The following is a 72089-nucleotide window of genomic DNA, read 5'->3' as shown; positions in this document are numbered from 1 at the left end:
CCCCCATAGAAATGTGATGCAATCCGTGCCGCAAATACTGGCCACACTGCTCTCCATGAATCCATTGTGATCGCCCTGATTTTGTTCCACTCTCAGTAAACTAACATATATCAGTGTGTGTGTGTGTGTGTGTGTGTGTGTGTGTGTGTGTGTGTGTGTGACTCTAGGGAATACATTTTGAAAAAAGAGGCAGAGGATACTGACTCTCATTTACTGGGTCTCATTAAGCGCACTGCAAGGTTTCTTTAGGCCAGCGATTTTCAACCGGCATGCCGCAAGAATTTTTAAAACATGCAATACCCAACTATTTAGTGGCACTGACCTCTTTTCCCTTAGAGGGTCAAATTAAAAAAAAAAAAAAAAAAAAAGACAAAGCCCACACATCGATAGCTTTCCAGTGTGAATGCATCATAAATATACCTATTTTTTTTTGTCAGATCAGCAAAAAAATGTAATAATATTTTTGGTATGCCACAGAATTTCAGTAACTAGTTTATGTGTGCCATGAGATGAAAAAGGTTGAAAATCACTGCTTTAGGCTTTGGACTCATGGGACAAAGCACGGGATGCTCACCTTTAAATCCTTGCTGTAAATTATTTTCCAAATATAAAATATTGCCTTAAGCATAATATCAAATGCTCACATTTATAATACAAAAGGAATATTGAAAAGAGAAATGTCAGCATTCTTACTTAGTAGTAAAAAGGCTGCATGGAGGTTAGACATGAAATATGAAATGTTAAGTGCTAGGAGTACTTCCACTAATATTAATAATTAGCATTCTGCATTTAATCAGGTGTGATTAATACATGATTTGTTTAAATTAGTGCTATGGCATAATAGATTCAGAATCACTGTAAATAATGTAAGGCTCTTTACTATTAATATTTTCTTTTAAACATGAATTACCCAAAGATTTTGAAGAAGATCCCGCGGACCTGAATTAAAGACCTATCTTAGAGCAGCATCCCCAGAACACTGCTCGGGGAAGTTCTCTAAGAGTAAATAAATACAAAGAAGCAAAGAGCCTGAGAGAAAGAATGCAGAGCAAGTGGACATTTAAGTATGTCTCCACAAGGTTAATTTTTAGCCCAATGCATGGCTTTATCATGCACAGCTAGCGCCACCTAGAGAAACAAAAGTGGAAAATTGTGTGGACAGCAAATAGGCTATTTCTGCAACAATTGAATGGGATTAAACTTCACAAAGGAACATCAGCATATGAGCAGGAAACTGTCCTCTTTGTTCAGTAAAAAAAGAGAACTGCCCTAATGAACCTCAGCACTGAGCAACTAAAGACTGATTAGAAGTAGAAGCTGGTTTAGTATCTATGGCTGCTCCTAAGCCTATGGTAAGAGAAAAACAAAGGTAAAACAGGCACAGTTCTACCAGAGAGGGAACGAGCATTAAGACATTAGCTTTAACTAAGATACCACATTAATTGTCCTTTTCTTCTCAAAATTGTTAATGTGCATTAAAAATTATTCGGGGAACATCTACTTTCTGCCAGGTACTTGACAATAAAATGCTCACTCTGTCCTTCAGGACCATCCAACATAATTGGAAGAATAAACACAGATGCATATAAATAACTAGAGGCCTGGTGCACAAAATTCATGCACAGGAGGGGGAAAGTCCCTCAGCCCAGCCTGCAATGACACAAGCGTTCCACACCCGACCTGGCCAGAGGCCCTCCATGGCCAGGCGCGGAACACTTGCCTCTTCGCTGGGGCAATGATGCAAGCATTCCCCCCACCCTCTGGCCACTCCATGCCCAGAGGCCCTCTGCAGCAGGGGTGGAACATTTGCCTCATCACTGTGGCGATGAAGCAAGCATTCTGCCAGGCCACTCACGCTGCCCGCTCTCAGCAGCCACTCCCCACCCCCCGGGACTGGAGGACTTGGCAGGGCTGAAAGGACTGGGCACCGCCATCTTGTGGCTATGGTGCTGCTATCTTTGTGATGGAGCGATGGTCAATTTGCATATTCCCTCTTTATTAGATAGGATAGAATCCAGCACAGTAATGATTGAGTGCTATAAGACTCTTGGGGTTGCCAAACAGGAAATAACTGAGGCTGCAAAGTAAAATAAATGTTTATTTAGGGTCATATTAGGATTTGAACCTGGGAGTCACAGCTTTAGGAAAAACTGACATATGTGCCTGGAAAGACAAGGAAAGCCAGAGCTTTTAAAGGCATAAACCAATGTGCCATTCCCATCTGGTCCTCGTGTGCCCATGCAGGGTTCTGGCTGGATTGCTGGGGCTGGTCAGGTCCGTGACGGAAAGGAGGACGAGGCTTGGCTCTTTCAAGGTGAGGAATGCATCTTTTGGTCCATGTGCAGTGGTGAGGAGGAAGTAATGTTCTGGATGTGGTTTCACAGCTGGCTTAAAACTTTTAAAATGTTTGGGTTTCAAGGTTAATTCAAGGAGCTGGAGCACTGGTCGCCCAGGCCTGAGGGCCCACGATCCCCATGGGGTGGCCGTGGGGCTCCATGGCGTCTGCAGGTGGTGTTCCTACAGATGATGACCAGGTTATGGGCTGGAGGGGGAAGTTGTGATGGCTGCGCAGAAGACACTGGACCCATAAATATGCTACCCCAAAGGCAGCTTCAGGCACCAAGCAACACCCTAATCCAGGCCCCTCCATCCCCAACAAGAAGTAGTGGCTGCATCTGTGAAGAGGACAGCAGAGCTGTCATCTGGTTCTGCTGCACGAAGGCGAACCCCAGCGGTGCCCTAACTGTGGGAGCTAGTGCCCCACCGGTTGGTCCCCTGAGCCCCGACACTAACTCATTCAAAATGTGCTGTAACGTGTCTTGTTTCCAATAAAGACTAGCCATTGTTTTGGCTCCTCCTCCCTGTCCCCCTGTCGGGTCACAGCCCCTCTGCCAGAGGCTGGACCTCCATGGATGCTGGGAATTAGAAGAGGACATGAGTGGCCGCAAGCACAGAGGAGAGACTCTATTGAAGGCAAAGTAGCCATTGCTAACAAGGGAGCCATCAGACAAAGCAGTTCCACTAAGCAGCCGCGCACCGGCTGGTCAGCAACACATCTTCATACCAACTTAGACAAAACAGGCTTCTTGCCAAATAGTGACATCAGTATTTGGGTTATAGAAAGGTACGCCTGCGCAGAGCGTACAGTAAAACTGCTGTGTCATTGCCTTTGCACATGCGTGTGGCAAATGGGCCTTGAACATATCTGATGGACTCTGCTCAGGGTCCCCATCTCTCCAAAAAAGAGTTTATAAGTTTGTGGTTCAGACATACATAAGGCCGATCTCTTCAGCTGCATTTCCATTTTGTTCCCTTGACATAAATTACAACCTTGGTAACTTCCATTCTCGGGGCTCAGATAAGAGCTGTGGTGTACAGAGGAGGGAGAAGGTATTCTAGGCGGGGAGATCAGAGGAAGCTTCATGGAGCAGTGGTACACATGTGAGCGGAACTTGGAAGAAAGAGTTTGATTTGGAAATAAAGAGATTGGGACAGAGGCGGGGGGAGTGGGAAATACAATTTGTGAATGAAGAATAGCAAATAGCTCAGAAAGAAAGCAGAGAGGGACACATGTGGAAGGATACCCCGGAGCCAGAGCATAAAGCATCTCCCCAGAGCAAAGTAATAAAGTAGTAAGCACTTGTATAATGCCTGCCAGGTGCCTGGCACTGGTCCACAGCTTTCTACAGATTACCTCATGTCATCCTCAGAACAGTATTCCCAGACAGGTGCCATATTTAACATCTCAATTTTACAGATAAGGGGCTGAAGTGCAGCGAGGTTATGTAATGACTGAGGTCGTGTCCGCAGCCAATGGTGTGTGAACCATACTCAGAACCACCACCCTCTACTGCCTGATAGTAAGGAGTCTGGACGAGTTCTCTCCAAGATGAAAAAGGGTGGACCAATTGTTACTGTTTTTTAAAAGTAAACAGAAGTTTCCATGAAAAAAGGAAATAAAGCTCATTATAGATAACTCAAGAGATAAAGCAAAAAGAAAGAAGGAAATACAGTTTTACTTCCTAGAGACAAACGCTATTAACATTTTATTGTTTTATTCAAGTGTGTTTTAAAACCTCGTAAAAATGAGTTAGAGAATAAAAAAGAGTTTAGGCTGAAAAGAAACATCCCTGCTTCCCAGCCCCCACCCCAAAGGTCGCCTTTCTCGATTTGACAATTGGAGGCAAAAATCTATTGATTTCAGCCCAGCTGGCATGGCTCAGTGGTTGAGCATCAATCTATGAACCATGAGGTCATGGGTTCAATTTCTGATCGGGGCACATGCCCAGGTTGCAGGCTTGATCCCCAGTAGCGGGTGTGCAGGAGGCAGCCAATCAGTGACTCTCTCATCATTGATGTTTCTATCACTCTCTCCCTCTCACTTCCTCTCTAAAATCAATAAAAATATATTTTTTTAAAAAATCTATTGATTTCAGGTGTACCACCCCTCCTTCTCAAGTTTGACAGTTACAGTATTGCTTTAATACTGTAATATATTAAAGATAACCAATATTACTATTGGTTATCGTTATCATTTTAGATAACATAGTAGTCCCTAATTTTTCTAGCAATGTTAGTTGGTTCATCCTTCCCTTTACAAAAATGAGAGATTAATGTCTCTTACCTGCCTTCAATTGCCCTCCCTGACCTTCTACAATTGCAAGTTCACTTTCACACTAAGTCCCAAGGCTGTGAACATTTCTATTCTCTGCTGCCACATTCAAGCCTTCTATTCTTTGTATTTAGGTTGGCTTTAAGAGGTAAAAAAAAAATAAAAAAATCAATAAACAGCATTTACATTAATCTGACCAAATATTTTTTACTGCAAGGCCAAGTATAAAACTATGATTATATTTTATTATACTTATTTTTTAATATGACAAAATATTTTTCACTGCAAGGCCAAGTATAAAACTATGATTTTAAAAAATGACCCTGGCATCAAGGGTTCTCTTACATTCTATCAATTGTACTTAAAATCTTTACATATTTATTGGGCTTTAAATTTGGATCACAACAGCTTGGGATCTCGCCTGGATTCCATTTGGGGGCGGGATGGAATTGCCTGTTTCTGCAGCCTTCTGTACTCCTGTTTGAAGCTGGAATGTTTGTGCTCCGGGCCTGTGGCATGGCTCTTACCCTGGGTCTTCCCTCACTGCCCTCTAGGATTGGACCCGCTGCTCCCTCTTGCCCTCTTTGAGTGGATCCTGCCTCTTTTTTTAATTCCTCCCTTGCTTTTCTAGAGTATATCATCATGAAACTCCCTAAGAAGGATTATGCTTGCTGATCCTATGAATTTCTGAGAATGTCTTATCTTGCTGTATTACTCAGATTCCCAATAGGAAAAGTGAAATCACTAGAAGCATTTAAAGAGAGGAAATGCAGTGGAAAACATTGAGTGCATAAATAATGGAAGAACTGAAACCAAACAAGGAGAAAGGCAGCCTGTGTATTACCGATGGTGGACATTCACAACCATCCTTGGGCTGGAGGGACAAAGCAAGTGGTGTTAGCAGATCCCAGCCCTGGCCAGGTCACGCAGGAGAAACCGGGGCCACACAGAACACACAGCAAAGGTCAGATTCCACCAGAGGGGCGAGGACAGGAAGAACTGGGGGAAATTAGATTCTAGTTTCTTCATTCCTCCTGCACTCTCACTGCTTGATTCTAGACAGAAACCGATACAGGAGCCTGGGACCTGCAGCCTACAGAGCCCGTTCCCAGAATACAGAGCAGAGCAGGGAAAGGCAAGGGATCCATCTCAGGGCAAACTCCTGCCCTCACTCACACTTAATGTGTATGCTTAGCTGGTACAAAATTGTAGGTCCTCAATTTTATTTCTTCAGAGCTTTGAAGGCACCATTTCCTGACATCCAGAATCTAATGTGGACAAGAAAGCTCATGTCAGCCGGATTCTTCTTCCATGGTTTGTCTTTTCTCCAGCCCATCGAGCCACCAGACAGTGGGAGTTCTAAGCTTCCTATTCCAAGCAACACCTCACTCCCATCAACGTCCTGTCCTCCTCATTCCCCCTCTACCCATCCAGCCTGTCATGCCACTTTGCCCCGGAACAGTGACAGGAAGCTTTTGAGCCGTTCAAACATCTGGCATCGAGAACTGCCCTCAAGAATCCCCAGAAGGATGCACTAACTTGCCCGTGGGCCACCAGATTATTCATACCCATAACAGACCCCCCTCATACAAGGTGTTGAACAAATGTGTTCAATATATAAATGAAACCATCTGGAGATAAGAGCCCTACAGGACTCTCACCTCACTGCCTTGTTTATCCCGGTGCAACCAGAAACCCAAACTGTCCAGATTCTTCATCAACATATCCCTAGTATGATCTGGATCTACCCTAATCTGATCCTATTCCCCACCTTCCATCGTGACCCCTGGAACACATGATATATCTATAATAATAAAAGCATAATATGCTAATTAGACCTGACATCCTTCCGAACAACCTTTTGGACAAAGCCGGGGCTGCGAGGGAAGTGGGTGCCGGCAGCCGGGGGAAGGAAGGCTACTCTTGCACGAATTTCATGCATTGGGCCTCTAGTCACCTATAAAATTCCTTCCTCTTTCTAAAACCCCAGCAACATTTAAATGTGTACATCAGGTGTTACTTTCTTAGTTCTATCATTTATCACCCTACCTCCTACCCACTACCATCACTCTCCCTAATTCCTTAACTACACTAACATCTACTGTGTTCATTTTCTATTGCTACCCTAACAAATTATCACAACCTTACTGCCTTAAAACAATATGAATTTATCATCTTATGTCCTGGAGTCTAAACCAGTTCCAGCAGGGCTACACTCCTGGAGGTGCTGCCTTGAGGGCTCGGGGGTCTGTTTCTATGGCTTTTCTAGCTTCTGGAGCTGCCCATGTTCCTTGGCCCATGACCCACATCACTCCAACCTCTATCTTCATCATCACCTCTCCTTCTCTGACGCTGATGCTATTACCTCACTCTTACACGGACATTGTAACTAAATTACTCCTTAAACCAGGAAAAGTTCCCCATCTGAAGATCCTTAACTTAATCATATGTGCAAAGTCCATTTTGACATAAAGGTAACATAGTCACAGGCTCTGTGAATTAGAACATGGGCATTTTTCAGAGGCTATTATTGTACTTACCACACCTGCCTTCCCCTCCACCCCTAGCCCTGCCACCATTCTCAGTGCATCCAGTGGGAGATCCAGCCAATACCTAGACCTCTCAGCTCTTTATCAGTTAGATTCACCTTTTTCTACCATATCTCAGTCTCCTATTCCATGATCAAACTCATGACCTTGCCATTACTTATAACCACACTTCTTTCAATTCCTCCAAAATCTGAATTTCAAATATCCTTTTTTTTCTAGTTCCTCATTTCATTGAAATCAGCTCTAGCAACTATACAAATTCAAAAACTTCCAACCCATTAGCTATTCCAGTTCTTTTTATTTTTATTTTTATTTTTCAAGTTTCTCTCATCCTTCTCACATCCATCCTGACCCAGCCTAGATCCTATGGTCCATCAATCTAACCTCTCCCTTGAAATTCAATTTGCTTGCCCTTTTTACCTGCCTATAAACTCACCTAGAAAAGTCCACCCCTGGTTCAATCTAATCAAGTGATTTTAATTCCTTTGGGGAAGAAATAGGGAAAGGGCAGGGTCAAGCCTCTGAAACTATTACACAATATAATAAATATAAGATGGCCAACAACTAGTAATGTCTACCCATAGAATTCAATAAGCCATAGCTATTATGAAACGATTCTTTTGGCCTACTTTTTGTGTTATTGTTAAAATAGTATGATCTTAATAACTAACACCTTTTTCACCATTGTTATCTTTTTTTTAAAGATGCATGTGGGCCCCACACTTTTAGATTCTGATCATGTGGCCAGCACAGAAGTGTCTGGATGACGAGCACATTTATGTTCCAGTAAATCTAAATAATTCCTAAAATTACTTTTTTTTTTTTTACCCAAGAGTATTTTCACTATTTTTTTAAACTATCAGTGCATTTGATGCTTGAAACTGACATATAAAAATGAATGCTTTCTGCCCATAAGCATTTATGTACTAAAAAGACAAGTAAGGCAAAATGTAAAACACAGAAGATAAAAATGAAAATAGTGTTGGGGCTGCTGTTTGACAAGAACATTTTGAAACGTGGCACATGAGCTTCATCAGGGACTGATACAAAGTAATTCACTCAGAAAAATAATATAATCTATATTGATAGAGTAATGAACTCAGAACTATCTGTTATAAACCAGTAAAGAAGACATTAAAAACTCCTAAAATGAGACACTAATCCAACCTGCTACAGAGGTGAGGGAGGGGAATGAGACATTAACAAAAGCAGATTACAAATAAAATGTAAAAAGGTGTCCTAGACCACATATATATAATGCATGAACACCTATTTGGTTCACCTCAAGAAAAATCATTGAAGCTAAAAAAAACAAAAACCATAGAGAATGGTATCTAAAAATCATAAAATGTACCACAGCTTTTTTATCCACTCATCTGCTGATGGGCACTTGGGCTGTTTCCAAATCTTAGCTATTGTAAATTGTGCTGCTATGAACATAGGGGTACATATGTCCTTTCTGATTAGTGTTTTTGATTTCTTAGGCTATATTCCTAGAAGTGGAAACACTGGGTCAAATGGGAGTTTCATATTTAATTTTTTGAGGAAACTCCATACTGTTTTCCACAGTGGCTGCACCAGTCTGCATTCCCTCCAGCAGTGTACTAGGGTTCCCTTTTCTCCACATCCTCGCTATAGCCATTCTAACAGGTGTGAGGTGATACCTCATTGTCATTTTGATTTGCATCTCTCAGATGATTAGTGATTTTGAGCACTTTTTCACATGTCTCTTGGCCATCTGTATGTCCACTTTGGAGAAGTGTCTATTTAGGTCCTTTGCCCATTTTTTAATTGGATTGTTTGTCTTCCTTTTGTTAAGTTGTATGAGTTCCCTATATATTTTGGAAATTAACCCCTTATCAGATGTATCATTGGCAAATATGTTCCCACACAGTGGGCTCTCTTTTCACCTTGTTGACAGTTTCTTTTGCTGTGCAGAAGCTTTTTATTTTGATGTAGTCCCATTTGTTTATTTTCTCCTTAGTTTCCTTTGCCCTAGGAGATGTATCCATAAACACATTGCTATGAGAGATGTCTGAGATTTGGCTGCCCATGGTTTCTTCTAAGATTTTTATGGTTTCATGACTTACATTTAAGTCTTTTATCCATTTTGAGTCTATTATTGTGTACTAGAGGCCCGGTGCACGAAATTCGTGCACTGGGGGTGGGGTGGGGGGGGTGCCCCTCAGCCCAATCTGCACCCTCTTCAATCTGGGACCCCTCAGGGGATGTCCAACTTCCAGCAGTCGGACATCCCTCTCACAATCCGGAACCGCTGGCTCCTAACCACTCACCTGCCTGCCTGCCTGATTGTCCCTAACCCCACTGCCTGCCTGCCTGCTCGCCCCTACCTTGATCTCCTGCCAGCCTGATTGCCCCTACCTTGCCCTCCCCTATCAGCCTGATCACCCCAAACTGCCTGTGCCTTGGCCCCCAGTCTGGCCTCCCTCTGGAGGCACCACCCCCATAACCCCAATGCTGCTGCCACTGCAGCTGGTTATGGCTGCCTGAGCCTTGGCCTTTGTAGCCACTGCGGCTTTGTCTGGAAAGATGTCCGGAAGACAACCACTCTAATTAGCATATTACCCTTTTATTAGTATAGATTTGGGGACCATTACAACCACGCAGAACTTGAAGAAAACACATGGCCCTGGTCAGTTTGGCTTAATGGAGAGAGCATCGGCCTGTGGACTGAAGAGTCCAGGTTTGATTCTGATCAGGGTCACACATGCCTGGGTTTCGGGCTCAATCCCCAGTAGGGGGCCTGTGGGCGGCAGCTGATCAGTGATTCTTTTTTTTTTTTTAATATATTTTATTGATTTTTCACAGAGAGGAAGGGAGAGGGATAGAGAGCTAGAAACATGGATGAGAGAGAAACATCGACCAGCTGCTTCCTGCACACCCCCCACCGGGGTATGTGCCCTCAACCAATGTACATGCCCTTAACCGGAATCGAACCTGGGACCTTCCAGTCCGCAGACGGACGCTCTATCCACTGAGCCAAACCGGTTTCGGCTGATCAGTGATTCTTATCATTGATGTTTCTATCTCTCTCTCCCTCTCCCTTTCTGAAATTTTAAAAATATATATTTTTTAAAGAAAACACATGATCTTCACTTTGGGCTTTGTCATCTTACAATATCCGTTGTGCAGTGTTTTAACTTCCCTCAACTTTCCTTTACCCACCTTTAAAGTGCAATCTATTTTGGGGAAGATGATCAGGAAAGTGATTCCAATGGGTAGAAGTTTTTTTTGGAGGGGATGGGTCATGAAGATATTTAAAAATTGAGCATGGTGATGGTTGTACCACTCTAAATTTACTTTAAAAAACCAGTTCATTGTACACTTTAGGTGACATGTACAGTATATGGGTTATATCTCAACAAAGCTGTTCTTTTATTTCTTTTTAAATAAAGACCAGTCTTATAATCAATTGCAGATGTTTTCAGAGGCCCCTCAAGATTTGCTCACCATGTCCCAAATCACGGCTGTGATTCCCAGTTGCCTCCAGTCCTGGTGGATCTGGATGGTGTGGTTTGCAAAGGAGAAGGTGGCAAGAGGCTTATGGAATTTCGGCAGCCCCATTCCCCCGGTCTCCTCATAGGGCACCAGGGCCATTCCCACTGTGCCAGCTCTGCTCCCTTTAACCTGTTGGGCAAAAGAATCCTGCGTGCTCTGGCCAGAAAGTGCATTCTTTCTTAGGTGGCCCGGATGCTTTTTTTAAGGTCGTTTTATGGATTCAAAAGAATAAACAGAGATGTGGAAAGCTTTTGTCAAAATCCTTTTACATGGTTCTTCCAGTCTCATGGGAAATGAGATGTGGCTCTGAATTCATCCCAAAGTGTGTCTTTGGGCAAAAGCACCCAGAACGGCACAACTCCTGCAGAATGCCCCACACACTTTGCTGTCAGGACTCAGGGGGGCTTGAGGGTGAGCGAGGCGGAGGTGCCAGCACAGGACCTGGGAGAAGGTAGCGCTTTCTACACTGCCCAGGCCACGTGGACTACAGCAGTACCCGCCCAGGTGGGCAGGGTGTTTCTGCTGTTTTGTTTTGGTCTGGCCTCCACCCCGTCAGCCACGGACCTGTGCCTGCACTGAGACTGAATGCTTTGATGGCCCTACTTTTTGGTGGACAGTGGATGCACTCCCAGAGACTGGCAGTTAGACTCTGGTGGCTTCTGAGTCCCTTGCGGGGAGAGCCCGGCCCTAGGTCAAGAACAGACTCAGGCGTCCTCGGCCAGGAGGCCTCCTTGGGCTAGGGGCCGACACAGTTTGAAGGCTGGCCATGACCCCAATCCTGGCAGGGGTCTCCTCTGGGGTGCTGGCAGGCCTGGGCTAATGGCCACCCTGGTTTAGAGACTGGTCAAGCCCCCGATCCTGGTGGGGGTCTCCTCTGGGGCGCTGGCAGGCCTGGGCTCTGGCGCCGCAAAGGGAGAGGTTCCTGAACCTGCTTCCCACACACCTAGGCTAGGATACATCTTGTAGGAGGCGGCTTCAATGCCGGGGGTCAGTGACCAGGTCCTCCGGAGCCTCGCTTTCTGGGCTGCAGTCCCACGTCTCCCAGTGCCCCAGCCCCGGATGCGCCCACGCAGTTGCCCCCACCACCAGCCACCTCAGCGCAGGCCACAGCAGCTGAAGCCAGCCTCTTGGAAGCCAGGCCACCACACCCACCACCTCTAGTAGCTCTCTGCTGCTCGCTCTCTGTGCCCTGACCACTGGGGTGGGGGAGTGCTCCCAGCCCAGAGGCCCTCCCTCCCTCCACAGCCTGGCTTGGGAAGCTGGCCTCGTGCTGGGGCTACTATGCCAGCATGCCCACTCGGCTACTATGGGTGCGACACAGGCCCCACGGAGGCCAACCTGGAGAAGGTGGACCCCAGCTCTGCATCCGGCTGCTGCAGATGGCCTCGGTGGTCAACTACCACCTGCTCCTTCCACTGGCCCCATTGATCCCTCTCAGCACCAGCCATTTAGGTGAGGGTGGCGATCTCCGGGGACCCCGCCCCGGGATCGGCTGGCTGGGCCTGGCCACGCCCCCCCGGGTCGCGATCCAGCCCGGGACCCCCGGGAGGCTGCTGGCCGTGCCCGGCCACGCCCCCCGGGTCGCAATGGTTCCCGGGACCCCCGGGAGGCTGCTGGCCGTGCCCGGCCACGCCCCCCGGGTCGCGATGGGTCCCGGGACCCCGGGTCGCGATCGAGCCCGGGACCCCCGGGAGGCTGCTGGCAGTGCCCGGCCACGCCCCCCGGGTCGCGATCGAGCCCGGACCCCCAGGAGGCTGCTGGCCGGGCTGTGCCCGGCCACGCCCCTCTAGGCTTGCCATCGCTCCCCAGGACCCCCGGAACTAAGAGGATTTGGCTCCGCCATCTTGGTTTTCTCAATGGCCAGATAGGCCACCCGGAGTCCCGCCCCCAGCCTCTCGCAGGCCCAATCATGGGCATAGCGGAGGTGCGGTCAATTTGCATATTTCTCTATTATAAGGTAGGATGGTGTAAGTTGGTGGTCTAGTTTCTTTTTTTTTTCCATGTACCTGTCCAATTTTCCCAACAACATTTATTGAAGAGACTATTTTTACTCCATCATATGCTCTTGCCTCCTTTGTCAAATATTAATTGAGCATAATGGCTTGGGTTGATTACTAGGTTCTCTGTTCTGTTCTTTTGATCTATATGTCTGTTCTTGTGCCAGTACCAGGCTGTTTTGATTATGGTGGCTTTGTGTTATAACTTGATATCTGGTATTGTGATTCCTCCAACTTTCTCAAGATTGCTGCGGCTATTTAGGGTCTTTTTTGGTTCCATATAAAGACAGTGGAATACTACAGAGCTATAAAAAGAAGCTCACTGAGAACATATTTGCAACAGCATGGATGGACCTGGAAAATATTATGCTAAGAGAAATAAGCCAATCAGAGAAAGACAAGTATCACATGATCTCACTCATATGTGGAATCTAATGAACAAAATAAACTGATGAACAAAATAGATCCAGAGACATTGAAGCATGGAACTGTCAAACCTCAGTGGGAAGGTAGGGGAGGGTGGGTGAATGGGAAGAGATCAATCAAAGAACTTGTATGCATATATGCATAGCCCATGGGCACAGACCATAAGGTAGTGAAGGCTTGGGGTGGGGGCGGGGGTGGGAGCAGACTAGAAGAGGTTAATGGAGGAATAAAGGGGACATATGTAATACTTTCAACAATAAAGATTTTAAAAAAATAAAAGTGATAAAATGGGAATCAGTGTTAACTCTTAATACCTATGATAAAAATAATGGAGTGATTAATTAATGTGTATCTACTCAGCTCAGAAACTTGATTCACGAATGTTATGTCATTTCATCCTCATAGGAACCCCACGAGACATGTATTATAACCTTCTTCTTATAGATGATGTGTTAGTCAGCTCAGCTGCATAACAAAATACCACACACTGGGTGGCTTAAGCAACAGAAATTTATTTTCCCACAGTTCTGGAAGCTAAAAGTCCAAGATAAAGGTGCCATCTGGTGATTGGTGCTACCTCTCTTCCTGGCTTATAGACAGCTACCTACTGACTGTATCCTCAGATGAAGGTGAGTGAAAGAAGAGAGAGATCTGGGGTTTACTCTTCTTCTGATAAGGAGATTAGCCCTATCAGATTAAGACCCTATCCTTATGACCTCATTTAACTTTACCTCCTTTAAGGCCCCATTTTCAAATACAGTCACCTTGGGAGTTAGAGCATCAACATATGATTTTGCAGAGACACAATTTAGCCTCTAACATATGAGAAACTTGAGATTCACTCTCCACACTTCCCCACCCTGCCATGGCCTGCAAGGCTGACCTCTGGGGACTGCATCATCCCCCTCCCTCTGGCTTAGAGTGGAGTCCAGCCATTGGGAGGCAATAGCAGGTGATTAGAAGGTGAAATGTTGGACTACTTATCCCCCTGGCTCCCATCCTGCCACACCATCCTTCAATGGTGGTCACAGCTCCTGATTGGTGATCCCTCTCCTTCTCCTGCAGCTCTTGCCAACATCTGCTGACCATTCCTTCCCCTGTTCCTCTAGGCCCAGAGTGGTAACAGCCTCACATGCTGTAATTCCAGGGTGCTTGACTATCCCCATGTGTTTTGTTATCCCAGCACACACATTTTTAAAGAGTGCCTTCATTAGACTCTTCAATCGCCTCTTTTTAATGTACCATCTGTTTCTTACCAGATGCTAATACAGTAGGTGGTACCCAGGAGCAAAAAAGAATTCTGAAATGGATCACATGTTTGAAGAGAGCACAAATAACCTCTTTTCCAGACATGGGGTAGCATCACAATCATTCAGATTATTCCTGGTAGTGGCAGGGATGAAGCATAAATCCAGAGAAAGAAGCTGAGAGGTAGTGTTACTCTTTGTCTCTATTATAGCCTTTATTTTAAGGTCCTTATTATAGACTTTGTTTTAAGGTCTATTTTGTCTGATATATAATTACTTCTCCAGCTTTTGTTGTCTCCATTTGCATGAAATACCTTTTTCAATCTCTTTTCTTTCAGTCTGTGTGTGTCTTTTGAACTAAGCTGTGTCTCTAGGAAACAACATATATATGGGTCTTCTTATCTATTTAGCTACCATATGTCCTTTAATTGAAGCATTTAATCCATTTACATTTAAAGTGATTATTGATATTTACATTTTATCATTTATATTTATTTTCCTCTTTATTTTCTTTCTTCTTCTAAATTAAAGAAGTCTCTTTAACATTTCTTGTAATACTGGTTTGTTTTTTATGAACTCCCTTAGCTTTTTCTTCTTGGGGAAACTGTTTATTTCTCCTTCATTTAGAATTGAAGGTCAGATAAAAAGCTTCTCAGACAAGAAAAAGCTAAAGGAGTTCATCACCGCCAAACCAGTATTACATGAAATGTTGAAGGGTATTCTTTAAGAAGAGAAAGAAGAAAGAAGAAAGAAGAAAGAGGAAAGAAGGATGAAGGAAGGAGAAGAAGAAGGAGAAGGAGAAGGAGAAGAAGAAGAAGAAGAAGAAGAAGAAGAAGAAGAAGAAGAAGAAGAAGAAGAAGAAGAAATAAAAAAAATGAACAATAAAGTGGCAATAAATACATATGTATCAACAATTGAATTTAAAAATCAAAATAAACAAACAAGGAATCTAATGAACAATATAAACTCATGAATAAAATAGACCAGAGGCATGGAAACATGAAACAGAATGACGAATCTCAGAGGGAAGGGGGGAGAGTGGGAAGAGATTAACCAAAGATCTTATATGCATATACTGTATTCATTACCTATCAACACAGACAATAGGATGGTAAAGGCCTGGGGCAGGGTAGGAACTGGGTGGGGGGGCGAAAAGGGGCGGGGGTGGGGGGACTCAACATCTGCAATACTCACAACAATGTTTTTTAATTAAAAAATAAAATACAGAAGAAAAATTTCAGTAAGGCAGGACCCTGCCCTCCATTAACTTACCACCTAGATGAGATGTAGCACATGAACAAGATAATTTTAAAAATCACAAAATTGTTTAAGTAATTGCTCCCTGCAGATAATCACATTATGTTGTACAAATTCAATAGCAACCTAATTTGTCCAGGTGACTGATCTTAATGAAGAATATAAGTAGGAATTTTGGAAATAACGCTAAGATATATTCTTCTCTTTAGTTCATTTTATTCTGTGAATCTCTAGAGCACTATAAATTATATAATATTCCAGTCCAATCATGCTTTGTCAGAAGACAGCATATAAAAGAAACCAGAATTCAGGAAAGACACTTATAGGCAGGGCTAGATCTCTAGACTGGATTCATTAAATACCTGTTCTTTTTAGCTCGGAGTCTAAGGGTTTCTTGACTAATTAGAAAACCTGTGAATCACAAACTGTCAGACAGTTGATCTTTGACTTGAATATGTTGGCATATTTACCCGTGACTATTGTTCTTCTTGTAATTCAATATTAATTAAATATCTAATACCCTCTGAAAGTTGATGATGTGTGCTTTTTCTTATTTTTAAAATGTTCTGGGCTCTAAACCTCAAGAAGAGTCTTTCAAACATCACTGTTTTGCTTTCTTATGTTTGCAAATTAGAAACAGCATCATACAGGCTAAATGACAAACAAGATTATTTTAATATATTTTTATTGATCTCAGAGAGAAAGTGAGAGGGAGAAAGAGAGATAGAAACATCAGTGATGAGAGAGAAACATTGATCAGCTGCCTCCTGCACGCCCCCAATGGGGATCAAGCCTGAAACCTGGGCATGTGCCCTGACCAGGAATTGAACCGTGACCTCCTGGTTAATAGGTTGACACTCAACCACTGAGCCATGCCAGCCTGGCTAAACAAGATGTTTGAAGCATTTAGAAATGTTTTCTAAATAGAACTGCCAAATTCACAGTAGATTAAAAAATACTGGCCAAAAAACTGTTCTTGTCTCTTTCTATCATACAATGGATTTACAGTATAAACTGAGCAAAAATTTTGGTGTTGCAAAAGAATTGTTAAAGGAGAATGACCTGTAGTTACTCACTCAGACATGTTATACAACATCCAAAGGACAATAACTAATAAGTTAATAGTTAATAATTATGCATTCACTCCAGATGACCACACTTGAGGTTTCTTCTAATATCTTCATATGTGAAAACAAACAAACAAAAAGGATATGAGTCTGGCACATGAATGTGATTGAGGGAAAGAAAACTGTTTGGGTAGGAAGTGGATGTTATGAGTACAGCACCTTACAAAACCCATAATAACTTACAACTATGAGAGAAATGTCTAGGAAATCATGATGCTGCAATGCAATGAGATACATTAACATCACATCTATTAAAAAATATAGTTCTCTTGTCATCATTAATAACTTTTTATTGGAAAGCAGAAAAACATAACTGAAAGCTTAGCTAATTTGCATTTGATTTTGGGATTGGAAAAAGTGTTTAAATTTGGCAAATTGCCTGACTTCTCTGAGACCACATTTCTTCCTCTATAAAGCTAGATTATTGCCCTAGCCGGTTTGGCTCTGTGGATAAAGCGTCGGCGTGCAGACTAGAGGGTCCTAGGTTCGATTTCAGTCAAGGGAAGGTACTTTGGTCACAGGCTCCTCCCCAGCCCAGGCTCTGGTTGGGGCTCATGCAGGAGGCAACCAGTCAATGTGTTTCTCTCACATCAATGTTTCTCTCTGTCTTTCCCTCTCTCTTCCACTCTCCCAAAAAATCAATGGAAAAATATCCTCAGGTGAGGATTAACAACAACAAAAAGCTAGATTACCTACATGAAACCACAAAGAACCCCAAGTAGACAAAACAATCTTGAGAAGAAAGAATAAAGCTACAGGCATCAAACCTCTTGATTTCACAATGTATTATAAAGCTACTAGAGGTCCGGTGCATGAAATTCATGCACGGCGCGGGGGGGGGGGGGGGGGGAGGGTCCCCTCAGCCGAGCCTGCACCTTCTCCAATCCGGGACTTCTCGGAGGATGTCTGACTGCTGGTTTAGGCCTGATCCCACGCATCGGGCCTAAACCAGCAGTCAGACATCCCTCTCACAATCCGGGACCACTGTCTCCTAACTGCTCACCTGCCTGCCTGCCTGATTGCCCCAACTTCCCCCGCTGCTGGCCTGGTGGCTCCCTACTGCCCCCCACCAGCCTGGTTGCCCCCAACTGCCCCACTCTGCTGGCCTGGTTGCCCCTAACTGCCCCCCCTCCCACCACCAGCCTGGTCGCCCCACGCAGCCTGCTGTTCGGTCGTTTCTGTGATGGCATCCCAGACAATTTTCATATTCCTTTCTTATTAGTATAGATGGTAATTAAAAGAGTATGGCACTGGTCTAAAGACAGATATATATCTAATCTAATAATAGACAAATATGCAAATTGACCATACCTCCGACACACCCACAAGCTACGCCCACAAGCCACGCCCACCATCCAATCAGAGCGAGTATGCAAATTAACCCAAACCAAGATGGCTACAGCCACAGAGAGCAAGGTTTCCTAGGTAACAGAGGAGGCCAAGCTTTCCGCCTGCCATTTCCAGGCCTAAGCCTCCACTCAAGCTACAAAGTTTCAATTATAGAAGGTAAACAAATTCAAACAAATGGCGGCAGAATGGAGCTTGAGAGAGCAGGCCAGGGTTGCCGCCGGCAACAGGGGAAGCAAAGCTTTCCACACACCCTGGCCGGGCTCACCTGCTTAAGGCAACAAAGTTTCAATTATAACCCCAACACAATGGCTGTGGCCTCGGAGGGAGCCCCAGGCTTGGCTTGGCTCCGCTCCAGGCTACAAAGTTTCAATTGTAGAAGGAAAATAAATTCCAGATACCAGGGCCTCCGCTTGGGTTACCAGGGGGTGTGGCCGGCCTGCAAACCACCACAGGCCCCTCGCTCAGGCCGCCCCACACCCCAAGGGAAACCCCACCTGATCTGGGACGCCCTTCAGGGCAAACCAGCTGGCCCCCACCCCTGTACCAGGCCTCTATCCTATCTAATAAAAGAATAATATGCAGATTGATCATCACTGCAACACACAATATAGCTGCCCCCATGTGGTCAAAGATCCTGCCCCCATGTGGACACAAGATGGCCAGCAGGAGAGGGCAGTTGGGAGGCACCCGGCCTGCAAGGGAGGGCAGTTGTGAGGGATCAGCCCTGCAAGGGAGGGCAGTTGAGAGGGACCAGGCCTGCAAGAAAGGGCAGTTGGAGGTGATCAACCCTCCAGGAGAGGGCAGTTAGGAGTGACCAGGCCGGCAGAGCAGGGAAGTTGGGGGCAAACAGGCTGGCAGGGGAGCTGTTAGGCATCAATCAGGCTGGCAGCGGAGTGGTTAGGGGGTGATCAGGCTGGCAGGCAGAAGCGGTTAGGGCCAATCAGGAAGGCAGACAGGCAAGCAGTTGGGAGCCAGCAGTCCTGGATTGTGAGAGGGATGTCCGACTGCCCGTTTAGGACATCCCTCAAGGGGTCCCAGATTGGAGAGGGTACAGGCTGGGCTGAGGGAGAACCCCCCTCCGTGCACGAATTTCGTGCACCGGGCCTCTAGTATATATATATATATATATATATATATATATATATATATATATATATATATATATATATCAGTGTAACTAGACAGAGAGTCCAGAATACATGCATGTGTATATGGTCAACTGATCTTTGACAGGAGTGCCAAGAATGCACAATGGAGAAAAGATAGTCTCTTCAACAAATATCCACATGCAAAGGAATGAGACTGGATTCTTATCTTATGCCATACACAAAAATCCACTCAAAGTGGATTAAAGACTTAAAAAGATAAAACATCCTATATAATAAAAGCCTAATATGCCCAAACAGAGGAACGACCAGTCACTATGATGTGCATTGACCACCAGGGGGCAGACACTCAACGCAGGAGCTGCCCCCAGCCTTCAGGCCCCAGGCCAGCCAAAGTGGTGTGAGCAGGGCTTCTCCCCCCGACCCACTGCCCTGCTGGTCGCCCCACAGAGGGAGGCAACTGGTGGCGGCGGCGGGGGGCGGCGGGGCCGGTGAGCAGGCGATGCTAGGCTGGCCAAGATGAGTTCCAGTGGGGGGACTCCCCCCGCCCCCCCCCCCCCCGATTGCTCCACAGATGGGCCCTGATTGCCGCCCAGGCCTAGGGACCCTACCCATGCATGAATTCATGCATGGGGCCTCTAGTGAAACTATAAAACTCCTAGAAGACTAGAAGAAAATATAGGAAATAAGCTTTATGACACTGGTCTTGGCAGTGATTTAATGAATATGATACCAAAAGCACAAGTAACAGAAGCAAAAATAGGTCTGTGGAACTACATTAAACTAGAAAGCTTCTACTCGGCAAAGGAAACAATCAACCAACTGAAAAAGCAATCTATGGAATGGAGAAAATATTTGTAAATCACATATCTAATTAGGAATCGGTTTCTATAATATACAAGATTCACCTACAACTCAATAGCAAAAAGAAATTGTAACCCATTAAAAATAGTCAATGGACTTTAATAGACATTTCTCAAAGAAAACATACAAATGGCGTACAGGTACATAAAAAGATGCTCAATGTCACTAGTCATCAGGGAAATACAAATCAAAACCAAAATGAGATCTCGCATCTCTTGGAATGGTTATTCTTTTTTTAAAAAAGCAAAAGACAACAAATATTGGTGGAAATGTGGAGAAATTGGAACCTATGTAAAACTGTTAATGGGAATGCAGAATGGTGCAGCCCCTGTGGAAAAATAATTGTAGGCTCTTCAGAAAAATTAATCATAGGACTACCATATGACCCAGAAAGTCCACTTCTGGGTATTTAATGCAATTGAAGTCAGCATCTCAAAGAAATATTAGAATTTCCATTTTCATTGTAGCACTATGGACAGTAGCCAAAATATGGAAATAAACTAAATATCTATGGATATTTATGGATGTCTAGATAAGTAAAGAAAATATGGCAGATACCTACAGTGCGATACTATTAAGCCTTAAAAAGGAGAAGGAAATCCTGCAATACACAACAACATGGATGAGCCTTGAGGACATTATGGAAGGGAAATCACAGGAGGGCAAAGTTTCGAACTCACGGAAGCAGAGACTGGCTTAGTGGTTGCCAGGGGCGAGGGTGGGGTAGGAAAGGAAAACAAGAAGTTCCTGTCCAGTGGGTGTAAAGTTACACGACATGAATAAGAACTGCACATCATATTTACAGTTAATGACACTGTAATGTCCATGTGACATTTTGTTAGGAAGGCAGATCTCGTCTGAAGTGTTTCTACCACAGTAAAAGCAAGCAAGTTGGAATGCCACCACCTACTCATGGTGATAGAAACATCATGGTGTGGTGGGCTAATAATATGTTGAAGTATTAATTTCTTGCACCAATTCCAAATTCTCATGTCCTTGGATTTGGGTTGTTACTGCAGACACACAAGGAGAAAGAAATCAGACCACACTCCATTTTTGCTTTTTAGAGTAGACTTTAAATTCTCTGGTAGAGATGGCTTTCAAAATATGGTCTTTGAGCAACAAAGAATGCTGTGCTGGCCTAAACATTAGGCAAATAAAAAGGATCCCCTTCACCCCATTGAGACTAAATAAAATGATACAAATTCCAAAAAAGTTTGATTCACCATGAGGCAAAAGTTTAATTTCAAGGCGTTTGTCCTCGGGAAACTCTGGCATACATACATACACAAGGAGATGTGCGTAAGGTTTGCTGAAGCACTGGTGGTCATGACAACGACTAGGAAAACTAAAAGACCAATAGTTTAAAAACAGACTAAAAATCTAGATACACATGAAAGGGAATACTATACGGCAGACAAACCTAGTAACATATATATGGATTGATACAGAAAGTTACAAAACTACATTGTAGAGTAAAAAATCAAGTGTGAGGTAATGAATACAACATAGTATGACTTAGGTAACAATAACGCATACAACAACAGTACGTGTACTATGTGAATAGTTATATACTTAGAATTACCATAGAAGGGTAGAAAGCTGTGTGCCAGTTATATGTTAGCAGGAATGTTTTAGACGGGGAAGATAATTAGCATTGAGTGTGATGGACAAAGAGGACTTCAGCTTAATCAGGAAGAGAAGGGAAAAAAAAGTTTCCCAAACCAGGGAGATGTGGGGAAGAGGGTCCAAGGGGGAAATATTGGTGATGGTCACCAAGAAGAGCTTGGGATCTTGCACTTCACCCTGATCCTGGTTCTACTAGTAAAAGAGAAGAGGGTCAGAGGAGAGAACAAGTCTGACAACAATGGTGATGCAAGACCAGAGGGTGCCTGTGCCACAGCCTTCCCATCTGGTCCTGAACGTGGCAGCTGCCGCGCTCACCTGGTCACCAGGCAGAAGCTTGGGCACCCTCCATCACTGGAAGGGTATTCTTCCTCGGTGTCACCTCCGGAGGAAACTCGGCCAGCCTGATCCCGAAGCCCAGCTCTGAGACCCGAGGGAGCCCAGCCACCGCCCAGAACTTTGAAAATAAAGACAGCTGCTGTTGTAAATGGCTAAGTAGCTTGCTATGCAGAATGGCGCCTGAAAATGCACATTTAAGTTGTTACACAAAGTCAAGTTCCTTATCCTGCTCATCTGAATACTGAGGTACTGAAAAGGGTATGTACACGTTGGATGCCAATGCCTCGTACATTGCCTAACACACAGGAAGGCTAGTGCTCCGTCAGTGCTGGCTTTTCTCTTCAGTCCGAGGGGGCTTTTCCCCTTTGCTCCTCAGAGGTCCCGTCCCTGCCTCTGCAGATCACACTGCCCTTTCTCCCAGCCCAGGGGCATCCATTTCCGGTGCTCAGCACTATGTCCACAGCAAGGCTGTGCCCAGTCTCACTGAGCAAGGAGTGTCCATATATGGTCAAGAAACAAGACCCTCCTCCCTACACCTTCACTCGGGCACCTGCCCCTCGCCCCAGTGCAGGATTTGCCTCCTTAAAAGTATCCTCGAGCTCAGGAAGCTCAACTATGGAGTGTGCACAGTGTGACATCACAAGAAACTGATCGGAAGGTCGGAAGGTCTTCAACAAAGGACCTCTCTAAAAATACTTATTAGACATGAAAGTTGCCCGTGTCTTCCGCATGTTTAGCTATAGTTTCACACATACTATATAACTCTAGAAATCAGAAGTTCTAGGTGAGACCCAAATGAAATCGTGATAAACCTAGGGCAAAGCCCTCTGTGGAAGGTGCTTTTTCTGAAAAGAAAATATCATTTCTATGCTCAATGCTCTTTGCCTCATCCTGACTCAATGGCCTATGTGCTGCAGAGTTAGTATGTTTTGAGTCAAAAGAGTTCATGCCTTACAGAACTGACATATCTGATGCAGAGGCCTGAGGGCAGACTTCCTTTCCAGTGCTCAGGAGGAAGCAGGTGGTGAAGTAGACACTCTTGGCAGCCTTTGGTTCCGCCCTTCAGGAGTAACCCCAGGAAGAACGCAGCTGTGTGAGGGAAAGGGGTGTCAGGTAGGAACATAAGGGGGCAGGTGTCTGCCTCTGGTTCCCCTCTGGGATCGAGAGCAGCTTGCTGCCCTTCGGGTGCGAGCCGGGCCTGTGGGGCTGGGGGAACACTCAGGGCCGTGCTACTGAAGTGCTTCAGGCTCCACACGTCACACAAAAGTACAAAACCCTGCTGGTGTGGGGCACGAACACCCTGGAGAGCATTCCTGGGTCTGGGAGGAAGGGCCTGCCTTCCATGTGGGTATATACAGGTCTGTGCTTGAGTTCAACTTCAAGTTGAACTACTTTTCAAGGCCATTTTCATTACATTGCATTTAAGAGCACATGCAGAATTTGATTCTCTAAGATTTTCAAAATGTAAGTCAGGAGCCCATTATTGGGCCAACACCAAAAGAAAACAATAGAATTGAATAGAACATATCAGATCACATGCCACATAATAACAGTAAGTATTCTTTCATAAAGCTTCTGTTAAAGACACACACACACACACACACACACACACACACACACACACACGTGTATAATCATGATGTAAAACGTGTCTTGTGCTATGGGTCGCGGCCATCAGTGTTTGAAAGCCACTGCTGCAGATAGTTTGACATCTTTTATTAATATGTAAAGTCAGAGAGTGAAACAAAATGTGAAAAAGCCACTTGAGAGTACTAACTTTAGAGGAAGTGAAGATTAATTATGAGAAATTTACTCCCTTCCCCCTAGGTAAGGAATAAATTTTTCTGAGATTATAGATCTGTAAATATATATAAAAACTTGTTAAGTTTCAAAATGTATTTGAATATTTAACATGAAAACACATGTGAAAGTGCTTAGAGAACCTAAAGGCCAACATAAATCCGAGCCCTTCTTTTCTGGGATGAATTCCAAAGAGACAAACTGATCTTATTTTCTCTAAACCATCCTGGCAGTTCCTCCTGAAGAAAGGATTGGGGCTGTCATTTTTTAAGCCTCCTGAAGTAGTAGAAAATGTGTAAGTCACTTTTTTATAGAGGCCTATGTTAATACCACTCTACCTCTGTTAGTACCACTTTAATTATGAAGAGCCAGGGAACAATATATTTACAGTTTGCAACCAAACATGGTTTATTCTAAGAGCAATTATTTGTGCTTCTTCCATCAAAGGGGTTTGTTTTGGGTCTCTCTTTGAACTGCTTCTCCCTTTCTCTATGAAATCAATAAAAATATATTAAAGAAAGGAAGGGAAGAAAGGGAGGGAAAGAGGAAGGAAGGAAGGAAGGAAGGAAGGAAGGAAGGAAGGAAGGAAGGAAGGAAGGAAGGAAGGAAGGAAGGAAGGAAAGTGTCTTCCTTCCTTCATAACTCATTACAGGATTCAAGAACTAAAATGAGTTTTGTTGATCAGGTGAAGGCAGTACCAGAGCTGGCCACAAGGTGGCAAAGCAGACTTGGAGAACAGCCTCTCCGCAGGCAGGTGCCAAGGCCAAGGCTGCAGCCAGTTTTTCCAAGATGGTAATGGCTCTTTAACTTAGCTCAGCATTCAGTCCGGGGAGGACATCAAACATGGTCAACAAGCCCTCTGCAATCAATCGTGGCTCTAAATGGAGTAAACTTTCTCAGACTTTCATAGTCAGAATCGAACTTGTTAACGTGTTATAATTTCCAGCTGCAAGGAGGAGAGAAGGGCCCTAATATGGTGCTCATGTTGTGAAGAGAACATTCCAGAATGCCAGAGCTGGAACGACATTCCACTGAAAAAAAGAACCTTGCTTTCGGAGAACATCCTGCTGCCTTTCTTGGCTGCTGCCTTTCATAGGTTTTATTCAATTTGACAACAAAGGTGAAGGGTCTTACCTCAAAACATAACAACTGTTCTGATGATTATCCACATTAGCACTCTGACGCCTAAAACATTTACTGGAATTTCTAGAGAAACGGCAAGAAGTGAAAACAAATGCTAAGCAGTTATTTTCCGACATCCATAGGATGCTCTGGCCAGAGGGACTCTACTATGCTGAGGGAAAATGAGAGGAAATGCGGGCTGGTGTCCTACTGCAAACTCATGGTGGAGGCGTTAGCTGTTACTTTTTCAACATTCTGACAATTTATGGTTATTTCCTTTGAAGACTGTGTTTTTGTAATGAAGGGTCATAACTGATTCATTTAAAATGTTATTAGAGTTTCCAGAGCATCGACCTGAGGACCAAAGGGTCCCAGATTCCATTCTGGCCAAGGGCACGTACCTTGGTTGCAAGATCCTCCTCAGCCTGGGCCCTGGTCGGGCTCGTGCAGGAGGCAGCCAATCAGTGTGTTTCTCTCACATCGATGCTTCTCTCTGTCCTTCCCTCTCTCTCTTTCAATCTCCCTAAAAATCAGTGGAAAAATATCCTCAGATGGGGATTTTTTTTAAATGTTTATTAGAGCAAATAACATTCTGATTAGAAACCTTCTGGTGAAAACAGTCATTTGGACTAAGTGTTTCTAACATGTCTGTTTATATACTGAATGGACACCTGGTGAGGAAAGATTTTGGCCTTGATATTAGTAGTCAATTTATTGTAAGTTGGACTATTTATTTTTTCAAGGTCCATATTTATCAGAGTATTTATCTTTGCATCTGAACATATTTCTTACATCTCACCTGCTTTTAAACATCAGCCTTTTGACACATTCATACATGTCAGGAGACGGTATGTTTGCAAAGAAAGCAGAAGTAATGTAGGAGACAGGCCCTGCCATCAAGCATTAGGGTCAGAGAACATACCACACCTGCCACGTGGGCAAAGTGTCTGTGCACTCAATCCTGCTTCCCATCCACACCATGAGCAGCATCAAACCGCGGACTGGATGGGATGCACAGAGAGTGCTCAAGAGAGCCTGACTGGTCCGTGGCAGTTCTTTCAAATCGGTCAGATTGCTTTAAGAATTTTCCATGACTGTCTGATTGTACATAATGGTCCTTTTCAAGGGTAACCAGATATAACATTTGTTGAGTATAAAATATTTGTTGGATTGAGATTTCAACCCAAGGTGACTTTGCCCCGAGGGGGCCTTTGGCAATGTCTGGAGAGATTTTTCTTGCCAAAACTTGTGGAGAACGTGCTCCTGGCATCTAGTGGGTAAAGGCCCAGGGGGCCAATAAACATCCTACAATGCACAGGACAGCCCCCTACAACTAAGAATTATCTGGCCTCAAAGGTCAGTGGTGCTGAGGCTGAGAAACAGTGTGAAGAGAGTTAAGAAAGATCCAGAAAAATGTTGTATTCTTCCACTTGTCAGTGTGGGAACCATGCCAGGTCCCCGGATAGTCAAGGCCGGTGGGAGCACAGAGGCCTTGTTATCTACACCAGAATGGCCAAAGGCCACTCTGGGCATGTGCCTAAATGGAATGTCCCAGGACTCTGAGCCTGGGAACCATAATCAGGCCAAGATACCATGAGCGGGTGCAAGGACACACGGTACACTGTGCCCTTCAGTAGCCAATATGATTGATGTAACTACTGGCACGAAGCCTTCTTTGTCTAAATGGTAGAAAAGTAGGTTACTGACTAGTCTAGTTGGCTAAGGATGGAGTAAGAAGAAGTCTGCTAGAGAGAGCAGCTGGGCAGGAGAGATAGGAGAAGCTGCTGAGCCGGAGAAGCTGCTACCACTATGATGTGAGGCGGGGAGTCTAGGAGGCAGCGTGCAGCTGCTCAGATAATAGCTGTGGATATAGACTCTAATTATAGAGACTGATGCTGCTTTATGGGAAAGATATATGTTCAACAGCTGGTGTCCGGCTGCCTACCTGTATGGACTTTGCTGTGAGGACTGTTCTTGTCTGATGGCAATATGGCCCAGTGAGTCTTCTGCAAGAAAGACTCATTCTTATACACCCACAAACTCTCATGGCTTCTCCGTTTAAGAGAGGTCCAGCCCCAGGCAGAGGGGCTCAGACCCCAACACCTGTTACTAGTGAGCAGAGGATAAAGGAGGAACTGGGACTAAGTTCCCAACAGTTAGTACAGTGGGCAGGTTCGAGAAGAACCAGCCCTGGCATAGTCGGATAGGAGAATTTAGAAGAATACCTGGACTCACAGCCACTCAGAGATACTCAGAGCCGGTCAGACCAGCAGAGCTGTGCGGTGCTCCTGCTGCTGGCTCTGACAGTCAGGGAAACCTGGAAAATGTCCTTACACTTACTAATCTGGCAAAATTCGAACTCTCTTCAAGAATCAATTCACACCTGGCCGGTGTTGCTCAGTGGTTGAGCGTGGATGTATGAACCAGGAGGTCACAGATTGATTCCTGGTCAAGGCACATGCCCAGGTTGCAGGCTGGATCCCCAGTAGGGGGTGTGCAGGAGGCAGCCGATCAATGATTTTCTCTCATCATTGATGTTTCTCTCTCTCTCTCTCTCTCTCTCTCTCTCTCTCTCTCTCTCTCTCTCTCTCTCTTCCTACCTCTCTGAAATCAATAAAAATATATATATTTAAAAATAATCGAATGGGGGGATGAGGACAAATATGTGATACCTTAATCAATAAAGAAATTTAAACAAAAAAAGAAAAAGAAATAAATAAAAAGAATCAATGCACATTTAGTTTCTCTGGAAATCACAGTTTCTAACCTCCACCAAGAATGAATCTCATATTCATTTATTCACCTCTTCAATTGCTTTTCAGATTGTCAATTCCTGTGAATGCGTAGTGCAGGCCGCCAATGGGGACAGGACAAGGAGTGTGAATAACCAGCTTTGCCCTAGCCAGTGAGGAGGGAGCGAAGTAGAGGATACGTTGTGATTCTTGAAGAACAAAACTCGGGCACCTGAGCAGTGAAGAGTGAGCACAGCAGACAGCAGGTGAGGGGGAGTCTGCCCTCCACACGGGCAGCATTCAGTGGCCTCTCAGAGCATAGAGGCGCCTTAAGGGGAGGCCCCATCTCCTCCTGCAGAACTTTTTACTCTGAGGTCTAGCACAGTTGTTGTTTTGTTGTTTGTTTGTTTGTTTTTCTGGGAGTAGATCCAGAACTATTGGCTTCTTGGGATTAATAGCATTACACTTTGACAGGAGAACTGATCTCAGAAGGGCTCAAGGAGATAAAACTGGAGAAAAGGTAAAGGCCGAAATAGAGGTTGCATTTGAGCAGTCGCTGGAAGGGAATGAGAATGGCAGGCTGGGGACTCCAGAGGCAGCGGTGGGAGGCTGAAAGTCTACACTGGGGTGTGCAGAATGGCCTCAGGAGGAGTGGCATCCCAGGGACTGTCCCAAGAAAGGGGGGATTCGGTGGAATTCATTTTCAGGACAGCGAAGGAGCATTCCCTTAAAAACTGGGCCACTGCCAAGGCACTACATCAGCCTCTTCCACATCCAGGAAGGAGAGGTGAGTTCTCAGGTAACCACACCATCTCTCCCACTGCCCTTCTGGTACAGGGCACACCACAAATACAGTTTCCTGGGAAAACAAGCGTCCCATGATCCATTATTTTGTAATTGCTCTTTGCCACCCCTGAGTGTGCTCTCGACTTCACACTGCACACTGTTCACTCTTGATCACATACCCTGAAGGCACTGGGAGCCAATCCAGGGACAGACAGCCTGGGTTTGAGCACTAGCTCGCCATGTCTGAGCTGTGGGACCTCAGGTTCGTGATTAAAGCTCTGAGTATCCACACCAGAACATGAAGAAGAGCAATAAGGCATGGCTGTTAAGCACATCCAGTGAATTAGTAGGCGAAGCATCTGACACACCTTCCTTCACTCAGTCGGTGTTTAATAAGTGGGGGTCCTCTCTCTCCTGCTTCATGGTCACACCCAGAGCTGCCGTCCCTGAGATGCGCCAGCAAGGTGGCTATGGTGACCTGTCCATTTGCACTGGCAGCCACCTGTGCCATTCTCTGATTAAATGTTTGAAATATCACTTATTGTATATATGTATTTTACTGTAAGGTTGTAAATATCTTGGGAACAGTATCAAAGAATTTCCCCCCTCTTTTTTTGAGTTTCCATTCCTAACTATGAGTTACATAAAATGACTCCTCAGTAGATAACATTTATTTTAGGGGATCAATGTTGGATGCATATGGTTTTACTGATAATATTCAATTATTCTTATAAAAGTGAATCAGAAAAGAAAATTGTGATTCCTCTCAACAACTTGATAGCAAAAAAAAAAAAAAAAACCCTCAAGATCATACTGAATTCTGCTGAAGAAGAGAAATAAATAGAGAATGGAGAGGAGGAGACAGAATACAAAGTGGGGAAGGGACACCAATAATAGGGGAACAAAACCAAACTAGCAAGATGGCTTTAAATACTCAGCCAAAAATTTTACACATGGCTAAGAGACAAAAAAAAAAAAGCACTGTGGAAAGGAAAGGAACTACGGAAATGAAAACAAGCCACACTGTATTATTTTTATTTCGATTGTCCTTTCGGAGACATGCTTTCTAAGTTCTCTTTTTAAGACTTTAAAGACAAACATCATGATGCCTTTAGGGCACTGCTGGTCAAAACCATGATGTTTGTCTTTACCTGTTTACTTTCCACCGATGCTACTGATCACACCTGTCCTTCAGGGGCCAGGTGCTTTCTGGTGGTGTGCAGGCACTAACTCGTGTCATTCTCACAATATTCAATGAGGTGAGGACTACCGGGCGTTCCACGGGGAGCACGAAGAAACTGGAGCAGTAGGTGGTGAAGAGACACCACGAATCACACAGCTAATGTCAGATGCAGAAGCTCGTGGCTCCTCAACCCTCCCTGGCTAGTGCATCCATCACGAACAAGCTCTACCTGATCTTATAGAGCAGAAACTCAGCCCTCTTGTCCTCGCCTCTCTCATTGCCAGGCCCTAGAGGTTACCAGTGGTAACAGCTTACTTAGTAAGTAAATACTTATTAGATGAATGGATACGTCCCTCCAAAATTTGTCCTTTTGTAAAAAAAATTATATGTGTATGTTTTTAAGCACTTACTGTGTGCCAGGCTCTTTTACTGTGTTTACACTTGTTAAGTCATTTAATCTTCACAACAAGCCTGTGATTTAAGAGTCTTTTGTTTAATGGCCATATGAAAAAAACAGAGGCCCAGAGTGGTTAAGTGACTGGGCCACAGTCACACAGCTCTTAGGTTGCGGAGTTAAGATTTGAACCAAGGCAGTCTGACCCAAAATTTTGCTTTCAACCACTCAATATGTATTATGTTCTCTGGCTTGCTTTTTTTCATTCAACACTACCATGGACATCTTTCTCATTCAATACAAATAAATCTATGTCACGCATGCTTTAAAGGAACCCCCAAACAAAGAGGGACTCTCCAGAATTCATTCGTTAGCACATGAGGTCCTTGGCTCAAACAGAATTTTGAAAGAGGAAAGTGCATGAGACAATTTAATTGTTTAAGAGACTTTCAAGAGTTGTGTTTCCGAACTCAGCATCAGTATGGCCAACACAAATCTCTAAGAGATGATGAAAAATGAAACAACTGGATTCCAGACTCCTTTTCTTCACTAGCTCCGCTGAAACTTATATAAGCACTTAAAGGCCCACCCCTCATGTTTAAAGGAGCTCATCATTGACTATGGCCCACAGCACAAAATTGTGTAGAAAATCAAATCAGTGAATACATAATGAAGGGACTTTGATGGCGCGTTAAGATGGATGGGAGTTGACGCAACTCTTCTGAACACACTGAATTCCAGAGAATTTGCAGATCTTGATTAAAAAATAGAATGGAAGTTATAATCTAAATTTGATACAAAAGTTCTACCTATTTGTTGAAATAAAACAAGGAGAACAAAAACTATGAGAATCAAAATAAAATAATAATTGAATGTGTAATTTGACGCAGTCTTTATAGTTAAATGTTAGAAAACAATGATCTCTTGTTTTGAATTTCCTGAAATTAAAATGGAAACTAAATCTCCTATCACTATTAAATGCTCTTTGGGATTAAAAACAAAAAGGCACAGAAAAGTTGAACCAGCCTCCCTGGGGTGGCTCAGATGGTTGAGCGTGGACCTATAAACCAGGAGTTCATGGTTTGATTCCGTCAGGGCACATGCCTGGGTTGCAGGGCTCAATCCCCAGTAGGGGGCATGCAGGAAGCAGCTGATCAATGATTTTTCTCTATCATTGATGTTTCTAACTATCTCTCCTTCTCCCTTCCTCTCTGAAATCAATAAAAATATTTTTTAAAAAAATAAAGTTGAACAGTCCAATCAAACAGTGTGAATCCTTATTCTAAAATATGACAGGAGAAAAACACTAAGCAAGGGAGGAACCAAGATGGCGGCATGGTTAAACAACTAAACTGCTGCCTCGCACAACAATTTCAAAAATACAACTAAAAGACAAAACGTCTATCACCCAGAACCACGGGAAAGCTGGCTGAGTGGTAGATTTACAACTAAGAAGGAAAAAGAAAGGAGCACAAACACTGAAAAGCTGAGGTACGGAGGCGCGCGAATCGGGCTGGCGGCGGGCGACTGGGTGCGTGGTTTTTCTTCAACCCGCAGGGAGATAAGCTCCCAATCACTCTGAAATCCAGTTTCTGGGGAGACACAGGGGACCCAGACACCTACGGGGAGAAGCTGGACTCTCAGCCATCGGGTCAGAAAGTGAGAGTGACTTTTTTGCAGAGGTGCGCCCAGCAATCATTGTTTTACTGCGCTGGAACTCGGGGCGCAGGGACTTGGAAACGTGGAAAGGCAGAGACGGCTGACGCCAGCCATCGCCGTTGGCCACGCCCCAGCCTAGTGACGCCCTGAGACCCCACCCAGCCCTGAGACCCCGCCCCGCACATTCTACAAACCCACCCAGGCTCCACACATCGGCTTTTGCATATAAATGGCCTGTTCTGTGGCAGCTTAACCAAATAAACTGCAGCTCCAGTCAGACTGCTCCAAAACCGCCCAAGCAAAGGAGGAGAAAACTAGTTCTTGCTGTAGCTCCTTCTGGAGGACACACAGTACACAAGGGTACACCAAGAGTGTCCACCTTAGGTAACTGGGAGGCTGACCCATTGAACCAATAGGACATCTAGTACACAAAGCTACCCTACCAATTCAGGGAAGCAGAGAATATGAGAAGGCAAGGAAACAGATCACAAACCAAAGAAATGGAGGAGAACAAGCGACTGGACATAGAGTTCAAAACCACGGTTATAAGGTTTTTCAAGAATTTCATGGAAAAGGCCGATAAATTCAATGAGACCCTCGAGGGTATGAAAAAGGACCAACTAGAAATTAAACATACACTGACTGAGATAAAAAATATTATACAGAGACCCAACAGCAGACTAGAGGATCGCAAGCATCAACTCAAAGATTTGGAAAACAAAGAGGCCAAGGACACTCCTCCAGAGAAGCATGAAGAGAAGAGAATTCAGAAAGTTGAAGATAGTGTAAGAAGTCTATGGGACAACTTCAAGCGAACCAACATCAGAATTATGGGGGTACCAGAAGAAGAGAGAGAGCAAGATGCTGAAAACCTATTTGAAGAAATAATGAATGAAAACTTCCCCCACCTGATGAAAGAAATAGACTTTCAAGTCCAGGAAGCACACAGAACCCCAAACAAAAGGAATCCAAAGAGGACCACACCAAGACACATCATAATTAAAATGCCAAGGGCAAAAGACAAAGAGAGAATCTTACAAGCAGCAAGAGAAAAACAGTTAGTTACCTACAAGGGAGCTCCCATACGATTATCAGCTAATTTCTCAACAGAAACCATGCAGGCCAGACGGGAGTGGCAAGAAATATTCAAAGTGATGAATAGCAGGAACCTACAACCAACACTACTCTACCCAGCAAAGCTATCATTCAGAATTGAAGGGCAGATAAAGAGCTTCACAGATAAGAAAAAGCTAAAGGAGTTCATCACCACCAAACCAGTATTATATGAAATGCTGAAAGGTATTCTTTAAAAAGAGGAAAAAGAAGAAAGATAAAAAATTATGAACAACAAATGCATATCTATCAACAAGTGAATCTAAAAGTCAAGTGAATTAAAAATCTGAGGAACAGAATAAACTGGTGAACTTAATAGAATCAGAGGCATAGAATGGGAGTGGATTGATAATTCTCAGGGGGAAAGGGGTGTCTGTGTGGGGAGTACAGGAAGAGACTGGACAAAAATCATACACCTATGGATAAGGACAGTGGCGGGGGGAGGTACGGGGAGGGGAGGGGTAGGAACTGGGTGGTGGGGAGATATGGGGGGGAAAAGGAGAAACAATTGTAATCTGAACAATAAAGATTCGTTAAAAATAAATAAATAAAAATAAATAAATAAAATATGACAGGAATATGAATGGAAAAAAGTAATTGAAAGTGTGAAATCAATAAAATTAAAAGATTATACAGGCAGAAAACAACCAAAAAAATAACTGCAGGAAGAATATTAAGTTTTGGTGCTGGAATTATTTTTAGAAGTCCCCATCAAATGGCACTCCCCCTTTGCTGGGGATCATAGTGCAGAGAATTTTTTTTGCCATGAGGAGCTCAGAGTATCATTATCTCCCGCCTGCCTTTAAGTGCCCCCAAGGACCAGGAATTGGAATCATATGCATATAGAAACCCACAAGTCAGCAATTTTGTAACAAGGAAATAAAAACTTTATACTATTCTGACTAACCATGAAATGGAATTAGAATAAAATGTACTAACAAACTGATAAAAGGAGCTCACATACTGACAATTTTCTTATAAGCATATTGTAGGCATCAGCAGTTCCAGTTTCTGCTTGTATAAGAAATGGTCTTGACCACAAGCTGATGCAGGTCACCCAACTGCAGGAATTTGGCTAGCACTGACCAGCTCATTATTAGATCCATATTGGAACCAACAAGGACACTGCCTGCACATCCATAGCTTCTTCCCCTGGTTTCTTTGTTTGCTTTCCTTCTCCTTCCCTATAAAAACGCCTGATATGTAAAGATGGTTTTGAAGACATGAGGCTGCCATCTTCTCAGGTTGTCAACACCTGAATAAACCTCTTTCCTTCTCAACCAGAACATGTATCATGAGTTTGACTTCCGTGGAAGCAAGCAGCCTGACTTGTGGGTTATTTTCCCAGTTACAATTTTGGGGAGCCATCCAGGACGTGATGGAAGCCCCCCATCAGTAAGTCCCTGAACTTCCCAGGCTGCCTGTAGCTGACTTACCCCATGACAGAACTTAAAAGTCATGATTCTGTGAAAGAACTTAAGAGTCAAGACCATTTCTTACAAAAGCAAGAACTGGAACTGCTGATGCCTAGCAGCTGCTGAGTAATTTTTTATTCAGGACTGCCTCTCTCCCTTGGTGCTGGTTGCCTGCCACATCTAACCGGGGGAAGGAAACAGGTGTTAGTGACAAGCCCAGAATGGGTAAGTCTCTAATGTGCATGACCAGGAGACCCTGATGTGCCACTTGGGTTCCAAATATAATGAGCAGAAGTATGACTTGAATCATAAAAAGAGTCATGCCTCTCAATCAACTCCCAGCATTGAGTCAGTTTACAGAACCAGAGTGTCTCCTTCTTGAGGAAGAACCCACTACGCTGTCCAAAATGTATGCTGTCAATCTTCCTCCAGCATTCCCCAAAAGAACCTATAGCCCTTTACTAGTATGACCGTGCATTGGGTAGAAGGAAATCATCAGACTTTGGGGAATTCCCAAACACTACTCTGAACTTATGCTAATTCCTAGTCACCCAAAGTCACTGCAGTACACCTTTCGGAGTAGGGGTTCATAGAGGTCAAGTGGTCAATGGAGTTTGAGCTAATGTCTATCTCAGTGAACCCAGTGGGTTTCCCACACCCATAATGTAGTTCCTTCAATTGTGAAATCCATAATTGGAATAGAAACACCAGAAATTTTCAGAATTCCCACAATGGTTCCTTGACCTGCCAAGTAAGAGCTGTTACAGCAAATCTGGCCATGTGGAAGTCACAGAAACTGCCTCTGCCTATGAAGATAATATAACAAAAGCAATACTGCATTTCTGGTGGGACAACAGATATTAGTGCCACCATCAAGGTCTGGAAAGATCCAGGGGCCTACTACATCTCCATTTGACTTACCTTCTTGGCCAGTGCGGAATACATATACATCTTAGATAATGACAGTGGATTATCATAAATCTAATCAGGTGGTGAATCCACTCGTCACGGCATCTCCAGATGTGGTTGTTGTTACTAGAACAAATCAATACCTCCTTTGGGGCCCAGTGTGAAGCTATTTACTGGCAAATGCTTTTTTTCTCTATAACTGTTAATAAATACCATCATAAACTGTTTGCTTGCTGCTGAAAAGGTCGGCAATACACCTTCACTGCTCTAAGAATGGTATTTACAACTCTTCATCCTTGTATCAGTCTGGTCTACAGAAATCTGGATTATCTTTCTCTTACATCATACATCTTGCTGGTTCATTACATTAATGACATAATGTTGATTGAAACTATTGTGCAAAATGTAGCAACTAGTCAAGACACACTGGCAAGACACTTGTGTACCTGAGGGTGGAATATAAATTCCACAAAAACTCAAGGGTCTGCCACCTTAGTAAGATTTCTAAAGGTCTAATGAAGGAAAGATGGCCAAAGTCATGGATCCACATCGACTCACTGGTATACTTCAGAGGGTTCTTTTCTCTGATCAAATTTATAAATTTCTTCCTCCAGAGAGCCTCCAATCAGGATCATCAAGATTAGGGGCCTTCTCCAAGGCAATGATTGCTTCATAGGGCTGAAATCACACTTGAATTAACCCCTTTCCTATACCATATGGTGGGTGTCTCCCCTCTAACCATAAGGATGCACTACTGTATATACATATACAAAAATTAACTCAAAATAGATCCAAGATCTAAGAGCTGAAACAATAGATTACATGGAAGAAAACATAGGTACTAAACTTATGGACCTTGGTCTTGGAGAGGATTTTATTAATTTGACCCCAAATTCAAGGGATATAAAGACAAAAATAAGTCAATGGGACTATCACACTAAAAAGCTTTGTTGACCACAAAAGAAACTGCCAACAAAACAAAAAGGCAACCAACCAACCCGGCCAGTGTTGCTCAGTGGCTGAACGTCGACCCATGAACCAAGAGGTCCCTGGTTCGATTCCTGGTCAGGGCACATGCCCAGGCTGTGGGCTTGAGCCCCAGTAGGGGGTGTGCAAGAGACAGCCAAGGGGTTAGGCCACTTTTTCATTTCTAACATTAGCAATTTGTGTCTTCTCTTTTTCTCAGTTAACCTAGTTAGAGGTTTAACAATTTTATTGACTTTCAAAGAACCAGCTTTTGGTTTTATTAATTTTCTTGATAGGTTTTGTTTTCAATTTCACTGATTTCCACTTTGATCCTTATTATTTTTGTTTCGCTTAATTTGTTCTTGTTTCCCAAGATGGAAGTTTAGACTATTTGTGTAATCTATAATCACTAGATTGTATAATCTTAGATTACTTGTGTAGCTTAATGATGTACTTGAGTAAACCACCTTTACACTATCCATCCCTGTTCTAGCTCTACTCTGTCCCTACTCCAGTCTCAACCCTTCTACTCATATAGTCAAAAGTTTCTAAGGGCCCAGTATCTCAGACCCCTGAATTTACAGCCCAACCTATATCCCTGAGTGTCATCTAGTCTGTCTTTGGCTTCTCTCCTGTACCCTATCTTGGAGGGCAGCTGATTACAGAGGGTTTGGACAAAATTTAGGCTGAAGGCTAGAGTAATCACACATGTGCAGTCAAGGCACCCCATGGCTTGAGATGAACTGAATGAGAAAAGAAAGGGGCAATAAGACTAGGACCTAGACCTCCCAATGCAGAATACATATTTTTAAGTGGTTGACATTAGCTTTGCAGTCCCACTTTTAAACTATTGCTTCAGGCCCTACACACATGGGGAATGTACCTGATGTAACTACTACTAAACTAGGAATGCCTATTTCCTATTCGCAATTATATTAAGTTCCATTATGCATTTTGAAACACATAGTTTTTATAATGTACCACTTATACATACATAAGTCCTGTGAATTCAAAGGATGCTTCACATATACATTTAATGCTATTGCCCTGATTACTCAACTTATCCCTGCTTTCTAAAAGCTTCATATTCAATGGTTGCCAGGATTTGGGTTGCAAAAGGGTATAATTAAAACAAGAGAACTTCTTGTGGTAAAATCTTTATTCCTTTGTAAACCTGATGAAATACTGATTTCAGATTTCTTTTTTATTTTGTAACCTGACTATGCTGATGATTATTCAAAATGATAAAATTTCATAGAACTACAAACAAAAACATATAGTGCATGTAAAGATGGGGAAAATCTGAATATGATCTGTATCTGACATAGAAGTAGGGTGGCTTCAATTACTTGAGAACATAATATAGTTAGGTAGGATATAATCATTAGAAGAAGCTTGGTAAAAGGCACAGGAGATTTCTATATACTATTATTGCAACTTCTTGTGATTCTCTTTCTTCATTTTGCTATGTCTTTTTTGTTTTGTCTTAAAGCTTTACATTATACAATATAAATCTAAAAATTACAGTTTATGACATCAAAACAAAAACACAATTATTAATACTACATTACATCTAAACAAAATTTTCAAACTATATGTCTCAAATTGACAGATTTCTCCCCAAATATAAATCCTGACACAACCTACTTGGAATTTTTGCTAAAAACTTTTACAAAATCAAAAAATTTGTAGGGTTTTATACAAGTAGTTACTTCACATTCAATTGAATGTTACTTCTTAACAACACTGTCCTCCTTTTGTTGCAGTCTATTAGTTTGTCCCATATCATCACTTTGGAGTAAAATTAGGCTAGTTTGTGGATGAAGGTGACTTTATTCAGAATATTAAGAGAACTTTCTCCACAGCATGAATTCTCTGAGTTGTAGTGGGTGCTGAATTGTGGCTCAACATTTCTAATATGCATTTCAATCATAAAATTTTCCTCCCATGTGTGTTCTCTGATGTACAATGAGGTTTGACTTCTGCGAGAAGTATTTTCCACACATGTTACATTCATAGGGCTTCTCCCCTGTGTGTGATCTCTGATGTTTAGCAAGGTCTGATTTTCGGTAAAAAATTTTCCCACATTCATTACATTGACAAGCCTTCTCTCCTGTGTGAGCCCTGTGATGCACTGTGAGGGATGATTTGTGACTGAATGATTTTCCACATTCATTACATTTGTAGGGTTTCTCCCCTGTGTGTTTTCTTTGATGTAAAATAAGTCCTGACTTCACACAGAAAGATTTGCCACACTCATTACATTTATAGGGCTTTTCATCTGTATGAGTTCTCTGGTGCACAATTAGAGCTGACTTATGACAGAAAGCCTTTCCACACTCACTACATTCATAGGGTTTCTCCCCTATGTGAATTCTCTGGTGCTGAGTCAGCTGTGATTTCTGGCAGAAGGTTTTCCCACATTCACTGCATTCATATGGCTTCTCCCCTGTATGTGTTCTATTATGTTTTGTTAGGTATGATTTATTATAGAATATTTTTCCACATTCCTGACATTCATAGGGTTTCTCCCCCGTATGTGTTCTATAATGTTGAGAGAGGGTGGACTTATGGCTGAAGAATTTTCCACATTCAGGACATGAAAAGGGTTTCTCCCCTGTGTGAGTTCTCTGATGTACTGTGAGGTCAGACTTCAAGCAGAAGGTTTTTCCACATTTGTAACATTCATAAGGTTTCAACCCTGTATGAATTATCTGATGTCTGGTGAGTACAGACTTTTGGTAGAAAGCTTTGCCACATGTATTACATGCATAGGGTTTATCCCCTATGTGAGTTCTCTGATGTTGTGTAAGATGTGACTTCTGACAGAAAGATTTCCCACACTCAGGGCATTCAAAGGGTTTCTCACCTGTATGAGTTCGCCGGTGCACTGTGAGATGTGAATTCATACAGAAGAACTTCCCACATTCATAGCATTCATAGGGTTTCAGACCTGTGTGTGTTCTCTGATGTTTAGTGAGATCTGACTTCTGGTAAAAAGTTTTCCCACATGCATTACATTGATAGGGTTTCTTCCCTGTATGTGTTCTCTGGTGTAATGTGAGGGCTGACTTGTGGCTGAAGGCTTTCTCACATTCATTGCATTCATAGGGTTTCTCCCCTGTGTGTGACCTCTGATGTTTAGTGAGGTTTGACTTCTCCCAAAACTTTTTTCCACATTCATTACATTGAAAGCTTTTCTGTCCTATATGTATCCTCTGATGTCGAGTGAGGTGTGACTTCATCCAGAAAGTTTTCCCACATTCGTTACATTCAAAGTGTTTCTCTCCTTTATGAGTTTTCTGAAGTTGTGAGAGGTATAACTTCCTCCTGAAATTATTTCCATTTTCATTATAATCACAGTGTTTCATATATGACCCATGAGACTTTAAAAGTGTAGAATTCACACATAAGGATTTCCCACAAACACTAAATTCATAGTGATTTTCCTTTAAAGGCATTATCTGATGTAATAAGAAGGATGGGTTCTCGCAGGATGTTCTTCCATATTCATTATATTCACAATCATTCCCATCTGTGATATCTCTCTTGTGCATATTAAATATTGCCTTTTCACAAAAGGTTTCTCGATATGTTTTAAAATCAGAATTTCGCTGCAAAGTTTGAACCTTCTCATGTTGAATAGGGTCCTCATTATGACTGAAAGTTTTCCCATTTTTAAAAAATTCACTTTTCTCTCTAGTATGAGTTTTCTCATGTATAATATTGAATTGTAACTTTCCACAAGCATTAAATTCATCAGTCTTCTTTCCTAAATAGTTTTTCTTATTGATAATCAATCCTGAAATATAGTTGAAACTCATTCCACATGAGTCACACTGACAGAGTATTTTTCTGGAAGTAAAAAAATCTGTATCCAAGCTATACGGTTTTCGTATTACATTACTTTGTTCTTTAATCAGTGTTTTGTTATTCATGAACACAAATTTCCACACGTGGTGAAACTGGTTGTCTTGGCTCCTCTCTGTCATGTAATCAGGTTTCCAGATGTCTAGAAATAAGAAAATTAATCTTACACATAAATATTAGCACATTTCTTATGAATGTGACCTATATACAAATGCTTTATGTTGTAGCTGACTTTGATGTCTTATCCAGTCTCCAGGGATGAAAGTAATTGCAAGTACATATATTTTTCTATTTTGGGGGATTCGGGTGAAAATAGACAAAAAGAAAAAAACTTGGAATAGTGGAAGAAGGGAGAGAAAACTAGCTATTAGAACACATACATTTTGTTTCCAATGTCTAAGGAACAATAGCAACTGCTTAAACCTGAATCTTCCAGGTATCCTCCAAAAGAATGATAAGGATCTATATAAGGAGAGCAAAAAAATTACCTATAGTAACCCATGACTTTAGCGTAACTAGGATATACAGAATACTACTAAGCACAGTCACCACTAAGTAAGGACATAAATATTCAAATATAGAAAATCTATGGAAAAAGTTAGCTGGAGACTATGGCAACCACATGCAAAATAAGAGACAGAATCCTATATAATAAAAGCGTAATATGCTAATCGACCGAATGGCGGAACAACCAGTTGCTATGATGTGCACTGACCACCAGGGGGCAGCTGCTCAACGCAGGAGCTGCCCCCCTGGTGGTCAGTGCACTCCCACAGGGGTAGCGCCACTCAGCCAGAAGCCAGGCTCATGGCTGGCGAGCACAGCAGTGGTGGTGGGAGCCTCTCCCACCTCCGCTGCAGGCAGGTGGTAAGGAGCGAGGGGTCCCGGACTGCAGCAGAGGTGGGAGAGGCTCCCACCACCTAAGCTGGACTACACTGATTGGTTTTGTGAATGTTGAACCTATTGCAAGAGGGATGTCTGACTGCCAGCTTAGGCCTGATCCCCGGGCCTAAGCTGGCAGATGGACATTCCCAGAAGGTTCCCGGACTGCTAGAGGGTGCAGGCCAGGCTGAGGGACCCCCTCCCCAGTGCACAAATCTCGTGCATTTGGCCTCTAGTTTAAACATAATTAAGTACAAATAAAATTACTCCCAGAAAGAAAAAGTCCTATTGTCAGTGGGAAAATGCTAAAATGATGTTTCAGCTCTGAGAGATAAGCTCAGACTACTGGGAGATCCAAAAGAGGGAACTAAGGAGGCAAGAGCTGAATGAAGTGAGGAATAAAACTATAAAAACAACAAAATTACCTTAGAAAATAGGACTTAAATTACAAGGAGCTTGTTATGGACAGAATTATGCCCCTCCAAATCCATATGTTGAAGCCCTAATCCCAGATGTGATGGTATCTGAAGATAGGGCCTTGGCCAGAATCAAACCCAGGACCCTTCAGTCCGCAGATTGACGCTCTATCCACTGAGCCAAACCAACTAAGGCCCCATTTCTTTCTTGATATTGGTGATTTGTCAATATTGCCAGAAGTTTATCAATTTTACTGTTTTTCTCCCCAAAGAACCAGGTTTTTCATTATTTTTTTCTATTTTTTTCCTATTTTCAACTTCACTGATTTCTGCTCTTAATATTTTAATTTTCTTCCTTCTACTTGCTATGGATTTACTTTACTCTTTTCCAGTTTCATGAGGTAAAAATTTAATTATGGGTTTGAAACCTTTCATCTTATCATTAGTTGCATTTGAGTACTATAAATTTCCCTATCAGAACTGCTTTAGCAGCCTCCCACATATATTAATACTAGGGGCCCAGTGCACGAATTTGTGCACCTTGAAAGGAACTGTGGGCCGCGAGGCTGCAGTGGGCACAGGGGCAGGTCTTGGCCCATCTTCCGCACCCCTGCCCAGCCCCTCCCACCGTGGCCCCAGTCTCCTGTCTGCCAGCAGCCCTGCTCTCGTGCTGCTGCTCCCACGCGCTAACAGTGCCAGCCCCGCTCGCACCCGCTGATGGTGTGGAGCAATTGGGGGAAGCACCAGCAGCGGGTGCAAGTGGGGCTGGCACCATCAGCAGGTGCGAGCAGTGGCTGCTGCCCCAATCGCCCCTCAGGAGCAGGGGGATGTGGAGAAGCCCTCAGGGGCGATCGGGGCCGGCAGCTGCCACTCGCACCCATTGACAGCGCTGAGCGATTGGGACTGGCACCAGACGCCAGCAGTGGGTGTGAGTGGCGGCTCCAGCGCTGGCAGTGGGTGCAAGCAGGGCCGTTGCCAGCAGTGGGTGCAAGAGGCAGGTGCCAGCCCCGATCACCCTTCAGGAGCAGGGGGAGGTGGAGAAGCCCTGAGGGGTAATCAGAGATGGTGCCAGGTGCCAGCAGCGAGTGCGAGTGCCGGGAGGGACCACGGCACATGGGCACAAAGAATTTTCAGTAACCACCAGAGGCTCGCCCCGATGACAGCGACCAGCGCCCCGCCTTGGTCTGGTGCCCCGCTCACCTGCTCCACCATCCCACCGCAGTCGATGCCCGTCATGTTCCGTGCACACCCCCTGGTGGTCAGCACACATCATAAAGACCAGTTGTTTGGTTGTTCTGGTTGTTCTGCCATTCAGTCTACTTGCATATTAGCCTTTTATTATATAGGATGGTGTGTTCTCATTCAGTGCTATGCATTTTTAATATTTCTTTTGAGCCCAAGCCAGTTTTGCTCAGTGGTTAGAGCGCCAGCCCTCAGACTAAAGATTCTCAGGTTTGATTCCAGTCAAGGGCACATACCTCAGTTGCAGGCTGAGTCCTGCCCCAGTTGGGGTGCATGTAGGAGGCAATCAATCAATGTGTCTCTCACATTGATGTTTCTCTCTCTCTGTCTCTCCCCCCTCATTTCCATTCTCTCTAAAAATCAATGGAAAAAAATATCCTCATGTGAGGATATATATATATATATATATATATATATATATATATATATATATATACATATATACAGATAGAGAGAGAGAGAGAGAAAGCCTTCTTCATTGATCCATGCATTATTTATAAATATCTTGTTTAATTTCCAAGTATTTATTTTTCTCTTGCCTTTCTGTTACTGATTCTTAGTTGGATTTCATTATAGTCAGAGAACATAAGTTACTCAGCAGAATTTCAATTCTTTTAAATTTATTGAGGTTTATTTATGCCTCTAGTTGTTTTATCTTTCTGAATGTTCCATGGGCACTTGAAAAGAATGTCTTTCCTGCTGTTGTTGGGCAGTGTTCTATCAATTAAGTTTTGATAGTTTGGGGTTTCTAAAGAATTGTTCCATTTCTTCTATCCCCTGGTGGTCCTGTTCAGTTTTTCTGTGTCTACTGTTGATTTAATGTCTAGAAGTTCTACCAACTTTTATCCACTTCAAGTGAAATGTAAAACTTTAATTCAACTAAAATCCCTTTCCTCCTACTTAAAATATAATTGTATTAAGTTCCTCAAATCATATTATAAACTTTGTTCAAATGACTTCAGGAACTCATGAGAAGGAAACTGTCACATTTTTCCTACTTTTGCCATTTCCAATGTTCTTTTTCTTCTCTGAAGTTTCAAGCTTTCTTGTGTTATTCCCTTTCTATTTAGAAAATGTCCCCTAGCCACTTCTTTAAGGTAGGTTTGCTAATAACATTTTCTCTTAGTTTTCTTTTGTATAATAATATCTTTAGTTCACCTCTTTAATGAATATATTTTCCAAGATAAAAAATTTGTTTGAAAGTGCTTTTTTTTTCAGTAGTTTAAAAAAAAAAAAGTGCTATTTCCTTCTAGCCTCACTGGTTTCAGATAAGATATCCACTGCCATTCCCAAAGGTAATGTTATTTTCCAATGTCTACTTTCAAGATTTTTTCCTTTGGTTTTCAGAAATTTAATTATGATGTGCCTTTAGCATGGATATATTTGGATTTATCTTCTTGGAAGTTCAGATTCTTGAATGAGTAGTTTTATATCTTTTGCCAAATTTGAGAAGTTTTCAGCCATTATTTATTTAAATACTTCAACAACACTCTCCTCTCCCCTTCTGTTACTCTGATGATACAAATGTTAGTTCTTTTATCGCTGCCCCACCTTCCAAATACAGAGATAATCCAAACTCTTCTCATTGCCTCTATGCCTTCCAATTTTGTTTAAGTAACCATAGTCACTCATAAGGAAAACTATAATGGTCCCCTGATGAGCTCTCTATGCCCTTATGCTCTTCCCAATATTTTCTCAACAGAGGTGAAAAAGATCTTATATAAATCAGATGTTGCTCATTTGCCAAAAATCCACCAATAAATTAAGAATAAAATTGAAGTCTTTAATAAGGCTTATGATACTCCCATCTTTTGAATCATAGCTACCTGAATCATCTCCTGCCCCTCCTTTTGTCAACCTCAAAGAACACCAAGTACATTCCTGCCGTGGGCTTACCAGTTACTATGACCCCTGCTGAAAAGAGGTGGAATCCTCGTGGCTCATAGAATCATTTCATTCAAATTTTTGCTCTAATGGTGATCTCCTTAAGGTTTCCCCTAACTACTCTTCTTAAAGTAGTGCACTCAATCAATGTAACCCTGCTCTGATTTCTCTGAGAGATTTTACCCACAAAACATTTAATATATGCAAATATCTGTGTATGTGTTTAACCCTTTATTTTGATTAAAATATATTTAACATATAACATTGTGTAAATTTAAGGTCTACATGTTATTTTGAAACACTTACATACTGTACTATGATTGCCATTGTACCAATAATTAGCACCTCTATCTTTAGATAAGTATTTCTTTTTTTTTTTTTTGGAGTTGGAATAATTAAGTTCCAGTCTATTAGCAAGTTGGATGATTATAAAACAATACTATTCTCCTATATATAGATCTCTAGGGCTTATTTGCTACTCTTTGCAAGGTTGTACCCTTAAACAACAATTGGCCTATCCCTACACACACTATAATCTGCTAACCCCCATTTATTCTCTGTTTTCAACAGTTTGGCTTTTTTAGATTCCACATGATACCATACAGTACTTGTCTTCCTTTGATTTATTTAGCACAATGGCCTCAAGGTACATTCATGTTGTCACAAACAGCAGGATGTCCACAAATAGCTAAATATTTCAGTGTGTGTGCATGTGTGTGTATGCATATTTAGCTTATATCCATTCTTCTTTATCCATTCAACCACTGATGGGCACTCAGGTTGTTTCTGTATTTGGATATTGTGAATAATGCTGCAATAAATATGGTAGTGCATTTATCTCTTCAATATCCTGTTTTTATTTCCTTTGGGTACATACCCAGAAGTTGACTTGTAAATCACAGAGTAAATATATTTTTTAATTTTTTAGGAACCTCCATACTGTTTTCCATAGTGGCTAAATGAATTCCATTCCCTCCAACAGTGCACAAGAATTCCTTTTCCTACACATTCTTGCTAACACTTGCTACCTCTTGTCTTTTAGATGGTAGCCATTCCAACAGGTGTGATATGATATCTCACTGTGGTTGTGATTTGCATTGCCTTGATGGTTAATGATGATGAGCATCTCTTCATGTACCTGTGGCCATTAGCACTACTTTTATAAACTCATTAAGAGACATTACTTTTCACTAATATACTCTTAGCTCTTAGAAAATGACTGGCGGGGGGGAGGGGGGGGAATAAGGACACATTTGTAATACCTTAATCAATAAAGAAAAAGAAAAAGAAAAAAGAAATCACAAGGAGATACCACTACATGCCCACAAGTGTGGCTTCAAAAATGAGAAAGACACTCCTCATGTTCACCAGAATGCAAGACAATTGCTGATGAAAAGGTAAATTATTTCAACCACTTTAAAAATTCATTTGGCGCCCTGACCGGTTTGGCTCAGTGGATAGAGCGTCGGCCTGCGGACTGAAGGGTCCCAGGTTCGATTCCAGTCAAGGGCATGTACCTTGGTTGTGGGCACATCCCCAGTGGGGAGTGTGCAGGAGGCAGCTGATCGATGTTTCTAACTCTCTATCCCTCTCTCTCTTCCTCTCTATAAAAAAATCAATAAAATATATTTTTAAAAAAATAATAAAATAAAAATAAATAAAAAATAAATAAATAAAAATTCATTTGGCAGTTTCTAAAAGTTAAGAAATATGCACATCTAACCTAAGGTTGAGTTAATCCTACTACATACTTTTATCCAAGATAAGAGTTATGTCCACAAAAGGTATATGTACAAGAATTTTACTCATGCCCTAACCGGTTTGGCTCAGTGGATAGAGCCTTGGCCTGCGGACTCAAGGGTCCCAGGTTCGATTCCAATCAAGGGCATGTACCTTGGTTGCGGGCACATCCCCAGTAGGGGGTGTGCAGGAGGCAGCTGATAGATGTTTCTCTCTCATCGATATTTCTAACTCTCTCTCCCTCTCCCTTCCTCTCTGTAAAAGATCAATAAAATATATTTTTTTAAAAAAAGAATTTTACTCATAATAGCAAGACAGAAAAATGGAAACAACACAGGTTTCCATCAGCAATGGAGTGGATAAACAAATGGGGATCTATCATACAGTGAACAGTTATGCAGCTGAATCTCAGACACCACGGTGGCTAAAAGAAGACAGACAAAAAAGTACATCCTGGAAAATTCCATTTGTCTGACATTCAAAGGCAAATGCACCTATGGGTAATAGAGATCAGAACCATGAGCACACCTGGCAGGGAGGGGACTGCCTGGGGAGAGATATGAGGGGTCTTCTAGGATGATGAAAATCGTCCATGTTTTTTATTTGGCTGTTGGTCACAGGCATATAACTATATAAAAATTCATTGAGCTATATACTCTAGATTTGTATGCTTTATTTTATATGTAAAATCTCAAAAATAAAAGATATTAATTAAAAAAAGAAAATGATTGGCACATAGCATGTACTCAAAAATTATTTGAGAGCCCTAGCCGGTTTGGCTCAGTGGATAGCGCGCCAGCCTGTGGACTGAGGGGTCCCAGGTTCGATTCCAGCCAGGGGCACATGCCTGGGTTGCAGGCTCAATCCCCGGTGGGGGGGCATGCAGGAGACAGCTGATCAATGATTCTCTCTCATTATTGATGTTTCTCTCTCTCCCTCTCCCTTCCTCTCTGAAATCAATAAATATCTATATATACAAAAGCCTCAGCGACCATTACAACCGAATGACCGGAATGACCAGAACGACCGGTCAACCAGTCACTATGATGCACACTGACCATCAGAGGGCAGACACTCAATGCATGAGCTGCCCCCTGGTGGTCAGTGTGCTCCCACAGCCAACCTCCTGCTGCCGGCCAACCTCCCGTGGTCCCTCCCCCCAGCCAGTCCCTACCCCCAGCAGGTCGGCCCTGATCCGCCCCGATCGGGCAGGCCAACCTCCCTCGGTCCCTCCCCTTGGCTCTCCTCCCGATCGGTCTGGTCCCAATCAGGACTGGGCGAGATGGCCCCAATTGGCCCTGATCACCAGCCAGGCCTACCTGTGCACAAATTCGTGCACCAGGCTTCTAATATATATATATATATATATATATATATATATATATATATATATATATATATATATATATTATTTGAGGGAAAAAAAAGAGTGTATGAAAGAATGCCTGATAACAGCAGGAATGTAGGGCAGTGGAGGTAAGGTGAGCAACTGAAATTGTTCTGAAAAATATACCGTAACTAAAATAAACAGTGTAAAGATGGAAATGGGGAAAAATTGGAGTAAAATTCAAAAAGTAAATAAAAAAGAACATTTTTTTTTGTGAGAGTGATATCTGGATGTTTGATTCAGGAATCAGCATTCTCAGTCATTTCCAAGGATTAGGACCTCTAAAGAGGTATTCTTGAAAAAATATTTCCAAGTTGTCAACCTCTGGATTAACCAAAGGAAAATAACAAATCCCTTGATATCCATCTGTACGTACACACTAACTCACCTGGAAACCTCTGGCTTGGGAATTCTTCCTCCAATATCCATGGCTCCTCTCCTTGCTCCAACCTGAAGATCACCTCTGGTTTGGTAACACAATAGCCTGTAAAGTGAAATAATTTAGGACTTGGACAGAAAGCCTAGATGTCGGGGACTCTAAAAGAGGAGGAAGCTCGGGAGCTGATCGATGGAGGTGCCACTGAACATTTTACTGGAGAGGGAAACACAAATATCTTCCTGGTGCCCTCAGGTGGTCAATCAACATTGATTCCTGAGTTCCAATATTAACTATCATTAAACTCTATAGATTGTCCCTATGCTTCATGATTGGGAGGATTTTAAAATGCCGTTCAGAATTACCTAGTAAACAGACCTTACCCACTGCGACAAGGTTGCTGTAGTTCTCCAGCATCACATCTCTGTACAGGGACCTCTGAGTGGGGTCCAGATGCTGCCACTCCTCCTGGGTGAAGCCCACAGTCACATCCTTAAATGACACTGATGCCTGGAATTTCTGATCAATGTGAAATGTTCAGAATTAGGTAACATGGAAAAAGATATATGGAACTAATCCTTAACATGATTACTGTTCAGAGATGAGCAAAATGGTTTGCATACCTGGGTTGTTGTGTATTTGGTCTCCAGTCGGGGAGCGTAGGGAAGGCAACCGACCGATATTTCTCTTTCACATTAATGTTTCTCTCTCTCTCTCTCTCTCTCTCTCTCTCTCTCTCTCTCTCTCTCTCTCTCTCTTGCTCTTCCTCACTCTAAGCATGTCCTCAAGTGAGGATTAAAAAAATAATAAAATTATATCCTTTCATCACATCTCTTTTAAAGATTCCAGATGAATTATGGTACTAAATATTAAAACAAATTTGGTATTTTTAGACAAAATATTGAAAAATTTCATTAGGCCCATGGGGTAAGGAAAATAAGAATTAAAAAACTGAAGACACAAAAGAATGTATCACAATATAAAAGTTTCAGAAAGCATACCATTAAGTTAAAAGAAAAAAATCATACTGAGAAAAGAGAATTCTTACAAAACTCAGGCGAACACCTGAAAAGCCATAAATTTATGAAAGTTTCACAACTTCAATGATCAGACACAAGAAAACTAAACAGTGACATTTTTCATATATTAGTGTAGAAATAATTTTTTATATCTGGAGAGGAAGGAGGAAAAGTAGTCTTCTAATATACCTAGAAAAATTAGAAATCCTCAAATTCTACAATTCAAAAATATTAATCATAAGACCTAGAGCAGTGATTCTCAAACGTAGTAGGTCAGCATCCCATGGATGCCTTATTAAAACATGACTGCTGGGCCTCGTCCCAGAATTTCTCTTCCATGAGGCTTGGAATGGGGCATAAGAATCTATTTCAAACAAGTTTCAGATTATGCTGCTGCTTCTGGTCAAAGAACCTCACTTGAGAAGCTCTGCTCTAGAGTCTGGAGATACATTTGCGTTTGTGCAGAGAGAATGAAAAGGATGTTCACAGCAACATTATTTATATTACTGAAAAATAGAAATTACTTAAGTGTCTACCAATAAAATAGAGTATCTAGACCAGTGATGGTGAACCTATGACACGCGTGTCAACACTGACACGTGTAGCCATTTCTGATGACACGCGGCCGCTAAGGCGGCCGCATGCCGAGGATGAAACATTTGCTGCTCCTGAGGATGAAACATTTGCGAAATAATGTTTTATCCTCAAAGTGACACACTACCCGAGTTATGCTCAGTTTTTTGGCGAAGTTTGACACACCAAGCTCAAAAGGTTGCCCATCACTGATTTAGACTATAGTGTTGCCATACAATGGTGAGTTGGGGGAAAATGTGTATCATATATCCATTAAGATAATTAATATATTTTTAAAGCACCCAAAACAATAAACTGTATTGTTCAACTATCTACATATTTCTTCAATGAGATATAGAGATAAAATGAAAAGACTAATGAACAAGGATGAAAACTTAGAACTAAAGGAGGGACACGGTGAGGAAGACTCCAAAAGAGGGCCATCAGCAGAGCTGTATGAGAAGAAGACAAAGGAGACGTCCCAGGAGAAAGCAGTCAGCAGGGTAATGTAGCTGTTGTTCAAGATAGATAACTGCAGTTAAGTCACTGGTGACCTTTACCTGGGGAGGTTCTAAAAAGTGGAGGGGAAGAGCCAAGGCAGAATGCTATGGGATAAAATTTGACTGCGAAACCCAGAAACATTTACTGGAGAACTTAACTTTTAACCATTTGCTGCACGCCTTACATACACAGCCCAGCTAAGATAAAATCGTTATGGAGAGTTTTCGCAACAGGCATGCAGGCCATTCATACCTCTAAACATACTAGGTTTTATGCTAGGAACAAACAAGACCATCATAAAAGTGATTGTTTGGACTACCTCTTGGACCCTTTTGCTTCCAGTGAGGAACAGATTGAGGCACTCATTGGGTCTTGAACAGAACTTATCTGTATCCAAGTGCCTCCCTTTCTGCCATGGTTATCAGAAACATCAGAGACATACTTGCAAGTCAACCTGGAAACTCTAATATATATTAACAATCAGTATAAATCTACAGGCCAGTGGTGGCCCTACTAGGGATCTGTTACTTTACCTTTTCGGTGAAGTTTGACTTTTATCTATTACTAATTTCCCATCTTAACATATGGACTCTTTGAAATCACACAAAGTCTATTGTAAAATAAAGTGGAGACAAACAAACAACTTACCTGGGATTTGTTCATTTTCTGGTGTTCTTGCAAAAGTGTAGGCAACTCTGAAGACATGCTGGGTTACAAGAAGAATGGAGTCATGAAAGATCTGGCCTGCCTGGCAGCTCCTGACTTCTCCTGCCCTGGGAAGCACACCCCCCAGTAGATAGGAGGAATGTCAATATCCCTTTGACCTGCAGAAGGTAGAGGGAAATGGTGAAAGACAACCCATTTGACTCTAATATAATCATACTAGTGACCCGGTGCACGGATTCGTGCACATTGAAAGGAAATTAATTAGAAGGTGGCCAGGAGGGCGGGACTGGGCGAGATGGACCTGACATACCCTAGAGCCAACCTCCCCGCGGTCCCTCCCTGCCCTCCCTCGCGTTTGTGGAGTGAGCAGGGTCCCTCTGGCAGGTGGGGTCCCTCAGCCTGGCCTGTGGGGATCCGGCCAAAACCAGCTCTCTGACATCCACCGAGGGGGTCCCAGAGTGCAAGAGGGCACTCTGCAAAGTTGCTGTCTTACAGGGTGTGGAACGCAAACATAGGTGTGCAGTAAACCAGATTTGGGCTGACAGTGCCCCAGCAACACCCCCGGCTGAAGGTAGAATTGTGCAGGCCCGTGAGGAATCGGGCTGCCTCCTCTCTGGTTTCAGGGTGTGTCACCCAAGAACCGCCACTGCCAAGTCACTGCAGCTCAGCAGCTCCTGCGTTGAGCATCTACCCCCTGGTGGTCAGTGTGCATCATAGTGACTGGTTGGACAGTCGGACACTTAGCATATTAGCCTTTTATATATATAGATAGCTTTGGGGCATAAAATGTTTAGTGGGTTAATATAAATATTTGCTTCCTATGGATTTTTATTTTATTTTATTTTTTATATATATTTTATTGATTTTTTACAGAGAGGAAGAGAGAGGGATAGAGAGTTAGAAACATCGATCAGCTGCCTCTTGCACACCCCCTACTGGGGATGTGCCCGCAACCAAGGTACATGCCCTTGACTGGAATCGAACCTGGGACCCTTGAGTCTGAAGGCTGACGCTCTATCCACTGAGCCAAACTGGTTTCAGCTGCTTCCTATGGATTTTTAATAGTTTAAGTCTCCCTTGGTGGTCACAAAAAATTTAAGTGACAAACCTGATTAAAACAACACACCTAATGAAGGAATATTAACCCTTCACCAAACCTGTTGTGAAGAACACTGAGGGATAAGCTGTTTATCAATGCCCCTACTACCGTTACTAAATTCTTTAGTTAGTGACTCCTAAGAAGGCTATAAAAAGCAGTGCTTTAAGGAAAGGTCTTTGTTTTAAGTTATCTTTGTTGTCATTTCTCAAAAGGATCTTTTACACAAAGCTTCTTTTACTTGTGTGGAAAAGCAGACGGTAAGTACTAGCTTAGGAGTCAGGAGATCTGGCTTTTGGTCTCCACCGCTAACAAAGCTGTCCTCCTAAATGAGTCACTAACCTTCAGAGGAAAAGCGAGGCACAAAGAGCTAATCCGTGAAACTTCTTTCTGAATGCTAGTGCTGGTCAGGGCAGCGCCCCAGCATCTACCAGGACGCAGGGATGGGCAGACTGGCGAGCACTGCAGATCCAGAAAGGGTACCTGGGGACCCAGGAAACTGTCTGTCTGCAGAAGAATAACGGAGTTAGCGGCGACAGCCCTGGAGCCTTTCACCCCAGACCCAGCTCCCCAAGGAGCACGTCACGCACACGCACACCCTCCTCCCACAGCACCACGCCCTCCGCACCGACCAGATGCACCCCTCACGCCCTCCCGTGGCCGCAGAACCGTCCTCTCCGCCCTGTCTCCCCGCTCCGCGAAGAAGTGGGTCACGTCGGGGGTGGGGGGTGGGGGGGGAGGTTCTGGGTCCCCGTCCCGCCGCCGCCCCAGGGGACACAGAGCTCCTCCCAGGCGCTGCGCGAGCCCCTCCGTCCTCGCCCAAGCCTCCTGCGCTCACCTGCGGCTCCCTCCTCAGGTGACACTGGCCCCGGAGATCGCAGAGCCACGGGGACCCCAGTACCGCCTCCTGAGCGAGGCCAGAGACAGCAAACAGAAAAAGCAAAAGGCGACAGTGCAGAGGGAGAAGGCGGTCCTAGGCATGCGCAGAAGACCCGCACGCTGAGCCCGGACTGCCTCTCCCTCCAGTCCGCGCTGCCAGCTTTCGGGATGGGCGGGGAGGTGCAACCTCAGCTTGGAAGTTTGGGGAGGTCTGCCATAGCTCCCTGGTTCCGTCAGGGGCTCCCCGAAAAGTTATGGATAACAGCTGAGTTCTTCGTGCAGCCAGTGTGCAATTCAGACACAAAGCTGTCAAGGGGAGGCAACCTGCATGTCAATTTCACTTTTTCAAATCCTGGGAGATAGATCCCAGCAATAGAGTAGAAGAATCGAATCTAACCCCATCACCGATTGCAGGGCGCGGGGGAGAGTGTGTGTGTGTTTTGGGGGGAGGAGCGTGCAGCAAGAAAGCTAGTCCATCAAAATCCTGTAAGCAATAAACGAAAATTGCAGATAAATCAAGAAAGAGACACAACCCCCCAAAAAATAAATATCTTTATTCATTTATATAAATACTAGAGGCCCGATGCACAAAATTTGTGCAAGGGGCTCACCCCGCCGCCCCTGTGTTGGCCTCTGCCTTGGCCGCTGCTGCTTTGTCCCTAAGCTTGTCTGGTCTAATTAGCATATTACACTTTTAATTTTATAGATATTCTTTCGTCTGTGACAAAGTTACTTGACAAATAGAGATACACCCTTTCATAGATCAATATCCTCTGACAAAATTACAATAATAATCTCAACAAATTTTTGTATGTACTTTTTTCTTTTTAATATATTGTGTACGATACAAAAGTATTCTTAACTTCATCTCAGATAAATAAAAATCTAAATTAACAGCCAGGGAATATTTTAAAAGAAGAAAAATGCCTAAGAAATACCAATATGGATAAATTATTATTCAAAATAGTTTGGCATCTGCTTAATGGGAACACTATGGCCAAGATTGTTTTTAAAAATCTAGTGTAATAAATGTACCACTTCAAAACAATGAAAGAAAGAATGGAGTATTCCAAACAGCAAGTCATTCCCAATAATTTGGAATAAAGGTTATATACATAAATTATATGTGATAGAATTCATGTGGATTCAAGATTTGAAATGTTTAAACCACTGTTAAGTACAATAAATGAGATCGAGAAGTTATGACACCAAAGATAGAAACGATAAATGTAATATCTGATACATTTTATTATAGAAAAAAATAACTCAATTCTAATTTAAAAATGTTAAAAGCAAGTAAACCAAAAAATTATATTTTTACTATTTGAAAGAAAATGCATATTAATTAAATAAGGATATCTTTAAACCAATAGAAAGAAAAACTTAAAATGGGCTATAGAACTGACCAGTAATAGCCCTGGCTGGGTGCTCAGTCGTTTGGAGCATTGTCCCATACACCAAAAGGCTGTGAGTTCGATTCCAATCAGGGCAGTTGTGAAGGTTGTGGGTTTCATTCTCCAATGGGAGGCAATCTTGATGATTCTCATATAGATGTTTCTCTCTCCCTCTCTCTCTAAAAGTCAGTTTACAAAAAAAAAAAAAAAAAAAAAAATCCTTGGGTGAGAATTAAAAAAAAAAAAAAAAGAACTGACCAGTAATAAAATTAAAAAGAAAATGCAAATGAATATTATTAAAAAGTTAATTATGATCATTAAGATGCAAATGTTTAAGTAAAAACATCTAAGATATTTATTGAGATTAAAATTTTTAATTTACTTTTTAATTTATATACACCAAAGTTCACTCTATTTGATGCAGTTTTATATGTTTTGACAAATGCATAGATCTGTGTAACCACCACCACAGTAAACAACAGAATTGATTTCATCACTGCCCAAAACATTTCTTTTTTTTTAATTTCTTTATTGATTAAGGTGTCACATATTTGTCCTCATCTCCCCATTCCCATCCCCCACCCCTCCCCACGAATGCCCCAACCCCCTGTTGATCTTAACCATTGGTTAGGCTTGTATGCATGCACACAAGTCCTTTGGTTGATCTCTCCCCCCTCTCCCCACCCTCCCCTACCCTCCCTCTGAGGCCTGATAGTCCGATCGATGCCTCCTTGTTTCTGGTTCTGTTCTTGTTCATCAGTCTACGTTGTTCATCATTTCCCCTAGATGAGCGAGATCATGTGTCACTAGAAATATACTTATAAGAACTGAATGTGAGACGAGCAATAATAGTTATGCTGACAGGCAAATGAATCAATCTGTAGTGAGTTTCTTTCTGGACCAACAGTTCTTTTGAGACCCAATTTCAATGTCCACCAGTTCCATATGTGTACATGTCGGCACTGACCCCTCAGCTCTGGATGGTGGACAAATGGTGGTAATGCAGGTCCGACTCTCTCTGGTTTGGTCTCGGCCGGACCCAGAGGCATGGGCTTCACCCGGATTCAGGGGCGTGTGGCCTCACCTGGACCCAGGGGCTCGTGGCCTCACCCGGGCCCAGGGGCACACGGCCTCACCCGGACCCGGGACCCAGCCTCTCCCGGATCCAGGGGCACACGGCCTCACCCAGACCCGGGATCCAGCTTCACCCGGACCCAGGGGCGCGTGGCCTCACCCGGACCCAGGGGCGCGTGGCCTCACCCGGACCCAGGTGCACGTGGCCTCACCCGGATCCAGGGGCACACGGCCTCACCTGGACCCGGGATCCAGCTTCACCCGGACCCAGGGGCGCATGGCTTCACCCGGATCCAGGGGCGCATGACCTCACCCGGGCCCGGGACCCAGCCTCACCTGGATCCAGGGGCACACGGCCTCACCCGGACTCAGGATTCAGCTTCACCCAGACCCAGGGGCGCGTGGCCTCACCTGGGCCTGGGACCCGGCCTCACCCGGATCCAGGGGCACACGGCCTCACCCGGACCTGGGTTCTAGCTTCACCCGGACCCAGGGGCGCGTGGCCTCACCCGGATCCAGGGGCACATGGCCTCACCCGGACCTGGGATCCAGCTTCACCCGGACCCAGGGGCGCATGGCCTCTCCCAGACCCAGGGGCGCGTGGCCTCACCCAGACCCAGGTGCACGCGGCCTCACCCGGACCCGGGACCCAGCCTCACCTGGATCCAGGGGCACATGGCCTCACCTGGACCCAGGATCCAGCCTCACCCGGACCCAGGGGCGTGTGGCCTCACCCGGACCCAGGGGCGCATTGCCTCACCCGGACCCAGGGGCGCGTGGCCTCTCCCAGACCCAGGGTCGCGTGGCCTCTCCCGGACCCAGGGGCGCATGGCCTCTTCCGGACCCAGGGGCGCATGGCCTCACCTGGACCCAGGGGCGCACAGCCTCACCCGGACCCAGGATTCAGCTTCACCCGGACCCAGGGGCGCGTGGCCTCTCCCGGACCCAGGGGCGCGACCTCACCCGGGCCCGGGACCCAGCCTCACCCGGATCCAGGGGCACATGGCCTCACCTGGACCCAGGATCCAGCCTCACCCGGACCCAGGGGCGCGTGGCCTCACCCGGACCCAGGGGCGCGTGGCCTCTCCCAGACCCAGGGGCGCGTGGCCTCACCCGGGCCCGGGATCTAGCTTCACCCGGACCCAGGGGCGCGTGGCCTCTCCCAGACCCAGGGGCACGTGGCCTCACCCGGGCCCGGGATCTAGCTTCACCCGGACCCAGGGGCGCGTGGCCTCACCCGGATCCAGGGGCGTGTGGCCTCTCGCAGACCCAGGGGCGCGTGGCCTCACCCGGACCCAGGGGCACGTGGCCTCACCCGGACCCAGGGGCGCGTGGCCTCACCCGGACCCAGGGGCGCGTGGCCTCTCCCGGACCCAGGGGCGCGACCTCACCCGGGCCCAGGACCCAGCCTCACCCGGACCCAGGGGCGCGTGGCCTCTCCCGGACCCAGGGGCGCGGCCTCACCCGGGCCCGGGACCCAGCCTCACCCGGACCCGGGACCCAGCCTCACCCGGACCCGGGAACCAGCCTCACCCAGACCCAGGGGCGTGAGGCCTCACCTAGACCCAGGGGTGTGTGACCACACCCGAGCCCAGGGGCGCGCAGCCTCACCCGAACCCAGGACCCAGCCTCACCCGGACCCAGGGGCGTGTGGCCTTACCCAGATCCAGGGGCATGTGGCCTCGCCCGGACCTGGGACCCAGCCTCACCCTGACCCAGGTCCCAGCCTCACCCGGATCCAGGGGCGCGCGGCCTCACCCGGACCCGGGACCCAGCGGGGCTTCGTCTTCTTGATCCCAATTCCTGTTGGTCAATTCCCTCTCAGCAATTCCTTCGGCCATTTTCTCAGAGCTCCGGGGCAGCTGCCGCAGGACTCGTTGGACGGCGGGCTCGGCGAAGCTCCGGTGTGCCCAGTGCGCGGTGGCGGGCTGGTCCGGGGTCGCTGCATCGGCGCTTGGGTCTGCAGCGGTGGCCAGTCGCCGAGCGTGCGCACCTGGCCGCTTCCGGGGCATTGAGATTCTTGAAGGACTCGGAGGTCAGCAAGCGCGGAGTCTCCCACCCCATGTCTCCCAGGGGCTCGTCTGTCCGTGCTCGGCAGCGAGTGGAGCCATCCCCTCAGCCAGAGAATGCCGGGGGAACCGCGCCGAGCACGTTCCAGGCCGCCATTGTGTCGCCTGAGCCGTAGTTCTTAAAGTGTGATGCTTGCCTCACCGGCATCAGCATCATCCCGCGTACCCCTCTCTTTTATTCTAGTTGCAGAGCATCTGCTCAGCCAGCCCTCCAGTGGTTCTGGATGGTGTCCGCTCTGCTCTCCCGTTGTAGTTTCAAAATTGTTGTGGTAGGCAACAATCAGGTGTCCGCCCTATCCCAAAACATTTCTTTTATGCTATTCTTTTGAAGTCAAACTCTTACACTCTTACCCTCTGGCAGCCACTATTTATTCTTCATGCCAATAAGTTTTCCTGTTCTAGAAAGTCATGTATATGGCCCTAACCGGTTTGGCTCAGTGGACTGAATGTCACCCTGCAGACTGAAGGGTCCAATTTGATTCCGGTCAAGGGCATGTATCTTGGTTGTGGGCACATCCCGAGTGGGGGGTGTGCATGAGGCAGCTGATCAATGTTTCTAACTCTCTATCCCTCTCCCTTCCTGTAGGAATCCCTTTCCACGTCCCGCGTGGTCCAGGGTTCCAGTTCAGGGTTCGGGTTCTGGAGAAGGGCCGCACACAAATGAATGGAGACTTGAAGAAATTCAATTTGACGAAATGGGGGGCCAGGCGGTAGTCCACCTCTAGTGGGAGAACTAACAACTGCTCTGGCTCTGCCATCCCTTTTATTGAGGCTTTGGGGAAAACATCTTAGGCAAGATAAACAGAAATATACATGTAGCCCTTAGGCAGGAAATAACAAAAACTGAATGGGACAAACCAAGGTGGAAGCTGCTTCAGCTAACAATATCTCAACTAAAGGGTGAGTGGTTAGAGCAATTAAGGTTGTTGACCAGCCTTCCTGGCTTCCTGTCAACATCTCTCTTTTAGTGAAACTGATTTGTTTCCGGCATCTCCCCCGTTTTCTTTCCTTAAAAAATCTTGCATATGCAGACTAGAAATAAACATATAAGAACAAAAAATGAGACAAGCAACAATGGCTATGCTGAGAGTTCAAATGAAATCAGTCTGCAGTAAGTTTCTTTCTGGGCCAACAGTTTTTGAATCCCAGTTTCAATGTCCAACAGTTTTTTTGAGAACCTGTCAGCAATGGTATCTGGATGGTGGACAAATGGTGGTAATGCAGGTCCGACCTCTGGTTTGGTCCTGGGCAACCTGCAGTGACGCACAGCTGCTGACTGCTAGCATGGCAAGGTGTCGTCAGTGTCTTCCATCTCTGGACTGCTTCTCTTCTGTCTTTATGGCTGGAGCATTCCTGTCAATTCCTCTCTGTTGCAGGAATCCACATGGTCTTGGAGTTGTTTCCTGAAAATATACAAACATATTCTCGACCAAAAGTTAATAAAGGAATCTTTTCTATAAATTTTACTTGGGATCCTTTTTATTTTTTGCCCAAATGATTTTCCTTTGGCTTATTTTGATACCATGTGTGTTTTTTCATAGGTGTCATGCTCTTAGTATTACAAATGAAAATTAGTTTTCAAAGAAAAAAATTTTTTTGGATATTTTTCCTTACATAATATTTTTCCACTATCCCCCCTTTTTTGATATAATTATTAGGAGGCTTTTGGAAAATTTTTATAATACAGTCTTGATCACTTTAAATTTTAATTTTTTGTACAAAAATATGACTGTTTTAGGTTCATTGCATGTTAAGCAATGTTACCATGAAATGAACTACCAAAAGAATTTTTAGTTAATACTGTAGAAACAGCTTTTTGTCCAGTATAATTTTTCTTGAATATTTACTTATTTCAATTAGCCAATTTAAATTAATCTGAAAATTTGACTATTTTACTGTCAAATTTAATACTCTAACAATAATCTTAGTTTACCCTGTAAGTATTAATGCAAAGGATTATTTGCATCCTTGAGAAGGCTGTAGCATTCCTGGTATTAGACTGGATTTAGATATAGGGCAGCTGTTGTCAGCCAAGTCTCTGTTGCCTGGGTCCCGATCTGAGCTGGACAAGTCTTTGTCGGCCACCTGGGTCCCGATAAGCCTCTGTCGGCCACCTGGGTCCCGATCTGAGCTAGACATGGGAAGCACGAAGCAGCCATGGGGCAGGAGACCTCCCTCAGAAGGGGCGAGTGTTCAAGCCCCTGCAATGTTGGGGGGGTGAGGATCTGTGCCCCACCTCTGTTGACCCCCAAGTTCTCTCCTGATGGCCCCTCTGCGACTGTGCCTGTCTTAGGTTGTTCCTCCCTTGAGGAATCTTACCCGTCTTTGACTAACCAGCCATCTTCCGGGGCCAAGCAGGGTGATGTGAGGTTCAGTTTTGTCTCCTTGGTAGCCTATGCCCCTATGGCCTCCATGCCCAGCACCTGCCTTGGGATCCCCTTGCCTGCTGGCGGGGCCCTGGCATTGATCACATATCTTGGGGAACCCAGGTTTCTTCTCCAGGGAGGGCCCAGCTCACGCCATTGTGCGAGAGATAGATCCATGGTACCAGCCACCATGAGGCTTCAACCTCAGCAGGAACAGAGAGCTCAGGCAACAGCTGTGGGCAATTGGATGGTGAGAAGAGGGTCCCTCTTGGCAAAAAGAGCAAGAAGGGCTAATATAGAATGCTCAAGTGCCTTCCCAGGGGGCCTTCCACACAGTGGAAGGAATTAAATCCTTTCATGTGCTTTTAAATTGCTGCCAAAACATTCAAAGAATTAGTTTGTAAGTTTGTTTTAAAATATGCTGTTGTAAAATATCAAAAATTATAATGACACTAGAGGCCCGGTGCATGAAATTCGTGCACATTGAAAGGGAATTAATTAGATGAAATATTTTAATATTGCTATTTGCCCTTTCTCTATAATAAAAGTGTGAGAGATAAAAGGAAATGAGTACAATGTATATGAAAATAATACATAAATTTATTAATAAGTAAACAATAACAAAATGATATAACAATAACAAACTGATATAACAATAACAAACTCGTAATATAAAAACAACATTGATGCAAATAATGATTGATAAAGTGATTAAACTTATTCTAATATCTTCCTGTATACCACATTAAGAGTAAAAACACTTTCAGAGTGCTTGACTAATTTCCCTTGAGATAAAGTATTTACAGCTTTAACTTTAACGTAACATGCTCTTTGAACTCAAGAGAAAGCAACAGCCGTAACTGGTTTGGCTCAGTGGATAGAGCGTCGCCCTGTGGACTGAAAGATTCCAGATTCGATTCCGGTCAAGGGCATTTACCTTGGTTGCGGGCACATCCCCCGTAGGAGGTGTGCAGGAGGCAGCTGATCGATATTTCTCTCTCATCGATGTTCCTAACTATCTATCCCTCTCCCTTCTTCTCTGTAAAAAAAATCAATAAAATATTTTTTAAAAATACTTTAAAAAAAAGCTAGAGAGAAAGCAACATATAACTGACCATGTCCAAAAATGGGTTCAGGTAGGAATATTCCTACTCTGTCTAGAGTTTGTCCTTGTGATTTATTAATAGTCATCACAAATGCTGGCATAACAGGAAAATATCTTCGAATTAATTTAAATGGGTGGCCAGTGTCAGATGGGGACAAATCAATTCTTGGAATCAGAACAATCTCTCCCTCTGCAGATCCTGTTAATATTTCAGCTTTGATAATGTTAGGTTGCAATCTTTTGATAATAAATCTGGTACCATTACAAAGACCCCATTTACTATTAAGATTTCTCAATAGCATGATGATTGCACCCACTTTCAATTTTAATTTATGACACGGCATTCCAGAAGGAGTAATACTATTAAGAAATTCAATAGGAAAATTTTCCTTTTCAGCATCATCTGTTGAGTCAATGGAATCATCACTCAAATAGGCGTGAAAATCTCCATCAAGTATATCCAAAATTTCTTCATTTAATTTTTGAACGTGCTCATTTTTTGAACAAAGAATTGCATGTTTAGATATATTTTTAATATTATCTATAGATATACTATTTCCAAAGATGGCTTAAATAATAGATCCATTAAAAATCATTTCATGGGGAATTTCAATAATATCCATTCCTAAATGAAAACTGCTATCAAGTTTGCCATCTCCAAGTTTTACTAACCATTCACTATAAGCAGAATCCTCTGATCTCATATTTGTTTTAAGAGACAACTGTCTGAAACATCCCCAAACACTACAGTACTTTAAAACTTATTTGTACTATGGCCAATCGTATAGCATGGCAACACAAAAATCCCCTCTGAAAAGAACTTTCCCACCAAATGCAACATTCAAATTAGCGCCAGCGAGAGCTTTATATGTATGGCACGTGTGCGAGTCAAAGTTTATTTTTATATTTCCAGTGCGTCATATGTACCAGTTGGTCGGACGGATGGACAAATGTCGGTCACTTAGCCTTTTATCTATACAGATTATAAGTCATGATTTTAACTTTTTTAAAAATTATCCTTTAATACCTCCAAAGCACAATGAGTAAGAATCTGAAGGTTTATGTGGCTTCTATTTGGTTTCTAGGACAAAGTTCTTTCCTTTACCCACCACTCACTTCTCTCCTTTTACTCTTGAATGTTAATTCCAACATAATTTTTGTAACACCTCTTGAAAAGGATCCCACCAAGTTTTTTATAGTCCACATGATAAAACTTACAGAAAAATACAGCATGAGACTTTCATTCTCTCACTAAGTTCTTCATATAACTGTAATTCCTCAGCCTCTAAAGAATGAAAAAGGAAAATAAAAGTGCCTTCTCTCATTCCAAGGCCTTTCTCAGTCAGGCAACCACAAAAAGAAAGAATGAGCCTACAATTCATGCCATGTAATCTCTATCAGGCATAATTCAAATCAAATCCCATCATGCAAAGTCTGGGATAATTAAAATGTATAAGAGAACAGTGGTGACCTGGGGGAGAACTTATGAAACCTTGTCTCCTGCTTTTGCTGACTATTCTTTTTGTTATGCTAGACTCCAAGTCCCTATCGGGGACCTGGTCAGATGGCTGTGGGTGCTAACCCACGCCACCTGGATCCGTGATCGGGGACCTGGGCAGGCAGCTGCGGGTGCTAACCCATGCCGCCTGCCCTGGTCCGTGATCCGTGATCGTGGACCTGGTCAGATGGCTGTGGGTGGTAACCCACGCCACCTGGATCTGTGATCAGGGACCTGGGCAGCCTGCTGCAGGCATTAACCCACGCTGCCTGCCCTGGTCCATGATCCCTGATAGGGGCTTTGAGTCAGCTGCTGCTGGTGGGAGCTGACTCGAAGCCCTTATCCCGGACCTGGGCAGGCGGCTGCAGGCCTTAACCCACGCTGCCTGCCCTGGTCCGAGATCGGTGATGGCGGACCTGGGCAGTGGCTGTGGGCTTTAACCCACACCGACTGCCCTGCTCCGCGATTGGTGATGGACCTGGGCAGGCAGCTGCCCTGGTCCGTGATCTGTGATCGTGGACCTGGGCAGCCGGCTGCGGGCGCTAACCCACGCCGCCTGCCCTGGTCCGTGATCCCTGATAGGGGCTTGGAGTCAGCCGCTGCCAGCAGCGGCTGACTCGAAGCCCTTATCCAGGACCTGGTCAGGCGGCTGCAGGCGCTAACCCATGCCAACTGCCCTGGTCCATGATCGGTGATGGTGGACCTGGTCAGCCGGCTGCCGGCGCTAACTGCCTGCCCCAGTCCACCATCATGGCTTGGATCTCACTGGCATGGGTGCTGCCCTCTCCCCCCGCCATCTTTGCTGGTTTAACGTGTATATTTGCTTCTGATTGGCTGGTGGGCGTGGCTGGTGGGCGTGGCTGGTGGGCGTGGCTTATGGGTGTAGCGAAGGTGCGGTCAATTTGCATATTACTGTTTTATTAGGTAAGATAGGCAGCTTTCCCACTTGATGATCCATCAGTAAAAACAGTTAAGGCTCCAGGAATAGGTTCTTGCCTAGTATTTTTTGGTATAATGATGGAGGTATTATATAAAAACTGTAGTAATTTATGTTTTAATAGGTGACAGCTAAGTTCCCCTGAATATCCACTTAACCCAATTTGCCAATTTATACCAGTCTGAAATAACACTTCTAATTGCTTCCCAGTGAGGGGGAGGTAGATACACTGGGGCTCTTCCCCTCTAAGCTGTTTACACCGTTTCCTAATTTGAAATAATAATTGGGCCAATAGTTCTACATAGGTAACTGCAGTTTTAGAGGATTGATGCCCTAGGTGGACCCATTCAATAATGGCAGGAGAATTTTTATTTTGGAAGATGACTCCAGTGGGACTATTTGCAGTGGGGTTAATTTGTCCCAATAAAGGTAATTCGGGCTGGACCCGTGCTACTTGGGCTGAGGAAATTGCCTGCTCAACCCTTAGCAACTCATTCCTAGCTTCATCTGTTAAAGTTCGGGGAGATGAAAGAGTAGAGTCACCTCTAAGTAAACTAAATAAATTTGTCATTTCTCCTGTAGAGATCTTCAGATAAGGTCTCAACCAGTTAATATCCCCTAATAATTTCTGAAAGTCATTTAAAGTTTTAAGACAATCTTTTCTTATCTCCACCTTCTGAGGCCTAACACATTGGTTTTCAATTATGGTTCCCAAATATTGGAAAGGTGTTTCTTTCTGTACCTTTTCTGGAGCAATTCTTAAGCCCCATTTAGGGAGCTCCTCTTCTAATTGGGAAAACATGGCCAAGGTCTGTTCTTCCCGTGGACTTGCTATGTAATGACTAATGTAACATTGGGAGTATTTGTCTCTTAAAGGCTGAACAGCTTGAGCCACATATTTTTGACACAAAGTAGGGCTATTGGCCATTCCTTGAGGTAAAACCTTCCATTGATATCTTTTCATAGGCTCTATATTATTAATAGTTGGCACTGAAAATGCAAATCTCTGTTTATCTTGAGGTGCCAAGGGAATGGTGAAAAAACAATCTTTAAGATCTACTACTATGGGAGGAAGGAGAAAATGGCGACGGAATAGAGTCGGGTTTGGAGTCTGTTCCTGGGGCGGAGAGTCGGAGCAGCAGAGGCTCGCAGAGGGAGTTTACGTGGGCAAGCCAAGGGACAGCTAAACTCCAGGAGAAGGCGGGGGAGTGCTGGGCAGTGTTCCCCTGACCGCGCAGCACCCACAGGGGCTGGGTCCCCTCCCGGAGCTGCGGGCTCGCCGGGCGCCTCGCCATCTTGCAAGGAAAGGAGGATTTTAGTGGAAACCTGACTTTCTGCGACAACTGCAAACACTGAACTGCTGGGAGCACCAGACCACCGGTCCCCTATCAGCGCAAACATTCGGATTCAAAGAAACTCTTCACTGCACCACGGAAAGGTCAGATTTCGTCTGAAATAAGCTGCGGTTTCTAATCCCCGCGGTGGGTGAGGGAAGCGCTGGGTGAGGGAAGCGCGGCAGCCGCAGGACCGGCAGGAACCGGGAGGTCTGTGCCTAGAAAAATCGGCGGCAGTTGGAACTGCCGTGATCCGTGAATGAGGAGGGGGGTCTTCTGAGCTGCTAACAGAAGTGACCTCTTGAAAGCAACTCATTTTAATCTGACAAGGAGGGTCAGACTAAGAATTTTCAAAGGAGTGCAGGATCCTTAGTCTGGCGCACAGACCCACGGTCCGCACACTTGGGCTCTTTCCGACTCTGATTGCTAAGCCCAACACATAGAAAAACCCAGGTGGAAACCCTGAAGGACTGCAGGGGGAAGGTGTTTTTTCGGAACCTGGGGACCAGAGCTGCGTGTGACCATCAGAGAGGCAGCTCTGAGGCGCACACCTCCACAAACCGGTAGTGAGTGCCATAGAGGGGGAAAAAAAAAAAAAAAAAACAGCTAGAGAGGCCCGGAAGTCAATTCAGAAACACTGCCACCCAGGGGCTGAAACGCTAATTGTCTCTGGTGTGATAAAAAATAAATACGAGAAATTAAGACACGGCTGGCTTAAAAAGCAGGACTGGCTTCCAACACTGAGGAGCCCTGGAATGAAGCTGAACTGAAATACCGCCCAGACTGGGAAAAAGGCGTACCAAACAGAATAATAGAGGAAGTGAATGACAGCCGCTACTGCACATTTTAGTCTTCCTATTTTTTAATTTTCAATTCTTTTTTCAATTTTTTAAATTTTTTATTCTCATATTTTTTTATTTTCATTTTTTGCATCTTTTACTTAAGAAACTAATTTTTTTTCTTTTTCCCCACTCGATTTTCACCTTTTTAATTATTACATTTTTATTTTCAATCAGCACTATTATTACTATTATTTTACTTTTTTTTTTTTAATGTCATTTGATTTTCTCTTTCTTTTATTTTTGGATTAGTGTCCTACATTCGATTTGCATCTTTCCCTTACAATCGCTTTACCCTATCTCAAAGCTAACATTATGCCATCACTCTCCTCCTAACCTTTCCCCTTTTGGTCCCCAGTTTATCTTAACCCTTTCTGGCTTTAGATTTTCCCTACTTTTTCAGTTTACTCCCTGCTAAAACTTCACCCTACTTATATATCTAATTCCCAACCCCCTGCTCCAAATCCATACAAACCTCTCTCTACGCGACCTTAAAAAAATTATTTTTCTCTCGGGCCTTTTGTTGTTGTTTGCTTGAATGTTGATTAGATTGAATTTTTATGCTTTTGTATGAGATTGTTTTGATTATTCTTTTTGTTGGTTTGGTTGGTTCTTTTGTTTGCTTTGTTTTTGTTTGTTTTTTACTTTTGTTTTCCCTTGCCTCACTTGATATTAGCTGCTGTTGCAGTTTGTATTAATCTCCAGGCTCGTGTTGCTGGAATTTGCTGGGAATAGTGGTTATTCTAGTGGAGTTTACTCCCCATATATACAGTTTGTTCCCCTTTTCTCTCTTAGTATCATTCTTGTCTCTCTTACTTTTTTTTTCTTTTCTTTTTCTTCTCTGTTATTTCTTTTTCTTTTCTTTCTTTCTGCTCTTTTCCCAAGTTCAGATTCACACTCTTTGTTTTTTTTCTTTTTTTTTTTTTTTTTTTCGTTGTTGTTCTTTCTTTTTACTCTCCCTCTTCCACTCCTATTCCCTAATTTGTCTTTCTCTGGTGGTTACCTTTATTGGAGGTTATTAATATCGTGAATACAATTCTGTTCAGTGCCTTGTCTGTTGTGCCTGGTTGTGTTGTATTTTATACCTTTAAATCAACGCCAGAGAGAGAAATCTATATAACCAGACATCCGGAGAAGAGAGACCATGAGGAGACAAAGAAACAGCCCCCACAGGAAAGAGAAGCAGGCATCACCAGAAAAGGAAGTAAACGATTTAGAGGCAAACAACCTATCAGAGAAAGAATTCAGAGAAATGGTCATAAAGTGGCTGAAAAGGATGGAAGACAAATTCGACAATATGAGTAAGAACCAAGAAGAAATGAAGAAGAACCAAGAAGAAATGAAAAATGACATCGCTGCTGTAAAGAACTCAATAGAAAGCATCAAGAGTAGACTAGATGAAGCAGAGGACCGCATAAGTGAGCTAGAAGACAAGATGGAAAAAAATACCCAATTACAACAGCTTCTAGAAACAAAAATTAGAAAGATTGAGGAGAGCGTAAGGGAACTTCGGGACAATACAAAACAAAACAACATCAGGATAATAGGGGTGCCAGAAGGAAAGGAAACTGAGCAAGGAATAGAAAACCTGTTTGAAGAAATAATAACAGAAAACTTCCCTGATATAGGGAAGAAAAAACCCACACAAATCCAAGAAGCTCACAGAGTTCCAAGCAAAATGAACCCCAAAAGACCGACGCCAAGGCACATTATAGTTAAGTTGGCAAACACCAACGACAAAGTAAGAATCTTACAAGCGGCCAGAGAGAGACAGACAGTTACATACAAAGGAACCACCATCAGACTAGCAACTGATTTCTCAACAGAAACACATCAGGCCAGAAGGGAATGGAATGAAATATACCAAGTCATGCAAAGGAAGGGTCTAAATCCAAGAATACTGTACCCAGCAAGGCTATCAATCAAAATGAAGGTGAAATCAGGAGCTTCACAGACAAAAAAGGACTAAGGGAGTTTATCACCACCAAACCAGCAATGAAAGAAATGCTAAAGGGTCTGCTGTAAAAAAAAAAAAAAAAGAAAGAAAGAAAGAGGAAGCAAAGAAGGTACACAGGGGTATAGAATAAAAATGGCGTCAAATAAGTACCTATCAATAATAACTTTAAATGTAAATGGATTGAATGCCCCAATCAAAAGACACAGGGTAACAGACTGGATAAGAAAACAAAACCCAGATATCTGCTGTCTACAGGAAACCCACCTCAAAAAAAAGGATGCATACAGACTGAGAGTAAAGGGATGGAAAAAGGTTTTCCAGGCAAATGGAAATGAAAAAAAAAGCTGGGGTTGCAATACTTATATCTGACAAATTAGATCTCAAAGTGATGGACATAACAAGAGATAATGAAGGCCACTTCATAATACTAAAGGGAGAAATCCAACAAGAAGAAATAACTCTGGTAAACATATATGCACCCAATACAGGAGCACCAAGATACATTAAAAAACTCCTGGAAGATATCAAAGGAGAGATTGACAGTAATACAATCATAGTAGGAGACTTCAATACCCCACTATCACCATTGGACAAATCCTCTAAACAAAAAATCAGCAAAGAAACATCAATCCTAAATGACTCACTAGAACAGATGGAATTAATCGACATCTTCAGAACATTTCACCCCAAAGCCACAGAATATACATTCTTCTCAAGTGCACATGGGTCATTTTCAAAGATAGACCATATTTTAGGACATAGGCAAAGTCTCTCCAAATTCAAGAAGATAGAAATCATATCAAGTATCTTCTCAGATCACAGTGGCATAAAACTGGAAATCAACTACAATAAAAACAACCCAAAGAAATCAAACACTTGGAGACTAAACAGCATGCTATTAAACCATGACTGGGTTACCAAAGACATCAAGGAAGAAATAAAAAACATCATGGCAACAAACGACAATGAAAACACAACAATCCAAAAACTATGGGACACAGCGAAAGCAGTCCTGAGAGGGAAGTTCATAGCTCTACAAGCCTACTGCAAAAAACAAGAAACAATGGTAATAAATTACCTAACCCAACAACTCAAAGAGTTAGAGAGAGAGCAACAAGATAAGCCCAGTGTAAGCAGAAGGAAAGAAATAATAAAGATCAGAGCGGAGATAAACGACATAGAGACCAAAGAAACAATACAAAAGATCAACAACACCAAGAGCTGGTTCTTAGAAAGGATAAACAAGATTGATGGACCTCTAGCCAGGCTCACCAAGAAGCAAAGAGAGAGGACCCAAATAAACAAAATCAGAAATGAAAGAGGTGAAATAACAACAGATCCCGACGAAATACAAAGGATTGTTACAAAATACTACGAACAACTCTATTCCAACAAACTGGACAACCTAGAGGAAATCGACATATTTCTAGAAAAATACAACCTTCCAAAACTCAATCAGGAAGATTCTAAACAACTCAACATGCCAGTAACTATGGAAGAAATTGAAGCAGTCATCAAAAAGCTTCCGGCAAACAAAAGCCCGGGGCCAGATGGCTTCACAGGAGAGTTTTATCAAACTTTCAAGGAAGAACTAAAACCTATCCTCCTCAGACTATTCCAAAAAATTCAAGAGGAAGGAACACTTCCAGGCTCCTTCTATGAAGCCAGCATCACCCTAATACCAAAACCAGATAAAGACAACACAATGAAAGAGAATTACAGGCCAATATCCCTCATGAACATTGATGCCAAAATCCTCAACAAAATTCTAGCAAATCGGCTCCAGCAGTACATCAGAAAGATCATACACCATGACCAAGTAGGATTTATTCCAGGAATGCAAGGATGGTACAATATCCGCAAATCAATAAACGTGATACATCACATAAACAAATTGAGAGATAAAAATCACATAGTCATATCAATAGATGCAGAAAAAGCATTTGACAAAATCCAACACCCTTTCTTGATAAAAACTCTCAACAAGGTGGGAATAGAAGGCTCATACCTCAACATAATAAAAGCTATTTATGATAAACCCACAGCAAACATCATACTCAATGGGCAAAAACTAAAACCATTTCCCCTAAGAACAGGAACAAGACAGGGATACCCACTCTCACCACTCCTGTTTGACATAGTACTGGAAGTATTAGCTATCGCAATTAGGCAAGAAGAAGAAATAAGAGGCATCCAAATTGGAAAAGAAGAAGTGAAGCTGTCCTTATTTGCAGATGACATGATATTGTACATAAAAAACCCAAAAGATTCCATCAAAAAACTAATAGACTTAATAAATGAATTCGGCAATGTAGCGGGATACAAAATTAACGCCAAGAAATCTATGGCTTTTCTATACACCAATAATGAACTTACAGAAAGAGAGACTAAAAAAGCAATCCCATTTACCATCGCACCAAAAAAATTAAGATACCTAGGAATAAACTTAACTAAGGAGGTAAAAGACCTATACGCAGAAAACTACAGGACACTGAAAAAAGAGATAGAGGAAGACGTAAACAGATGGAAGAACATACCATGTTCCTGGATTGGTAGAATCAACATCATTAAAATGTCCATACTACCCAAAGCAATCTACAGATTCAATGCACTCCCCATCAAAATACCAACAGCATATTTCACAGACCTAGAAAGAACTCTCCAAAAATTCATCTGGAATAAAAAAAGACCCCGACTAGCCTCAGCAATCCTCAGAAAGAAGAATAAAGTAGGTGGGATCTCAATACCAGATTTCAAGCTGTATTACAAAGCCACTGTTCTCAAAACAGCCTGGTACTGGCACAAGAACAGACATATTGATCAATGGAACAGAATAGAGAACCCAGATATCGACCCAAACCACTATGCTCAATTAATATTTGACAAAGGAGGCATGAACATACAATGGAGTCAAGACAGTCTCTTCAATAAATGGTGTTGGGAAAACTGGACAGATACATGCAAAAAAATGAAACTAGATCACCAACTTACATCATACACAAAAATAAACTCAAAATGGATACAGGACTTAAACATAAGACGGGAAACCATAAAAATACTAGAGGAATCCACAGGCAACAAAATCTCAGACATATGCCACAAGAACTTCTTCACTGACACTGCCCCTAGGGCAATGGAAGCTAAAGAGAAAATTAACAAATGGGACTACATCAAAATAAAAAGCTTTTTTACAGCAAAAGAAACCATCAACAAAACAACAAGAAAGCCCACTGCATGGGAAAACATATTTGCAAATGCTATCACTGATAAAGGTTTAATCTCCAACATCTACAGGCAGCTTATGCAACTTAATAAGAGGAAGATAAATGATCCAATAAAAAAATGGGCAACAGACCTAAACAGAATATTTTCAAAAGAAGACAGAAGGAAGGCCAAGAGACACATGAAAACATGTTCAAAGTCACTTATTATCCGAGAGATGCAAATCAAAACAACAATGAGGTACCATCTCACACCTGTCAGAATGGCTATCATCAACAAATCAACAAACAACAAGTGTTGGCGAGGATGCGGAGAAAAAGGAACCCTCGTGCACTGCTGGTGGGAATGCAGACTGGTGCAGCCACTGTGGAGAACAGTATGGAGTTTCCTCAAAAAACTGAAAATGGAACTCCCATTTGACCCAGTAATCCCACTCCTGGGAATATATCCGAAGAAACTAGAAACACCAATCAGAAAGGATATATGCACCACTATGTTCATAGCAGCACAATTTACAATAGCTAAGATTTGGAAACAGCCTAGGTGCCCATCAGCAGATGACTGGATCGGAAAACTGTGGTACATCTACACAATGGAATACTATGCTGCCATAAAAAAGAAGGAATTCTCATCATTTGCAGCAACCTGGATGGAATTGGAGAACATTATGCTAAGTGAAATAAGCCAGTCAATGAAAGAAAAATACCACATGATCTCACTCATCTAGGGATAGTAAAGAACATTATAAAGTGGTGAACAAAAAGATAGATACAGAGACAGTAAAGCATCAAACAGACTTTCAAATTACAGGGGGAAAGTTTGGGAAAGGTGGGGGAGTTATGAAATCAAACGAAGGACTTGTATGCATGCATATAAGCATAAACAATGGACGCAAAACTCTGGGGGGGTAGGGCATGTGTGGGGTGAGGGGGTAATAGTAAGATATGTACACATATAATACCTCAATAAAAATATTAAAAAAAAAAAAGTTAAAAAAAAAAAAAAAAAAAAGATCTACTACTATGAGAGACCAATTTAAAGGGATTTGTGAAGGCGCTGGGAGTCCAGGTTGTAAAGTTCCCATGGTATGCATAGTAGCATTAACTGCTCTAAGATCCTGTAACAATCGCCATTTTCCTGTCGCCTTTTTAGGGATTGTAAATATAGGCGTATTCCAAGGACTATTGGAAGGTTCTATGTGGCCAGCCTCTATTTGCTCTTGTATTAACTCATGAATATGACTTAATTTCTCCTTGGTTAATGGCCACTGATCCACCCATACAGGTCTATCATCTTTCCATTGTATAGGATCAGCATGAGGGTGAGGAGACTGAGCAGTGACCACCCCTAAAAAGGTTGATGTCCTATCTGAGTTATTAACTGCTTTCCTTTGCCAGTAACAATACATGCCTGTAAACCCTCTAAAACATCCCAGCCCCATAAGTTGACTGCAATTCCAGAGATGACGTAGGGCTGAAACCATCCTGTCTGTCCTTCCTCATCTTGCCACCTTAACACTGCAGCACTACGTTGTGTGTCATTAGGAACTCCTACCCCCTTAACTGAGCCCATAGCTTCTGCCGTGGACCAACTTGGAGGCCAGAATTCTTTACTGATAACACTAACATCCGCTCCAGTGTCCACTAGACCCCTAAATTGTTTTCC

General features: G+C 43.4%; 1 protein-coding gene across 1 annotated transcript; it reads right to left on the bottom strand.

The window, feature by feature from the left end:
- Positions 1-38023: 38023 nt before the first annotated feature.
- Positions 38024-52141, bottom strand: ZNF33B (zinc finger protein 33B). Its single transcript, XM_028156912.2, has 5 exons — positions 52093-52141; positions 50637-50812; positions 48279-48414; positions 47908-48003; positions 38024-40110 (listed from the first exon to the last, which is right to left on the bottom strand). Exons 2-5 carry the CDS (start codon positions 50691-50693, stop codon positions 38024-38026), a joined length of 2376 nt encoding a protein of 791 aa, XP_028012713.2. The 5' UTR covers positions 50694-50812; positions 52093-52141.
- Between the last annotated feature and the right edge of the window lie 19948 nt (positions 52142-72089).

Source organism: Eptesicus fuscus, chromosome 17, assembly GCF_027574615.1.
Source record: "Eptesicus fuscus isolate TK198812 chromosome 17, DD_ASM_mEF_20220401, whole genome shotgun sequence".
NCBI classification, from domain to species: domain Eukaryota; kingdom Metazoa; phylum Chordata; class Mammalia; order Chiroptera; family Vespertilionidae; genus Eptesicus; species Eptesicus fuscus.
Note: the sequence above shows the minus strand (reverse complement) of the source record. Positions and strands in the feature narration are given on the sequence as shown.

What these genes read in the sequence shown, in the direction of transcription:
- ZNF33B (XM_028156912.2), bottom strand. Translation starts at nt 50,693, where the DNA reads ATGTCTTCAGAGTTGCCTACACTTTTGCAAGAACACCAGAAAATGAAC. An exon ending in AGAAAATGAACAAATCCCAG is followed by an intron (nt 48,415 to 50,636) that starts GTAAGTTGTTTG and finishes CACATTGATCAG; the next exon opens with AAATTCCAGGCATCAGTGTC. An exon ending in CAGCAACCTTGTCGCAGTGG is followed by an intron (nt 48,004 to 48,278) that starts GTAAGGTCTGTT and finishes TTCACTTTACAG; the next exon opens with GCTATTGTGTTACCAAACCA.